At 39.5% G+C, this 69,964-nt stretch overlaps 1 protein-coding gene across 1 annotated transcript; it reads right to left on the bottom strand.

Moving 5' to 3' along the window:
- Positions 1-28,593: 28,593 nt before the first annotated feature.
- On the bottom strand, positions 28,594-32,398 carry LOC147608408 (pentatricopeptide repeat-containing protein At2g33680-like). The gene is made up of 5 exons (XM_086789434.1): positions 32,274-32,398; positions 32,054-32,120; positions 31,785-31,905; positions 31,310-31,388; positions 28,594-31,027 (listed from the first exon to the last, which is right to left on the bottom strand). Exons 1-5 carry the CDS (start codon positions 32,396-32,398, stop codon positions 28,594-28,596), a joined length of 2,826 nt encoding a protein of 941 aa, XP_086645560.1.
- Between the last annotated feature and the right edge of the window lie 37,566 nt (positions 32,399-69,964).

Raw genomic sequence — 69,964 nt, 5'->3', positions numbered from 1 at the left:
ACATCCTCTATCCAAGAGCTTGTTCCCACACACACCCTATTCACTTGTATATTTCAGCACCTCCCCTCAAGTGAATACTCCTAGAACACCTAGACCCTATACCAAGTTTGCCTCCCTTTACTTGGTAGTCCGCGACCAGTGTCTACTCCTCCCCTGAAGTTATCTCAGCACACCTGGACCCTGTATCAAGTTTGTTTCTTACTTGACAGTCCGCGACCAGTGCCTCAAGTCCCTAAACTCCATAGTCCTTGACACTCTCTCTCGCTATGTGTCCAAGGCTACTATAAGTGCCCGCGACCTTGACTAAAGTGCTCACACATACATCTACCACGTGGCCTACATCATCGGTGGCTCAGAGGTGGTTTTACTTTATTGGGGCAGGTTACATTGGGTTGTGGGGTCTCTCTCTCTCTCTCTCTCTCTCTCTCTCTCAGAGATTTTCACATGGCTCCTCACTCTTTGGAGCCTCACATCTTCTCTTCTCTTCAGTCTTCTTGTCGTGGCAGCTTCTCTCCACTCGTCTGTCTCTTCTTTCAGTCTTCTCGGGGCAGCTTCTCTTCTCGGGGCAGCTTCTCTTCTTGTGGCAGCTTCTCTTCTCGTGTCCATGTCTTCCTTCAGATCTTCTTCTCGGTGTGGATCCTCTTCTTGGGAAGAGATATTCTTCTTCTTTCATGGCTGGGGCCATGAGCTCGTCCGTCAGGTCATTTTGCTCCATGTGAGCAGCATGTTTCAATGTTTTGCTGACAGTTCCTTTGGGCTTTTTATGTTTATCTTTTCTCATTATGCAATGCAAACCCAAATTTATGTGGGAGGTCTTACCTCTTGCCTTATTCTGGACAAGGGCAGTGTCTGTTCCCATTTTTACACTGATGCAATGTGCCCAATACATAATGCGTATAGAATTCATTCTCATACACATTCCAAATGCAACTCTGGCTGTGAATAATCTTGAATTTGAGTGAGATTTACAGGTATTAACCAAAGGTTAAATGCAAAATGATGATTTTCACAATTTTATCAGCACAATTTTCCCAGAAATTACATTAAATTAAGGGTAAAATGGTTGGAGTATCAAACCAACTCTGATTTGAAATCTGAAGTTATAGGGATCTGTATCAGATACCTAATGGTTAATTTGAACCCTCAATTGTACCAAAGTACAGTGATTAGCACTGATTAATCACTGATTAGCAAATTAATGCTCTGGTTTGTGTGCAGAAAACAGAGTATGCGGGGAGCTCAGATCTGGTGCCTTCCACTTCAAATGAGCTCAAATGCTTTCAAAGGCATCAATAGCAATGAGTCTAGTAGAGGATTAAGCCAAGAAACATAAGATTTGACCAAATAATGAAAGCTTAATCTCTGTTTTACCAAAGTCACCTGCAGATTTGATGAAGAGCTTTGATCTCAAAGTAGACTTGATGAAATTGAATTCTGTCTTCACCAGCTTGTAGAGCATGCTTGATTACACCTTGGGCTAGGAGGAATTGAAACAATTTGACTTGCACAAGGAGAAATCTTCAAAATGCTTCAGAAAAATGGCGACTAAAAATCAGCAAAAATCGGCCGTCCTTCGTGGCGGTTTGCGCATGTGATTGCATAGGCTGGAGCCCCTTTGGGTTAGCTACCTTGGGCTAGAATGGCTTGGCAAATGATTGAGTATGCAAGGTGCTAGGGCTCCTCCACCAGCTGGGGGTGAAGGGGTGAAGTGAAAAATAGCTAAATTTTTTATTATTTTCTAATTATCTACTAATCCTAATTAATTAACTAATGGGCTCATAAACCTGGTTGATTCTAGGCATGGCTCTGATACCATGTTGAAATTTGAGCAAAATGATGAGCTATGGTAGATCATACACTAGAATCAACACCATTAACAAAGTGATTAAGAAATGATTAAGACGTAATTAGTGAATAATTAGCAAATAGATTAATGTAGGCATGGATACTCAAAAACCAACAAATTCTCATTAGGGCTATGCCTCAATTTATAGAGTTTACATCAAGCATCAAATCCCATTGATTTCTCCATGATTCACTCCCAGAATATCTCCACCTTTTGCCTGATTCTCTCCACCTCTTCTCTTTTCCCTTCAGGAATATCTCCCAGAATATCTCCACACTCCTAAATTCCCTCATGCTACCCATTATTCTCTCCCAGTAGATTCTTCTAACCTTTTCACAGGTTCTTTCACAATTACATCTCCTCTTTTACATCCTCTATCCAAGAGCTTGTTCCCACACACACCCTATTCACTTGTATATTTCAACAAAAATGTTTGTTTCTCAAGTGTTGAAAGCCCAGAGAAGTGCAGGTCCTCAAAAAATACAGATGGATATTGTGAAGGATATGTTGTTTTCCTCCATGATGAATCAAAATGATGAGCTACCTACAAGTATTGGGGATCATGAGCTGTGTAATTTTTTGCAGGATTTGAGTCCTCTTGTGGAAAACCAGAGGTGAGTATTCATTTTGTAACTTAATTATATTTGGATGTATTTTTCTACATTTGGTCCTCTCTTTATTATGAAATTATGTTTTTTAGGTTTAGACGCATTGTATCCCAGGAGAAAAGAAAATTGATGCCGGCACGAGAGGGCTTTGATAGCATCCTTCTTATACAGAGAAGATCTCGCTATTCATTTATACAAGGTAGCCGTTTTCCAAGACAAGGTGTCCCTGATGACAAATGTTATGTCTTTAAGATGTCTTTGCGAGGACCAGCATCATGCGTGGACTTGGTGAATCGCATGCGGTGTGATAGTGGAGGTGACTTGTCAAAGTCCTGTGTTTTGTTTGATCACACTCATCGAGTTTTTGGTTGGTCAACAATGGCTTGTCATGTTTACGACCCAAGGTGAGACTACGTACTTCAATTTTTTCCTTTCTTTCATTTACCTTGAATGATAGCTGATTGAAAAAAATTCTCTCCAAAATCCTATAGTGTTCAAGAGCTGTTGACAATTGCCACATGCAAAATGAAGGAGGAGGATACAAAAAGCCAAGTACTATTTTGGGAAATACTGAATAGCACAATGGAGCAATGCAGTTATGCACCCGCACACTTCTATGGGTTTATGGTGATGCAAGGTCAAATTGGTGTGTGCAGTTAGGACCAATTTCAATGGGGGTCCGCACAACATTATGGAGGACAGGGAGCGAATGTGCTTATTCCATTGGAAACAAAGTTTGATGAAGCATGCTAAAACAATGCGTGAAGGCAGAAAGTCGATAACACCATATTGACTTGTGTGAAGAATGGAGATTGGCAACCAATAAGGAGTCAGTTTTCTTAAAAAGTAAAGAGATTCATGAGTGGTGGAGAAATGGACATGTTCATGAGGGAAAACTATCAGTAATAGATACGTGGATGAGTTGGTGGGAAGTACGAATAGCACATTGGGGCAACCTCATGTCAAGGGTGAGAAATTTTATGGAGAAATGATATGTTGTATGGATGTATTTGCATTGGAGTCAATTTTGTGAATTCATGTATGACACCTCTTGTGTGCAGGTGGGCTTAAGCTCGGTGGATTTAGCACAAACCCCTCAAGAGTGAGAAATTTTATGGAGAAATGATATGTTGTATGGATGTATTTGCATTGGAGTCAATTTTGTGAATTCATGTATGAAACCTCTTGTGTGCAGGTGGGCTTAAGCTCGGTGGATTTAGCACAAACACCTCGAACAAACTTATCTGCAAGTGTACATGGGAGTTGGTTTGCTGGTGAAGAATACAAGGAAAAGGTTAGCTTGTATGATGCGTGCATTTCAGATATGGCAAACGCTTTACTACAAAGTGCAAAGCAATATGCATATCAGATGGGGAAGCACAAAGGTGAGGGACCAAGCTTGAGCAAGTTGCTGGACAGGGTGGTAGCAAGGTCAAGACCGACACCACCACAAATGGCTCGCATGGTCCATGAAATAGTAGCTAATACTCCTATGTATGAGGAATCAAGGCCTCTACATGGAGATAAGGAGACTATTCAACGGAAGAGGGTGAGGACAACGGAAGTAGACCAATGCTCACATCGTCCAGGTTATGTCATGCAGAGCAGACATCGTTAAAACCGGGAAATAGCAAGAAGAGTAAGTTCTGGAGATAGATCTAGAACAAACAGTGCAGCAAGTGACGCTTCAAGGGGAGTACCAAAAAGTCTAATGACTAGAGGAAACAAAGATATCGGACATGAAGAGCCTAACCAACATTATGGCACAATGAGCGGAGGACAAATGCATGTAAAGGAAGAGGCCGTTGGATGCACAATGTGGGCCATTATACGAACCCCATTGAACTCAAAAGTCAAATGTTTGGGAGGTATTGATGGAAGACTTAAGTGCAACTCATACATACAGGGAAGCTCTATTGGAGTTGTTGCCCCTAGCTTCTACTCAGAGCGATGACATCCTGGTCCGGGAGGGCCAAAGGCTCAAATGATGTGGTTTTGTCCTTCAGATGTTTCACACACATGGCATGTAGATCCAAACATAATATACAAGCCATCATACCGAGATATGTGGAAAGTGGATGTTGGGACCAACATAACCAGCCAAGAGGTAGAGAAATTAGTAAAGGCAGGGTTCAAGTTAGATGTTACTCATGAAGAACCTTTTGTGTCAGGGGTGGGAGAAACGTCCACACAAGCAGCGGGCAACAAAGAAAGTGACAAGAGGCCACATGATGCTACACAGAATACAAAGAGATCAACCAAGTGGAGGCATTGGATTTCCAAAGAAGCAGAAAAGAGGATTGGTAGTGCCGAGGCCATGACAGCGACAGTCCTTAATAATGAGAGTGCAATGCAACTGTCCCGTACTCTATTTTTCATTTGGCATGTGAGAGTGGAGAGGACTATTTTATACACATCAAGGTACAACCTTGGTGTACATGTCCTGATTTCATGCAAAGAGACTAGAGGAAAGTACGTTGCATGTAAGCATATCTATTTTGTCTTCTTGCGAGTTTTTGGATTACATAAGAATGAGGATATGGTAATGCATCAAACGACACTATCTCCAGAAGAAGTGGGCAATATACTATCACGTCCTCGAAGCAAGGATGTTTGTGCCTATAGCTTTAATCAAGCCTCTCATGTTTGTGCCTACTTAAGCTTGTAAGGAAATGTGAAGTCAATCTTTTTGTAAGAAAATTTGAACCCAATATTTTTGTCTTGCTTTGAGATGGAGTATACTGTCACGTACTCTAAAGTCTTATTGTAGGTAGCTTGCGACGCTATGGTAAAGGAGTTGTACCAACCATATATCTTCTTGTAAGGAAATGTGAAAATCTTTTTGTAAGAAAATATGAGCCGGGTATACTTGTTTTTACTTGTGTTGAAATAAATATTGGAAGAAAGGTACATAGATATTTTCAATATGCATCTTTCTATGCATAGAATTTAATTCTAATGAAAATCACACTTTTATAATAAAAAATATCTAATATGCATCTTTCTATGCATAGAATTTGAATCTAATGAAAATCACTCTTTTATAATTAAAAAAATAACCAATATGCATCTTTCTATGCATAGAATTTAAATCTAATGAATATCACTCTTTTATAAAATAAAAAAATAACCAATATGCATCTTTCTATGCATAGAATTTAAATCTAATGAAAATCACTCTTTTATAATTAAAAAATAACCTATATGCATAGAATTTAAATCTAATGAAAATCACTCTTTTATAATAAAAAAATAACCAATATGCATCTTTCTATGTATAGAATATTTAAATCTAATGAAAATCACTCTTTTATATTTAAAATAATAACCAATATGCATCTTTCTATGCATAGAATTTAAATCTAATGAAAATCACTCTTTTATAATTAAAAAAATAACCAATATGCATCTTTCTATGCATAGAATTTAAATTTTAATGGAAATAACACTTTTATAATAAAAATATTTCTACTATGCATTTTTCTATGCCTAGAATGAAAATAACACTTTTAGAATACACAAATGGTGGGGATTACTCTTTTTGAATAATAAAAGATAAAATTTATTTCACAATATTTAAGAAAATTTTGTCATAACCTCCTTTGTATGGCTGACCATTTTTCAATTTTTTCTATCCTCAAGTTACTTAAAAATTATTCCAAATGGTTTAAAGCATTCTAAACTAATCAAATTTCACTTTTAAAAGAGAAACAATATGAAAAGTTTATTTCTAACAATTTGATTACTTATCTAGGATAAAGAAAGGCTGAATTTAAGAATGAAGAGAGGGGGAAAGCCTTTCCAACAAGGCATAACATCTTTTTTTCATTTTAAAGAAAACAAAATTAGAAAACCATTAAAAGGAATAAAGAAAAAGTAGGATTTCCAGCTTAATTGAATTTTTGTGAGCTTTCCTTTGGCTTGATGGTTTGAGGGATCTACTCTTGTTTGCAACAAGAGTGGCCACCAATTCTTTTGAAGAGGGAAAGGTCAAAAACAAGTGAATTATCAAAGAATTCAATGTTTTTAGCTCTGGGGAGGAGTAGAGCAACAGTGCATAAAACACTATTAAGATTCTACAAAGGGGGAGGCTTCTATTTATAGGAAAAAGTAAGCTTCTAACCAAGCAAACTGATTCTAAAATTTTCCAGATCAGTTTGGTCAATTTTTGACCATTTTTGGGTCAGTTTAGCTTACTTTTTGGAACTAGACTTGAATTAGGAGAGATGAAATATCTCAATATTTGAGAATTTAAAACTCCATCACACATGTGAAATAGGTGCCTCCTTCATGAGGGAGAATCTCCACTCTGAGGTGTCAAAAATTTATTTTTTTAGTATTTCCTTTGGTCCTTAGTCCACTCTTCATCTTATGTGAGTATTTATTTCTTCAATTTATCTCCTCCATACATTTGGATAAATCTGATTGGACCCTCAGAACCTTAATTTAAAATTTTCAGAAAATCTGGACCCTTAGGATAAGGCCTTTTGAACAGGTTATAATTTATTTCTAATGCACCTTCTGAAAATCTTTTTGAACTTCTGTTTCGGGGAAATTTATTTTAATAAGAAGAGATATTTTTCCATCCAAAAATATCTAAAATCTGAATAATCTCTCTCTAGAATATTTTCTCTCTCTAAGCCAAAATAGGTAGAAACAAGATCTTTTATTAATCTGAAGAGGGGATTGATTACAAGGGAAGATACTGGACATCTTGAGGGGTTGGGGAGGAATCTTACATTCTCTCCCACTTGAAAAATGTGAGATTTCCTCATCTCACAAACTGGGGATAATCCTGCAGGGCAACAATTCGGCTTCTTTCTCCAAGGTGGCATCTTCAAAAGGATAGAACTTCCATTTAACCAATTCTCTCAGAATTCTATTCCTGAGAACCTTTTCTCGAACATCAAGGATTTCTTCAGGTTGGAGTTCCATTTGCCCTTGGGTTGAAGAAGTTAAGATTTCATCAAGCATCAAGCACATGATTCGGGCTTAGTATATACTTTTTAAGAAGGCTGAAATGAAATACATTATGTACGTTGAGATGAGGAGACAGAAGAAGCTCGTAGGCTAAGTCACCTACTTTCTTTGTAATTAGATATGGTCCACAATATCTAGGGGATAGCTTCTTATACTTCCCAAGAGATAGAGAACTTCTTTTGGGGCGTACTCGAATGAAGACCATATCTGATTCTTCGAATTTTTTGTCTGTCCTCTTCTTATCTGCATACTGTTTCTGTCTATCCTGGGCAGCTTTTATATCTTTGCGAATTGATTGCATCTGCTGCTCCATGTTATCAAGCATCTGTCTGGAAATCTCGACCCTAATCAATGGGTCAGACCAAGTTAATGGAGTTAAAGAATCTTGTCCATACAAAGCTTTGAAAGGGCTCATCCCAATACTTTGGTGATAAGAAGCATTGTAGGTGAACTCGACTAGGTGCAGATAGCTTAGCCACTTCTTGGGTTCCCTGCCAGAGCATGACTGAAGTATATCTTCAATTACTTGGTTCACCCTTTTAGTTTGACCATCGGTCTCGGGGTGGTAAGCTGTGCTGAGATCCAAGAAAGTTTCTACTACTTCGAAAAATGCAGTCCAGAATCTTGACGTGAATTTGGGGTCTCGATCACTTATTACTATTCTTCTCGGTAGGCCATGTAATCTGAAGATTTTCTTGAGGAACACTCTAGCCACATCCACTGCGGTGTAGGTTTCTTTTACTGGAATCACATGGGTAACTTTTTTGGTTAGTCTATCAACTACCACGAAGATGGAGTTGTAACCTGATTGCACTGAAGGTAATCCATTAATAAAGTCCATACTAATACATTCCCACTTCATCTAGGGGATGTCTAATGGATGTAGCTTCCCAGGCATTTTTACTCTCTCGGCCTTGACTTTCTGATAGGTCAGACATTGACGTACATAATTAAGCACATCCTTTTTTAGACTAGGCCAAAAGAAGCTTTTCTTCACAAACATATAGGCTTTGATGACACCTGGATGTCCTGCAATAAGGCTGTCATGGGCTTCATTCAGAATTTGACCCTTAGTTCCCTCATTATTGGGAATGCATAGCCTGCGATTATAATACATAATTCCATCATCCACGCTCTACCCTTGAACTCGATTCAACTCCTGTGGAGTTTTGCTTTCCTGCATAAGTAGGGTAGCAATAGGGCCAAAGAATCTATCCTGCATAATCTTCTCTGTTGCTTCAATAATCAAAGGATTTGACACTATAGTAATTGCAAGCAAGGAGGCTTTTTTGCTGAGGGCATCTGCTACCACATTTTCTTTGCCTGGGCGGTACCTGATTTCAAAATCAAATTCCTGCAGGGTCTGCATCCAACTTCTTTGGCGCATGTTGAGATCCTTCTGAGTGAAGATCCACTTTAAGCTCTGATGATCTATCATCAAAGTGAATCTTTGACCCAGTAAGGTAATGTCTCCACAACTTCAAAGTGAATCTTTGACCCAGTAAGGTAATGTCTCAACTTCAGGGCATAAACTACTGAAAGTAGTTCCAGGTCATGGACAGCATAATTTCTCTCATGCGTTCTGAGTTTTTGAGATTCATAGGCCACTGCATGACCTTCCTGCATGAGTGCACCTCCCAGGGCAAAACCACTGGCATCAGTTTACTACCTCAAAGGGTAGAGAGAAATATGGCAACTTCAAAATGGGATTGGTTACCAAGGCAGTCTTCAACTTATCAAAAGCACTCTGGCACGTGGCAGACCATTGAAATAGGGTATTCTTCTTGAGAAGATTAGTCAGGGGGAAGCTATGAGAGCATACTTTGGTATAAAAATTCTATACCAACCAGTCAATCCCAAGAATCCTCTGACTTCTTTCACTGTCTTTGGTTCATGCCAATCTATTGACTGCTTGGACTTTTGCAAAATCTAGGGAAATTCCATCTTTGCATGGCTTAGCAATGGTCTTAGGTATACTCCCCACACATCAATGCTTGCAATTTGCATATAAATAGGCTCCAATGGCTTCGATTTTGAGCATGTATCCTCTGTTTTTGTGAGGCTTCCAAAAGTGATTTACCCTCTTTTGCAATGCATCAAATGGCTTCAAATTGATGGTTGTGCTTGCTCCCAAGTTTCTATTACATATCACAATGCCACATACATGTGTCCTTCAACTAATACATACATTTGCCTCTTCCAATCAATCTCTCAAGCTTTCCATTAAAGCTTGCAAAAACCAAAATTTTCACTTTCTTTGGGCAACTCAAATCTTGCTTTGCTTGTGTCAAATCACCTGCAATCCAAGGGTGTTTAGCTTGCTTACCCATGGTCCGTAGCTTTCAGATCTGTTGAGTAAGGGTGTGCTGGACCAGCTTCTCTTTGCTCCAAGCTCCAAGCTCCAATGGATAGCTCCAAAATAGAAGTTTTCCCTCTTCTTTACTCACTCACAAAACCCTAATAGAGAGCACTAGGCTCTGATACCATGATAAAAGGCTAATAAAGAAAGAGAACACACACAAGAGAGCAAACCCTAATCCATTAGTGTAACCCTAACCAAAGAGAGAAGCCATATCCACTCTCCCACAATGCATAATAGAAGAGAACTACACACCACACACTAATGTGCTGTGTTCACACACCAAATAACCCTAAACACTGTGGCCATCTAGACGCGGCCATTTATTGTCACACTTATGCTACTATCTACCATGCCAGCACCTATCGTGCCTAGCTCTAGCTGTCATCGAGCTTGTAATCTCAACATTGTGAGCTTGCAGTGATCAGGAGAGACCAAGGTGATATTTTGTTTAGCTATGAGGTTCCTGAGCGTTTGTAGCTGAAGGAGAACATTTTGGAAAGTTTCATAAATACTATGGAATTTGGAAGCAGAAGGTTTTGTAGCAAAGTTTTGAGGCAAAACTTTAGAGGAGGAGGATCAAGGAAGGGTCGGAAGAGGGATGGTAGGACGTCCAGAAGGGTCAAGGGATCATGTCTATTTGGTCCGCAGATGCTAGAGGATTGAGGAGGACACTAGAGGATTAGTTTTGGAATGGGGAGAGCCATCCAAATCCAAAACCAGGTAACAGTGAGTATTTTGACTTGTCGGGGAAAGCTAGGAGAGTAAACTGTCAACCAAAGGTCAGTGAGGGTAGCTGCTTAGTTCTGAGGGCAGTTGCTTAGTTCTGAGGGCAGCTGCTTAGTTCTGAGGGGTATTAAGACAAGGTTGTGAGATTAGCTGATGGTGGAGGATAACTTGGGATTGTGGAAAGTAAATTCGAATAGGAAACAAAGAGAGGACTTTGGAGGCAAATTTTGAGTAATTTGGCGTCAGCTTTGGAGACAAGTTTAGTCAGCTCGATGTTAGCTACTATGGTCAGGAGAGGCTGTTAGGTGATAGATCAAAGACTTTGGAGGCCAATGCTGATCCTAGAGGACATTCTGAATAGGTTGCCAGGTAGAATAGGGAGGTTGGGAGGGTAGTGAAATATCCAACTGGGTCAGTTAAGGATGAGAGGATGTTAGCTAGGTGTACTGGTGCCTTCTAGTGTTGTTTTTGCTGTGGGCTGTGGTGCTTGGGATAGTCTCCTCTCACAATGGTGTGCTTTGGACAACAAAGCTATAGAGGCAAAATCTCCCAAAGCCATCATGGCTAAAGTGAAAGTCTTTTGTTTGAAATTAGGACCCAAACAAGTAAAGGTTGTTATGCTAAATTCAACAAGAATCGTTCCTTAAGAATTATGAAAAGGAACTCTGAAAGAGAGGTAGTCCTTGAGATCCTCAAGAGTGATTAAACAATTCTCAATATGCAAGAAGAATTAATCACAAGAGTTTAAGATGACTATCCTTGTATAAGGAAGACCTTAGAAAAATATTGGCTGAGATTGAAAATTTCTTGAGAAGGAAAGACTTTGAGAAGACCTTGCTAGGACATGTTTACAACTAGAGGAATTCAACTTATTTGGAGTTTCGACTAAAGGGATTCTTCGATGTCTCTCATCGAGCTTTTCTCTACACTGGAGTAAGAATGTGATGGTTATGATTGCAATACTATTTATTGTTTAAAATAATGTATTCATGTATTGCATATGTTTGTGTGTAGCCTATGTGGTGAAGGTACCACAAAGGTTTATGGATTGTTGTGTAGGTGTCAATTTACAAGACCTTACACTTAACCTTTACAATTTCTTTAAAAAAGAGTTTCGTCCATTTAATTTCTCCTTGAAAATTTTAATATTTTTAGCCTAACTTTAGCACAAAATAATGTCTAACTTATTAATTATTCACTAGATAGATTAATACTTGATGGGTACATGAGTCCACATGGCTAGGTTTCACATGGGAATTAATTGTTAAATCATTTCTAGGTTCTCAGTTTCACAACTCTTATTAACTTTTAGAATGACACCCACATTTTCACCCACACATGTACACATACATATGTGCACATACACACTATGTGCACATCTTGAACACATTATTTTGCAAGGATTAATTTTTAAAAAATAAGTTTTTTGCACATCAAGAACAATTTATTTCATTCCTAAGAATCTCATATCATCTAATCAAAGTCAACCTCTCAGGGAGGCTTAAATATGCACATGTGCAGCTATGCACATTTTTCATAAATTTTTTATCCCAATCAACCAATTTATCACTCTTGCTTTCTTGAGTTGATTTCCTTAATAATTTCAAGATCTTTAGACTACCCCCATTTTGTTTTATTTGACAAAATTTCTAGTAATATAAATTTCACCCATTAGAATAAACACACTAGTTTTTCACATACCCGTGTAGATCTAGATGTATATAATAAGAGAGATCTCACATTCTCCCCACTTGAAAATCCAAGATGTCCTCATCTAGAAAATTGGGGATAATTTCTTATTTTATCTTCTTCCTTTTTCTAAATATCTTCAATCGGGAAGAACTTCCATTTAATTAGATACACGAAAGAAGGCTAGACAAACACTCAAGGAGTAGCAGTTGTGTGAGGAATTGGGAGAATACATGAATTTATTATTTTCAAAATATACCTTATCTTCAAAATATACCTCCAACTAAAGAGAACTACAACTACAATCTAAGGAGTCCACACAGATGAAGGCCAAAATTACCCAGTGTAAGACACACTACAGTAAATCAACAAAGATTATGAAAAGAAGTTGTAGCTAGAGACAAAAAGAGTTAGTGAGATCCAACTATAATAAACGCAAGAAAGATTTGAAGCTAGCAAGCAACAAGTCTAGGAGTAATTGACAACGCTTCAAAAGGCTAAATAAATACATAAGCAATGCATAGCAAATTTGGAAGGTGAGCATAAGGAGCTGAACAAAGCCCATGCATAAGAAATCCGCTCACTCCATTGTGGAGGACAAAAGAGTAAAGAGAAGATGGAGTTAGTAATAAGAAGTCACCAATAAGTGGTAACACATTTGACCAATTCTCCAATAAATGAAGCAAACTAGAAGATGAAACCAATGGGGAGCTTCTTTAGAAAGTACTTGTACAACTCGAGGTAATAAAATAAACCCAAGTTTCCAACCAATAATATGTTAATATCCTCCAAGAAAGAGAAAGTTGTGAGGTTTCCATCATAGCACTCTTTAAGGAAAAAGGATGCCAAAATTATAGAATTAGAGAAACAACTATCACAAAAGCAAGATCCCTAAGCAACTGAGGCCAATGAAATTGTGAACAACTTATGGGGCGTGCCTTATATTTTGCCTCCATGTCGATGATTCCAAGGGTCCCTCCTCATACATTCAACTTGTTTTTCTCATCACTAACACTCTCTTTCTTACAATATGATCTAGATATTAGTGAAGATCTAAAACTAGGGGATATGGGTCTAATAAAACATCACATAGGGATGTAGACCCCACTATACTCATGGCCATATTTCATAACGATATTTATCTTACTGACTACATAGCTATGTAATCATGGCCACATTTCATAATAACGATATTTATCTTACGTATACATATGCCCTCTAGACCCAATAGTCTTAAACTTTAGATTATGGTGTAGAGTGCTTATGAACTCAATCCTACATGGCCATATTTCATAACAATATTTATCTTACGTATACAAATGCCTTACACCCAATAGCCTTAAACTTCAGATCATGGCATAGAGTGCTTATGAGCACCATCTTGGATGACAGGGAAGAGATGTTAGGACTTTTGATGCCACCTAGCCTTCCCTCCACGTTAGCAAATTTTGAAACCATAACTAACAATTTTTCTTGGTTGCAGACACAGGGTTGGTTGGAAGCATATGATACTCATAAGTACCTAATTTTATAAGAAAGCACCATGTATCATCCCTATGGTATACAAAAGCTCTATACAAAAAAACTGATCTTGACCAAATACTTCAACCGCTAGCAATGGTTTACCTACTTGGATCATATCCTCATAATCTACAACAATAGGTGTTTCTTTCAAAACGTATTGGTCAAAATAATGTAGTGGAAATGAAATGGGTGAGGTGGTGTTACCTTTGGGGATGCGCTCACTATCAATAGGGGAAAGAATGTCAATGGGAAAGTCAAAGTGAAAGAGAAGATAATGCTAAGTAGATTGGACCTCATTATTGTTAGGGGAAGGTGTACGTGAAGGGAAGAGTTCAGACATGAGAGGGTATATCAATATTTTCCTTCTCTTTAGGGGTTATTAGTAATGGATATTTTTCTTCTTTTTAGGGGTTTGATATGCTCAATAATAAAATCATATACTACAGATACAAGTTTTCAATTTGTCTTCTCTTTTAGGGGTTATTAGTAATGGATATCCGATGTGCTCAATATTAAAATCATAAGCCCTAACCCTAAATAGAGAGAAAGATAGGATTAAGGTTTCACAGATAGAAAGTGGTTTTAGGTGGATAAGAATTCCTTAGATCAATTAAATTAGATTAGTGGGATGCTTATAATATTAATTAAAATATTAGTATAAATAATTCTAGAGAAATAATAATCCCTCAAGTAGAATTCTAGAAGAATCCCTCAAGTAGAGAAAGAATAAACCCTCAAGTAGAATTATAGAAGAATCCCTCAAGTAGAGAAAGAATAATCCCTCAAGTAGAATTCTAGAAGAATACCTAAAGTAGAATTGTAGAGAGAAAGAAAGGGACTAGGAAAGAGAAAATATAAAGATCCACTTGAGAAAGAAGAATTAAGACTAAGGTTAAGCCCGAGGATAAGCTCAAAAAGTATGGTTGATCTCTAAAATGTCTAGGATTAATTTTTATTTTTTTTAGATTTCTAGAGAGAGAGAAAGCCCTAAACATCCCCTTAAACTCTTAAAGTTGAGAATACTCTAATCGAGGATTAGGTCAAAAAAGTGGTTGATCTCTAAAATGTCTAGGATTAAATCTAAAAAGGGAAGATTTCTAGAAATAGACATCCCCTTAAACTTTTAAAAAAGTATGGTTGATCTCTAAAATTTCTAGGATTAAATATAAAAAGGGAAGATTACTAGAGAGATAAATCCCTGGACATCCCCTTAAACTCTCAAAAAATTATAATTAATCTCTGAAATGTCTAGGATTAAGTCTAAAAAAGGAAGATTTCTAGAGAGAGAAAACCCTAGATATATCCCCTCATCCCTAGGGCATATGCACTTATGCACAACTTAATGAATTAATTCCTAAAAATCAAGACTTCTATTTCCATTCTACCCTTGGTTTATCCTCATATGTCTAAAGCAAAAATTTCTCTCTTTTTTTAGCTCTTCATTTTTCCCTAGCTTAATCAAAATCTAGGGCATAATTTCTAAACTCATGTGTACCTAAATGCACATTCACTTCCATGAATTCCTTTGCACATGTAGATGTGTAATTTCTCTACATATGGTTCCTTCTTAATTCTAAGCCTAAATCAATTTATAATTTCAATATATGTAACAAATTAAAATCAAATTATACTTTAGACTACAAAGGCTCAAACTATGCATTATTAACCTATACATACCACCTTAGTCTAGTCCCAAAAATTAACCCAGTACTCTTAATCTTGGGAAAGATTAATCCATCTACATCCTAAGCCAATAGGTTATTGTAGATAAACCAAAGGGTATAAATAAAAAGGTCCACTTTTAAGGTTAATTGTACTTTATTTATTAAATATGATAATATTATATTCCTAAAATCTAGTATATGTAGCAAATTAAAATCAAATTATACTTTAGACTATAAAGGATCAAACGGGGGATTTTTTTTGGTGAGCAAATTCAGGTGAGCAATTTTGCGAAACTAGTGAGCAGAACATCATTTTATCTCTCTCTCTCTCTCTCTCTCTCTCTCTCTCTCTCTCTCTCTCTCTCTCTCTCTCTCTCTATTTATGTCTCTGATCTTATCTCTCTCTCTCTCTCTCTCACACACACACACACACTCCAATAAAATGATACATCCCAATAAAATGATACACACACACACACACACACACAACTCACCTCTCCCTCTCACTCTCTCTCAATATCTCAAACACACACACACACAACTCACCTCTCCCTCTCGCACTCTCTCAATATCTCTCTCTCTCTCTCACACACACACACACACACACATAAGCACCATCTAGTACAAATACTTTTTTCAAAGCTTCTCAATCTAAACTACCATTATTTATTTTTCATCTTGTAAATAGGACAACTCTTGAACCTACTCTATATTTGTTCCCGCATCTATAGTATATGTCGATTTTGTAATTAAAATATATATATAAATAAAGCCTTAATATATTTCCCGAGAAAAAATAAAACCTTAATATAAGGTACATTCGTTTTTTCATATTTTTGGTTAAAAACACAGTAAATTATCCTTTTTTTCAGCACGGACGAGTAGAGAGAGAGATTCTAATTTGAAAAGCGTGAATTTTGAGTCCGGGCCTAAGGAATAAATTTCGTAATAAAAAAATTAAATAAATGCAAATGCTCGGAAATAATTAAATAAATGCAGAAGCTCAGAAATTTGAAGTAAATTAAATTCCAATTTTGCTCGCAATTGTTGTGTGCCTGGCTTTCAATTCATATGAAAGCTTGAGTAGAGGAGGAGCAGGAGGAATGAAGATTAAGCTGAAGCTTGAAGGCTATGGCGGGTATATGGCAACAAGCAAAGCTTGACCTCAAGGTAGAATTCAACACAGACAGTACAAGCCGAGGTGGAGCTTTGTAAGAAGACGAAGAAGAGGTGATTAAGTGACAGAGAAATGGAGAGGAGTCGAAAGCTTGAGCTTTAAGCTTTTGACGATATGGCGGCAAGAAGAATTGGAGCTCAAGCACAGACACAAGACAAGGCATGGGAGCAGACGTAGATGACGTAGACGATGTATCCAGAGTGCCCAAAAGAGGAGCCCCATGGTTCAACTGCATTGACAACACGCACCGACCTGGCAATATGACGTGGCAGCCACGTCATATTGCCGAAGCTTAGCAATGTGAGATGGCGTATTGCCACACGGGATGCCGACAACGACAAAGGCGTTCTTGACGGAGTTGCTGACGTAGACACTCAAACGAGTTGACGATGTAGACGACGTAGACAACTTCGAGATGGGCGATGGACGGGCCGATGGACGACGTAGAGATCACGCAGCGAAAAAATCAACGCTCTTGGCTAGAACTTGCAGTTGACGTGGCAGTTGATTGCCACGTCATATTGTCGAGCATCTACGTCAACTTCATCTTTTTGCCTAGAGCGCTCAATTTTTTGCTTCGTGGTCTCTACTCGTGGGCAAAATTCTTCCTGCTGTTGCGCCCGCCAGAAGGTGATGGTGGCGATTAGCCTCCCCCAGCTGATGCCCGCACTATGACGCAATGCCCACTGTACGCTCTCTTGGCTGTAGATTGAAGCCTAGAAAACTGTTGTCTGGCGCATCCTCACAAGAATATAGGCCAACCAGCAGACACATACTTACTCTCTCTCTCTCTCTCTCTCTCTCTCTCTCTCTCTCTCTCGCTTTCGCTCTCTTTAATGAATCACAGGTGCTCCGCATCTTCGTCACAACAGTTTGCCATGGCCGGCCTCCCGCCTGTTTGCAAACCCTCCTCTCTCATTTCCCTCAACCCGAGGAGAGTGATCCACTCTTTCAAAGCTCTCACTTCTCTCAGTCTTGCAAGGAGACCTCTTCAACTAGCTTGGCGCTAACTCCATACGGGCCGTAATGACTGTGGTCTTTGAGCTCACTGCAGGTAACACAGCTATACCTGCAGTTATCAACAAGTAGCTATTTATCATTTGATTATAATTCTTCATATTATTATCACATCATGTCTTGATAATCTTTGCCATGGCTAGCATCTACTATCAAGCCCTTCACACCTTAAGGGGTGATTTTTTCTCTGCGTCCGTGGTGTTCGTTCATTCGGTGAGTTTACCTTTTTCTGTTGCCATGTTCGTGGTATTGTTTTGTTCTGAGAGTTCTATTACTTCTCTTATAATGATTTCGGTTAATTTTTGGGTTCTTGCTCCCTTGGAATTTCTTTATGTTCTTCCACCTTCTATTTTTACTTTGATTTCTTTCCTCTTTTTCTCCCACTCTTCCTTACTTAATTGTTATATATTCCTTTCCCATCTTGGGCTATTTCATTGTGCATGTTTTCTCCATTGTGGTGGACTCTACATGCTCATTGTTCTGGTTCCCGGTTTTTTTTTTCTACTTCACCATTTTGTTGTTATGGAATATATGGAGTTCATGGGCACCAATTCTTGACAATTCTATGCTTCTTCTATGTGCCAACAATGATACGATTATCCACTCTTAATCACCTATTGATTGCATTCTACTACCTATCAAGCTAGGAATGTTTCTCTGATAGTGTCACTCTTTGCACTACGTTGCTACTCAAATCCTTGAGATCTCACTACTAATGATAACACCACCTTTAGGAAGAGGGTCACACACAAGGGACAAGTTTTCATTCACAAAAGAAGTAGCGCCATCAACAAACATCGACATCGAAAAGGCTTCATCAACAAAAATTCCAATGTGTAGTCAAAGGGGAGTACAAACTCTCAAAATTCAAAAACCTTTATAAAAGGGAAGGACCCAAATTTAATCACATTAAAACAATTAGGATGCTAGCCCCATCATTGTATCTTCCCAAATGAGTGTAAGCCACTAGGCTAAGATGGTGAAAACCTAAGCCAAGAGCAAGGAGGTGACGTTCTCTCTCTATCTTTTTCATTTTTGAATCTAAAGTCTTGCATGCATCTCTCCCCCCCACAAAGTCTTGCACACATTGTAAAGGGTGTGGGAAGATTTTCCAATGGGGTTACCTATAGATAAGGACACTCCGCCAGTCCCTCGCTAGAACATTTGGAAGAAAGAGCTTGTTGAAGTTGCATGTGTGCTTGCCAATAAGTTCTTAAGAGAGGATGGAACCTTTGGAACCTTATTGGTGTTTTCCATGGATTTTGTATTCAATGTCTCATGCATGGAAGCAAATTTTATCAATATCTCGCAAAAGTGTGAAATGTGTTGGTACGTACATGTGTCAATAACGAGAGAGAGAGAGAGAGAGAGAGAGAGAGAGAGAGAGAGAGAAGAGAGAGAGAGAGAGAGTAAAAGAGAGTAATGTTAGAGGTACTTATGTGTTACGATTTCAACCGCTCGCCAATTTCGTAAAACTGCTCGCTCGTAATTGCTCGCCAAAAAAAGCACCTGGATCAAACTGTGCGTTATTCACCTATACATACAGTCTTAGTCTAGTCCCAAAAATTAATCCAATGCTCTCATACTATGCATTATTAAGGCTCAAACTATACATTATTAAGGCTTAAACTATGCATTATTCCTAAAATTTAATATTTGTAGCAAATTAAAATCAAATTATACTTTAGACTATAAGGGCTCAAACTATGCACTATTAACCTATACGTATAGTCTTAGTCTAGTCTCGGAAATTAATCCAATGCCCTCAACCTTGGGATAGATTAATCCATTTTTATCCTAAGCCTTAAATAGGTTAATGTAAATAAACCAAAGGTTATAAATAATAAAGGTCAAATTCTAAGGTTAATTGCACTTGATTTATTAAATATAACAATATTCTATTCCCAAAATTCAGTTCTTTTTCTCTATGAATTCTATGAGATTTTTCTAGACACTAGATTAATCTAAATAAATGCACATAGGCTTTGCTCACACATCTAAGGGTAATTTAAGGCCAAAAAGAGACATAAAATTAACTAATTCACCATTTTCTTTTCTCTGTTAATACGCAATAAATTTAATACAAGAAAATAATTTAAATTTTAACTAGGGAAGGGGGGTATTTATGCTTGTTTGGGTGCCCAAGGCATTCATCAACCTAATATTACAAGCGATTACGAGCTAGCCCGTAATCCCTCTTAAGGCATGCATTGGTATAGATAGCCCACCAACCAAACTTCAGGCATGCACTAGTATAGATAGCCCACCAACCAAACTTTAGGCATGCACTAGGTACAAATACTTGTAAAAGTACTATATTCACATACTACTATACTTGAAAAGTAAAATAAATAGCATTTAAGCCTCTAGAAGTATGTGTGGAAGAAATGAAAGGGAGGGGGGTATTTATGCTTGTTTGGGGGACCAAAGCATGCACCAACCAAACTTCCAAGTGCTAGGTTAGCCCACAATTCCTCTTTACTCGACTAAGTGCATGAAATTTAACTAGTTCCCAACTCCACTCACCTAGTCACGATTCCAATCTTAATATTATCCCTTCTATCCTATTATTTGAATAATTTAAAATTTGACCCTTAATTATGTTACTAGAAATTTTATTAGATATAACAAAATGGGGGTAGTCTAAAGTTTCAAAAGTTATTAATATATTTAATTATATAAAATAAAATTAAGAAATTGGTTAATTAAACTAAAATAATTATGAAAAATGTGCATATGTACACATAGAGTGCACAAGAGCTTCACTTTGATTAGATGATACATAATTCTTAAGAATGAAATAAATTGTGCCTAATGTGCACAAAAAATATTAAAATTTTTGGAGATTAATCCTTGTAAATTAATGTGTGCCAGCAGATACGCACATGGTGTGTATGCATACATGTGTATGTGTATATATGTATGGATGACCCTTGACCATGTGGGTGTCATGGTAAAATTTAATAAGGGTTGTGAAATTTAGAACATGGGGATGATTAAGAATTAATAGTCCCATGTGAAACCTAGCCATGTGGACTCATGTACCCATAGTGTATTAATCTAGGACTAGTAAACAATTAATAAGCTGGATATTATTTTGTGCTAAGGTTAGGTTTAGAATATTAAAATTGTTAAGAAGAAATTAATTTTATGTAATCCTTTTGAAGAAATTACAAAGGTTAAGTGTAAGTTCTTGTAAATTTATTTAATGAATCTTGTGCTTGGTTTCTCTAACTAGAACAAATACACTAGTTTTGCATATATCTGTGTAGGTCTTAACGTGTAGTGAGAGGGATCTCACACAAAGACACAATCCCCCTTTGTGCTAAGTGAGCTCTTGTTATCCCATTGCTCTTTCTTGTGTGCGTGTGTGTGCGCGTGCGTGCGTGCGTGCGTGTGTGTGTACGTGTGTGTGTGTGTGTGTGTGTGAGAGAGAGAGAGAGAGAGAGAGAGAGAGAGAGAGAGGAGGTTCTTGCTTACTCTTAGTACACGTGCCTCTTTATGAGAGAAAAAGATAGAAGAAAATTCAGCCATCCATCTCTCTCTTGTGTCTCGCTCTGTCTTGTGTGTGTGCTTGTAAGGAACTCAAGCTCTCTCTCTCTCTCTCCCCCACATTCTCTTCATGGTATCAGAGCTCCGGTTTATGTGAGAGCTAAGGAGGCAAGCAAGAGGCAAGAACAAGCAAGCAAGTACGTGGCACACAGGTAAGAGTATCATCATCTCTTCCCCTTCTTGGTTTGGGTACAACACCCCTTGTTGGTAGCTCTGGGAGCTACACATCTCCGATTGAGGAACTATCTTCGCATGCTTGGAGTGCATGTGTGGTACATAGTACTTTGTATTGCAGTTTTGCGGCCAGATTCACGTTTCAGGCTCCGTTCTGTCAATGCAAGGTATTTTCAACAGTTTTGGAAAGTTCTGGTTGAGAGCTATCTCTGGTTAAAATCTGGTTATTACAGTGCAATGGTACATTTTGGGAGTACAAACAGTGTTTGCACATGTATTGTTGACATTGAGTGTATGTACATGTACTCTGATCAGATCTGGTGAGATAAACAGGTCGTGCTAAAGTACCATTTGCAGCAATTATAGAAGAGACTGTTGTGTTACAAGTTACATATAGAAATTGTCTGTTTGCAAGTTTTCGATTGTTGCAAGCAAACATTTCTGGCGGACTCAATCAAATTCTTAGTGAAAAGCTGGACATAGAAGGGAAGCTATGGGACAAGCCCAAGCCCTTTTGGTAGAAGGGATTCCACCCTTAGAGACTGTCTGAGAAGATCTAAAAGGAGAGTCTACCTTTATGGGCTAGTAGGACCCAACCCAAAAAAGGAGGGAAAGCTTAAGGAAAAACTCTATACCAAGGATGACATCAATAAGATGATGATTGATCTTAATTTTCTTGCATACATGCAATCAGTGTTGTTACAAAGACAAGAAAGGGTTCCCCCATGCATTGAATAGGGAAGTAGGATGACAAACGACATGACGAGAAGTTACAATTGCCGCTCTAAGGTAAGACCCAATGACACATGGTTCGGCAAGGCTAAGGTAAGCTCTTGAGTTGAATAGCATACCATCTAGGTCTAAGGATCATGATCAAGGCAGCAAGGAGATTTATGTTGATTGAGGTGAAACTAATGTGCTACCTTGGATATTTGGTGTGTGATGATGTGGGTATATTATATATAAGCATGGTTTTAAACACATAAATGTGATATATGTTTTCTTTTGATTTTTAAAAATAAAGAAGTTTGTGTGTGTGTGTGTGTGTGTGTGTACTCTTAGTTTTTGTAAGTGGTGAGTGTGTGATTAGTGAAGGTGAGCCTATTGTTATGTTATAAATATAAACTAGTTGGCCAATATATGTTCTCTATGTATATGAAAGTATAGAAACTTTAGCAAATCTTTAAAACTTTTATCTTATGTGCTGGAACAATTAATTTAAATAGCCCATCACTTTTTCAAAGAGGACCTGGTAGAATAGCCATTGGACTAAAAGTGACTTTTTTTTTCCCTTTTTAGTCTATGCTTGAGATTCTCTTTTCCTCTTGAGTAGCAAGATTAACACGAGGTTAGATGCATCTTCTCCTGCTCAAGAGGAGCTCTCTCCATTAACCCCAATGGTGAATATGAGAACAATTAGAAGGCATCAACTTAGAGCTAGTGCACTAACACTAGGAAGTTGTAACCTTTGCAACTCTTTGACAAGTCCCCAAATACAGATGCCTTTGCTGTAGGATGTATTTGCAAGATGATAATTGTTCTTCTTGTTGAGCTCACACTTGACCCCGCTTCCTCTTCGAATTTGAAAACCATGCTTTTGAGCCCACAGTTTTTTTTATTGTGGATGCATACAATGGGGACAAAAATGGTATAGTGGTGCTTCTAAAAGTCGAGAGACAATTTAACGAGATTTAGGAGCACCTTCATCAAATGGGAAAGGGCTATTATATTCAAATCTGGGGATGGGGCTTGAGGTTAATGAAGTCTTCCACTCAAGTTGATTTTACTTCCCCTAAGACATGAGCTCTCTCAGTCAAGAAGGGGGGGAAAGACATAACTTTGCCCACAAGGGAACATGAGTTTAAACTCTGACACTAAGGCCGTACGGCTCATGCCTCCCAAAGTCAGGACTTGGGTTTGAATCTACCAAAGGCATCTAATTTCAGTACCCACACATCAAATTTAAAAAATGTATACTATATAACCCACCAAAAAAGAGACTTTACTTTTTTTGGTAGAGCTCACGGTTGGAAGGATATCAAACATCCCTCGCATTGCAATGATGCACTGTGTTCTCTCTCTACCACGCGGATCTAAAGCTGTCACCATCAAAGCCAGTCCTGGGCATTCCCCATTTTATTATTGTTACTTACCATCCCATCTCCCTACATAGAATACAAGTATATAGCAAGCCAAACCTCAAGTGAAGAAGCATATGGAGCAACACATGGCCAAGTTAATTCTGTATGGGTGGAGTATTATCTAATCTATTTTATCTTGCACCCTTTTTGCATGCAACTGTAGAAAGTTCTAGAGTATTCTCTAATCTATTTTTATCTTGGACCATTTCTGCAATGCAATTGTAGAAAGTCTTGATTCACTTTATATGTCCACTTCATCTATATATTTACAAGATTTGTCATATTGTTTTTGTCATCCATGTCCATACATATTTATATATACCTAGATGAATCCAAGAACATGCCCAAATTCACCTTACTATATACTACAACATTACCACTAACGTCATCAATGCCCACACACACACATAAGAGCATACATTCATACGAAGGTCTACGTATGTACTCTCTGTGAAACTCCGGAGATGCAAGGCAGACTCGGTCATTATGAAGCCCAGCACTAAGGGAATATAACAAATAGAAAGAATTATTACAACAAAAAGGTAGTTGATAGAGCATATGCAAAGCCTTGATGTTTTTTGCTCTCTAGATAGTGTGTCCCGCATCATGAAAACCTCCACAAAAATCACCACATCTAGCCCTAGCAACTTTTCCTTTTAGTAAGAAACACACCCATACACCCATTTAAATGTCTGTGTATCGAACCTTCACTATCAGCTTGACGGGGTAATGCTATAACCACTCAGGCTAGAGTCCCCATGCTAGTGCTAAGCCTAGCAACCTTGAGCAGAATTGGTACCACTTTCATTTCTTTTAATCTTTTCACATCCTTCTACTTCAAAGAAGTTGGATATCTGTGAATTTAATGTACAGACCGGCTTTGGCTTAAAAAAGTTGATACATGTTGTCATGGCATGTTTGCATACAAAATCTGATGGGATTGTCGCTACAATGTCCCCCATGGCATCCAATGCATATGGAGTCTAGATAATTGAACTTGAGGTTTTCTACAGGGTGTGCAAGAGCTGATCTCTTGGTTTGCAAGCCGCTCCAGTTTCCACATCTGTGCTCAACAAAAGTAATTGCAAAGCCTTTGTTAAATAGATACTTAATTTCAATTTTCTTATCTGACATGCATGCTCGTGTCATGGCAAAAATTAAAACCACGTATTATAATGTATCAGATGCACAAGCCCCCTGCCCCCTCCCATGCACCTATGTAATGCGCCGAGGGCAGAGGGTGGCGATTTTGTCAATGCCTGATGGGTGTCCTCTATGGGGCAGCTTCATCTTTTGTGTTGCTTTATCATCCCTGTACATCTTTTGTGGATGTACAGGGATTATCCCTTCACAGAACTGTCAGTGAAAATCACACTTCGCAAACAGCCCAAATAGAAGCTGCAAGAAACCGCAATGTTCCACAGAGAGTAAAACAAAGACACACTGCAAAACATGTGGACAACTAAGCAGGGTAACCATGTCAGAATACGCAGCGGAGATGATGACCAGATGTGGGAACACAAGAGCAAAAACGCAGGCAGAAAAACAGCACAAGAGAGAGAGAGAGAGAGATGTAGGCGTGTAACTCTGCTCTGATATACACAAGAAGATCCCGAATATGATACAAATATGGTATGGGGGCTGGGGGGGGCCTATTTATATGCCCCCAGATAGGCAGTCGGCCTGCTGAAAAGTCCCTCCACGACTGTAACAACAGTCGGACAGCAGCTGATAAGGCCCACGACTACCTACATCTAGTCGGCCAGCATCACAGGGGTCCACGACTGATGTCTGGGCAGTCGGCCAGCTACTGGTCCTCCAGCCGCCTCAGGGCTGCCTCCCAAGCCACAAAAAAAATGGAAAAAATAGGGGAAAATGCCGGGAGTGAGGAAAAATGATAAAACACCTGATAAGGGCGGGCACACCCACAACAAAGGCCCTGGTGTATAAAACTAGACAGGAGATGACTTCTAAGACCCCCTCTCAGCTCCTGGCTGTGAAACCAACCACAGGGAGCTTGGGTGCCGCCCGAGCAAGTCCTGAGAGAGCGACTTCGTGAAGAGGTCCACCGTACTGTCCTCCGTCGAACAGAACTCTAGCAAGGTGTCATCAGCAACGATCTGTTCACAAACAAAGTGCCTCTGGATGACCATGGTTTCCTCCAGTGGGAGCCCAAACCTGCAGTGTAACCTCCTGCTACTCCGTAAAACTGCTCCTGGGCCTGAAGTAGATCCCCTCGTGTCCGAATCTCCTCCCCAAACCGAGTCACTCCAACCGTGGAGTCGGACTCCCTCCAACAACCCCCCTCCTGTGTAAAAGAGTCCATGATCCTTCGCATGCCGCAGAAACCACAGGAAACGCAATTCTGCCTCTCAAAGAGTCATCCGCAACCATGAGCTCAACCGCCTCATCAGGAAGCTCCCGTCCAATCTGGTGTCCATCAACCAGATCAATAAACCATACAACTTCTGAGTCACAAAGACATCACACTGCTCACAAGGATCAACACCTTACGGTGCACAAACAAGTCCTGGAAACCTGATGAAACCTGTCAACCACCCCCTCTGAATCCGGAACCACAAAGCCTAGAGAAACCACCTCCTTCTGCAAGTAAGCACCTGCTACCTGCCTGACTTTCCGAAAGGTCCCCATGGAAAGAACATCCTCAACTACTGGAAGTTCTGTCCCGAACACTACGAGATATCAGAGCATAAGTGACCTGTTCAGCTTCCTCTGACTCACGAACACAAGAACTACCAACATCAGTACTGGAAAGTTCCTGCCAACTGCTGCCATCTACAGCTATCCACCATTTGGTCTCGGAAAGCCTGTACCTGCAGCGTATCCACACACAAGTGGCCATTACCAGACTGCCACTCATCACAAACCTGAGGACCTGGGAGAGAGAGTGCTGAAAGCTTGTAAACTCCATTCTCCACTCCGCCTTCCTAAGCTTTGTCCCGGAGAGCAACAAAATGCTCATCAAACTCCACCCGTACGCCAGTCTTGCAAACCTGATGCACTGACAACAGATGAAAACCAAGTGCCGGAACATACAACACCTAGGAGGAATGCTTCCCCCCTCTGCCATCGGGAACTATCTCCATCCTGCCCTCACTGTGAACTGGGATAGTGGACGTATCCCCAGTAAGAATATGACCAGAAAGCCTGCAGAGATCCTGTAAACCGGAACGGGAAGGAGTCATGTGCCTGGAAGCACCACTATCGAGAATCCACTCCCGAGTATCCGTTGCGGAGAGTCCTCCAATCTCCTCCCTGCCTGAAGAAAATGAAGCATCGGTATCCATCACCTCCAGGTGCACAAAAGCCGGAGTCTTCATGATTGCTGCTGAGGAATCTTCACCCTTCTCGGTCTTCCGCTTGAGACACTGCCTCCAATAGTGACCTTTCTCGCCACAATCATTACAGGTCCTCTCTGCCTTCAATTTCTCGCAGTCAGCATCGGACTTCTTCTCAGAAGACTTCTCCGATGAAGCCTTCCCTTTGCCCGAGTTACGGCCTTTCGACTGTTGGCCAGTTAAGGCCTCCGAACCTCCACCCTGAGGAGGGTTCGTGAATCGTTCCTCCTGGTCCAGGACCATGGACACAAGCTCCTCCCACGTGATGGTGCTGAGCCTGCCACTGGTAATCAACGACGAGTAAAATGCTGAGTACGAAGAGGGCCCATGTCCTCTGACGATATCTCCTTCCCAGCCTGAAGAACTTCCTGCTGAAAAGCCTGCAGCTTGTTAATATGCTCCCGCATCGTCGACGACTTTGCAGGGCTCATAACCCGCATCTGTACTTCCAAGGAAATCCTCTTCATGGGCGATACCCTGTTGTAAAGTGAGGCCAAATGCTGCCATATAAGCGTCATGTGCTTTACATGATTGATTACCTGTGGTGTGCAGTTGAGGAAAATAAACGAACGGACCCTGGCGTTGACATGATCCCACATCTGTGTCTGAGCCTCCCGGTCCTTCCGGATCGACGGGAACACCAACAACGACGAAATCGGCGAGGTCGTAAGACTCCAGAACAAATTCCATCATCACCTTCCATATGCCGTAGTTGCTCCTGTCTAACTGACGGTCCACCGGGAACGTGGGGAGTGTCGGGATCTTCACGTCTCTCGGCCATCTCAAACAGATCTACCATAGTGGGGATGTACTCTGAAAAGGGTAGGTGGGTGGGAACAAAGAAGAACTAAAACCTGCAAGTGGCTGTCCAGCAAATCAGCCCGCCTTCCTCTTGCTTCTCCTCTTCCCGAACAGTCCAAAACAGTCCACCAATCAGCCACAAAACAGTCCCCCTCTTGCTCACACAAATCCCAAGAACTATCTAGAGCCTAGGCTCTGATACCATGTCAGAATACGCAGCGGAGATGATGACCACATTTGGGAACACAAGAGCAAAAACGCAGGCAAAAAAACAGCACAAGAGAGAGAGAGATGTAGGCGTGTAACTCTGCTCTGATATACACAAGAAGATCCCGGATATGATACAAATATGGTATGGGGGCTGGGGGCCTATTTATATGCCCCCAAATAGGCAGTCGGCCTGCTGAAAAGTCCCTCCACGACTGTAGCAACAATCGGCCAGCAGCTGATAAGGCCCACGACTACCTACATCCAGTCGGCCAGCATCACAGGGGTCCACGACTGATGTCTGGGCAGTCGACCAGCTACTGGTCCTCCAACCGCCTCAGGGCTGCCTCCCAAGCCACAGAAAAAATGGAAAAAATAGGGGAAAAATGCGGGGAGTGAGGCAAAATGATAAAACACCTGATAAGGGCGGGCACACCCACAACAAAGGCCCTTGTGTATAAAACTGGACAGGCGATGACTTCTAACAAACCAATGAGGGATGCCACAAAGCTTTCAATGCCTTCGAGGGACTCCTCTCTTTGAGCCAAGATTGCAATTGGAGGAAACCAGCACTAAAAGTCATTGAACTGTTTAAGCGCACAACCTTAGACCTCAAAAGACTATCAAGGTTTCTAGCAATGCATGCAGTCTTTTGAATCGGCATCCCTAGATTCATTGTTCCCTTCTGTAAGTTCTTGCTGATTTCTATCAAGGAGGCTCTTCCTTAGCCTCTGTCAGTTTACCCTGCTCCTCTAACTTATGTGCTTCATTCCCCTCCAGCATTTGCATAGATATTTTCCATAAGCACATATGGAGCAGCACATTCTGGATTCATCCTGATCAGCCTTGAGAAGCATTTCAGCCCTAGTTCCACTTCTTCATGAGTTCTGCATGCATTGAGCAAAGCTATCCACAGCTCCTGAGATGGAGAACATGGCACACTTTTCAGAAAGTTCTCTGCCTCATGCAAATGTCCCGATTGTGCAAGAAGATCAATAATACTAGAAAAATGATCTGTTTTCGGTGGAATGCCGTGATCATCTTTCATCATCTTGAAAAAATTCTGGCCCTCGGGCACCAAGTTGGAATGGTTGCATGCATTGATAAGGCATGTGAATGTGTTGGCATTTGGCTTCACACCTTGTTTTTGCATGGCCTCATATGATCGCAATGCCTTGTCACCCTCATGATTGATGCCATGGCCTTTTATCATTGCATTCCATGACACAATATCTCGGGCTGGTAAAGTCTCAAAGGTTTTCTGTGCCTCGGCAACTGAGCCGCACTTGGCATACATGTAAATTATAGTGTTGCCAACAAGGTCGCTTTCAAATCCTCTTTGTGTGATCTCTCTGTGTACCACTCGGCCTCTATCTATAGATCCTACATTGCCACAAGCTTTCAAGACAGAAGTAAGTAAAGCAGCATTCAGACTAATGCCCTCCATTAGTATCTGTTCAAAACAGTCCAATGCTTTCTGGCCAAGTTCATGCTCAGCAAGCCCTGCAATTAAAGCAGTACATGAGACAACATTTCTGGCGGGCAGCTTGTCAAAGACTTCTTGTGCCTCTGCAAGCGCCCCACATTTGCCATACATATCAACTAAAGTGCTGCCAACAAAAGGAAGAATTTCTAATCCCTTAAATATTATGTATGTGTGTACTTCCTGACCCTTACGTAAGGCCTTAACACTCCCACAAGATTTCAAAATGCAAACAAATGTGGCATCACTTGGAGAGAGACCTTGCGATTGCATCCTCTCAAAACATTCTAATGTTTCCTGCATCAATCCATGTTCGGCATATCCTGTAATTAAAGCATTCCATGACACAATACTTGGAGCTGGAAGCTTGCTAAAAGTTTCCCATGCCTCTACAAGTGAACCACATCTGGCATACATGTCAATTAAGGTGCTGCAAACAGAAACCTCACTTTCCAACCCCAATCGCAAGATTTCCACATGCATTTCCTGGCCCTTTTTGATGGTTCTCATGTTCCCACATGCTTTCAAAGCACATGTAAACGTAACAGCATCTCGAGAAACGCCCTCTAGCTGCATTTTCTGACACCATTTTAGCTCCTCCTCACTGTGTCCATGTTCTGCATATCCTGCTATTACTGCATTCCATGATGCGGTATCACGGATTGGCAATCTATCAAACACTTCCACTGCATCAGAAAGTAAGCCGCACTTCGCATACATGTCCACAAAACCGCCCCCAACAAAAACATCCCTTTCAAGCCCCTTTTGTACAACCTCAGGATGTAACTGCTGACCCTTGTTTGCAGTCTCTGTGCTGCTGCAAGCTTTTAGGATGCATGTGTATGTCACTGCATTAGAAGAAATCCCCACCACTTCCATATTTTCAAACACGTTCAGGGCTTCCTCACCTATCTCAAAATCAGCATATCCTGCAATTAGAGCAGTCCAGGACACGACATCTCGAGCTGAAAGCTTGTCAAAGATTCCTTGTGCATCTACAAGTGATCCAGACTTTGCATAAAAATCAATCAAGGTATTGCCAACAAAGAGATCATTCTCAAATCCCCTTTTTGTGATTTCCAGGTGGATTTCAAGGCCCTTGTCTATGGTGTCACAAGCTTTCAAAATGCAAATAAACATGGTAGCATCTGGATTGATACCATCTAGTTGCATCTGTTGGAAAAATTTCAATGATTCCTCAACATGTCCATGTTCAGCATGGCCTGCCATTAGCGCACTCCACGACACAACATCCCGAATTGAAAGCTTCTCAAAAATGCTTACTGCCTCTGAAGGAGAGCCACATTTTGCATACATGTCAACCAAAGTGCTGCCAACAATAAGATGTTTTTCAAATCCTTTATCTATAATCTCAGCATGAATGTGGCGGCCTCTTCCTACATTATTCAGTTTGGTGCACGCTTTGAGTAAGGCTACAAGGGTGTAACTGCTGGATGGTACACTATCCTCCTGCATTTGCTTGTACATGTTAAAAGCATGCTGCAATTCCCCACAGTGCACATACTCTGATATCAAAGAAGTCCACGAATGCACAGTACGATGCACCAACTTCTTGAAAACCTGCTCTGCATCCAACACACTTCCACATTCCACAAACATGGGCACAATGTAATTCCCGACAAATCTATGAGATTCCAGTCCGCTTGCACAAATGTGCTGGTGCACACGTTTTGCATACGGTAGGTGATTTTTCTCCCTGCATTTTTGCAAGAGGCAGATGAAGTTGTCGACAGAAGGAATGTCAACTGTATCATATAAGATAGTAAATACCTCCTGGATGTTGTGCACCTCCCAACCACTATCCTCTAGAGGTGCAGTGCTCTGTATGCAGTACTATCTACTTCAGACCATAAACTGGCCTTGCCCATGTGATCAGACCATGGTACCTCTGTTAAGATGGGGACTTTAGGGCAGAAAGTCACTGTTTGTTGCTTAGAATGCCCAATGATTGCTTTGTGAATGTAGATCCTGGGGATACCAGCTTTCTTCATCAGGGCTTAAGACTTCTTCACTCAAAGTCACCGAAACCTCATCATCATGGCATGGAGTCCTGAATTCTACAGAATTTGGGCTTCTTGATAGAATCAATGAGTCAGAATCATGCTTGAAACTATGGCAATTAATAGAACTTTGGTTTCGCTGCTAGCACAAGCTCTCTCTATGGCGGTTTGGCAGATTGAGAAGGTAGCCGCAGACATGTCATATCTAGAAATCGAGTTAATTAAACTCATTGGACTCCACCACTGAGACTGATTAAAGTAAACCACTGGAAACTGTGGCAATGAATAGGAGTTTGGTTTGGCTGCAAGCACAAGCTCTCTCTATGGTGGTTTGGCAGATTGAGAAGGTAGCCACAGACATGTCATATCTAGAAATCGAGTTGATTAAAATCATTGGACTCCACCACTGAGACTGATAAAGTAAACCACTTGAAACTATGGCAATGAATAGACCTTTGGTTTGGCTGCTAGCACAAGCGGCGGTTTGGTGGCTGGAGAAGGTAGCCACAGACATTTCATATCTAGAAATGCAGTTGAGACTGATAAAGTAAACCACTTGCACGAATGCAGCTTCCTATCTCCAAGCAGAAAAGGAAAAGGTACTTTTATCATCATTGTCACCAGATGTTACTTCTATCATCATCATCTCCATCATTATCATCGCCACCATTGAGGTCATAATCATCAACAGAGTAACATTATGCCCTCAAGTGATGTAAAACCTTGGGACTTGAGAGTGACAAGGAGCTTCCTAGCTGCTGCCCCGTGCCCTTTTCTTCCCTTCCCTTTCTTCACATGAAACAGATACAAACACAGTTCGTTAGGATGGACACAGGTCATCGTCTTTTTCTTCATCATCATCATCATCATCATCATCATCATCATAGTGAAATCATAAGGGAGATATTGATTGCATAATGAAAAGTAGCAAAAGTATCAAACCTGGTGTTCCGAGAAGGCCACAAACTCAAAGGTACATTCTCTTGCTGCTGTAGAGGGTCCAAGCATTGCACACTTGATGCGATAACATTGAACTGTGGAGGTGCAGATGATGGCGGCCGGTGCATATTTGCCGGTAACCCTTTCGGGTTCTTAACTCCCCCGCTTCCTCATGTACCACTCCGCCACCAACCATGGCCGCGTTCGCCTCGCTTGCAGCAACACCCACCAGTTCGAGTCTGGGCAACAGCCGCAATCGCACCACCATCGTCTCCACACCGCCCGCCCTCTCCTTTGGCTAGACCTTGTCTCCCGGGGCTACATCGAGATAACTTCCTCTCCTCCCCCTTCATCATGCACTCGTTCGCCAGGGCCAGCGGCTCCTCCGACTCCTCGTTCCCGGCTGCACTCTCCTTGTCCCCAGCGTCTACCGCACAGCGCCGCCCTCGCCCGCCGTTGCCCCGTGCAGTCCGTGTGGGACGACTTGATATTTTTTTATAATAAAGAATCTCAAATATTTGATTATGAACTTTTTCATAAAGTTGATACATAGATATAGCTATGAGTAGAGATACACCTACATGAGTACATAGATACTCATTGAGTTGGCAGTGTCACACAGAGGAGGTCAACTAGTGGCTTCATGTTTTCATTTGCGAGTGTTGCTGTGAGTTAGAGCAGTAAGAAACACTAACATTAGCTTTGTCGAGTATAGAGGGTGAGTACAGGGGTGAGCATTGCTATGGCAGCTTGTGAGGTAGCTTAGATTCATAAACTACTTGGTGATATGGGTGAAGCTGTGGATAGGGCAGTTGTCATTTATTGTGACAACATGAGTAGCATACAGTTGGCCAGTAACCCAATATACCATGCTAGAACGAAACACATTGAGGTGCATTATCACTTTGTAAGGGAAAAGGTTCTAGCAGGTAATGTAGATTTGGTATATGTTAGCACAAAGGATCAGGTGGCTGACATCTTCATGAAGGCAATGGGCACAGAGAAGCCCCACAGTTATAGGAGCTTACTTAGAGTGCAATGGGAGAACCATTAGCTAAGTCTTCTATGCAAACGATGGGAAGGAGAAGAAGAGCAAAGAAGGTGGAATGAGGAGACTTTGTAGTGGAAATTCAGGATGGTTTGGATGAGGGAACGGTTGATACGGCGTCCACTAAGTCAAACCAAGAAAAGGTGTTAACAAGAAAAGATGAGGAAGTAACATAGAAGGAGACTAAGCTGGTTGAGGAGCCACAAACACTGAGAAGCGTGGGTGAATACCCAAATGCCCAGAAGGAGATCTAAATGCTAGAGACTGCACAAGACTTAGTGCGCGAAATTCAAAATATGATTGATGAATGATTACAAGCTAGTCGAGCATTTGAGACAATCTATCCTAGTCAAAATCTCACGAGGGAAGCCAAATGACTGAATGTGCTAGAGACTATGTCAAAACAGTGGGGATGGAACCAACTCGGTTGAGGAAGAAAGGGATGGCCTATGCTCATGGATGTTTGATGAAGGAGGGGAATATCCTCTTTATGACTCAATAAATCATGTTTTAGGCTCATACATTAACCAGGGATGTGATCGGCTATCTGCATTTCTCTTTATAAAACTCAAGATGCTAATTGGAACCTGCAAAAGAGGAAATCCCAGACTACGGACTTATCTGAAAGATTGGATGGAAGGCCGGATCCTCTAACCAACAAAGGAATACCTCTACCTCTTCGAAAGGATGTAGATATAGAGGAAGGGAGTGGTAACCTACCTAAACTTGTCAAGATCCCTGTTAACTAAATGGGAAAGTATTACGCGAGTAATGACACAAATGCAACATTTCCAGTGGTGCACAAGGGTTATTGAGTTCTTGCAATCATAGATGGGAGAGCCGGAGTGAGTATTATGACAAAACAATGACAAAACAATGTTGGGAGAGCCGAAGTGAGTATTATGACAAAACAATGTTGGGAGAAATGGAGACAGCCAGCATTAAAGCGAACAAACCTTATTGTAAAGATGGCTGATGATACCATGTCATGACCCATGGGATTTTTGCAAAACTTGAAGATGAAACTCTTCTCCTTTTACTATTGCCACATGTTTACAGTGATGAATTTACCGAACATGCAAATTCATATGATGTGAATCTCAAAAGGCCTTATGATAAGTGCCAAAATGGTACATAATTGAGCCACAGATCACATCTATCTACACCGAAGGATTCACAAATCCCGAAAGTGGACGTGTAAACCTAAAAGATACATCCCATGGATGGGGGTTATTTGGGAACGTTTTGGAAACTACAGACATGAGTGACCACCTCATTTACAACTATGTGCAACCCATGAACCACTTGAACCATCACAAGAAGAGAACATTTTGTATGCTTCTCTTCCAAATGATGATTTTTGTGAGAATTGGATGCATATATTGGCCATAACATATTTCATGGGAAAGACTAGGATGAAGTTTGTGGAGCCTAATGAGATGCTAGTTACAACAATATGGATGTTGGGACCCTCACTGTGATGTGAACAGAGTCTCTTTAGACAAGCAAGGATCTAAACTTGATAAAGAGAAAGAAGCCTCAATTTCAATCGCAAGGTTGAAGTTTTAGAAATATTATGGCTAAAGAGGAAATGTTAGCGAGCAAATCATAGTAAGATTCTAAGAAGAGGACCCACCGATGCACAATGGGCTACTGAGATATGTCAAAGCTATTGGAGTTCATGAGGAGTTTTCTAGGAATTGGGGAAATGAGTTAAGCAAGGTAATGATTCTAACCCCATGAGAGCCAAAGGTTTGCCAAGATCCCCTAAGCACACAAGGTCAGTGTAAGAAGGAATTAAAAAAATCTTTAGCTAACGTAGAACGAGAAGCAAAAAAACCTTGGCAAGAAGAGAGGAGAATGATGAGGAGCTTGATTTGTAGAAGGTTCCTAGCCATTTCAAATCCTTCAATATGTTGATGAAAGGAAGGTAATTCACCTATGGGCACAATGATTAAGGGGTGATCAAACAAGATCCTCATATGATGGACATGCAGAGGTGAATATTGTAGAGACTAGCAAGGATCCCAAACTTGTCTTCATTGCCATGGACCTCACTCTACAAGAAGAAGAGGCATTAATAACTCTATAAAAAGAGTTCAAGGACTAATTTTCTTAGAGTTATAAGGACATGAAGAGAGTGTTGTGAGAAGTGGTGTAGCACACCATCCCTATCATGGAAGGTTTGAGGCCGGTTAAGCAATGTTCATACTAAATGAATCCGAAATATTTAGCAATTGTAAAGGAGGAAGTTGATAAACTCATCACTGCAGATTACCTAGATCGCCTTAAAAAATGCGTTTGATTGTATTGCATATCCTTGAACCCTTTAAATTAATATCGATTTCGAGTAAATCATGGAGCATGGAGTAATATTGGGGTATATTGTGTCCAAAAATGGAATCTCCACTCATGATAGTAAGGCTAAACGCATCCTAGAGCTACCACCAAGGGAGTACAACAGCTCATGGGACATGTTGGCTACTACCGGAGGGTTATCATATTCCATGTTGGCTACTACCGAAGGGTTATCATATTCTACCAACAAGGCACATAAATTGGACTACCCAATCTACTTTGCAAGTTGACAGATCAATGATGATGAGATGAATTTTACCCCACAACTAAAAGGGAAGGACTAGCCATGGTGTATGCAATAAAAAAGTAGAGATACTACTTGTTGGCTAATAAGTTTATATTCTATGTGGATCATCAAGATTTGTTGTATCTCATAAACAAGCCTTGCATGATGGGCTAGATTACGTGTTGGTTGTTGCTATTGATGGAGTTTTGACTTTGAAAAAGGATCACAACATGTAAGGGCAGACCAATGGTGAAGCTGCTTACTAGTCTTGATGATGAATTACAAGCCTTGCATAATGGGCTAGATTACGTGTTGGTTGTTGCTATTGATGGAGTTTTGACTTTGAAAAAAGGATCACAACATGTAAGGGCAGACCAATGGTGAAGCTGCTTACTAGTCTTGATGATGAATTACTAGATGCTTCTCTATTCAAGTTAGATTTGGTACCAAAATGGAGTGAAGAGATCTTTGACTACCTTGCCTATGGATTTCCATAGGATAAGCCATTAAACAAGGATAGGATGCGATGACTTATTAAGTTAGCCGCACCTTTTAATCATCGTTGGTCGATTGTATAAGTTAGGCAAAGATTTATGAGACCATCTTGGAAGAATCCCATAGCAGAATCGCCAACGGACATTTTGTGGGTGAAGGAACGGTAAGGAAAATCTTGCAAGATGGGTTATGGTGGCTAACAATGTTTGGCAATACCATGGAATTCATTAAACAATGTGATGAATGTCAATGCTTCCACATTCCCCATGGACGAGACCGAATGTCATTGGTTCCGATCATTGTGGAACAACCCTTTGAGAAATGGAGAATAGACTTCGTTGGACCCATACGCGGAGCCAAACAACAACAAACACAAGACTTGTACATAATTGAGGCGAAGGTACTTGTGAATGATCTCCAAATCGAGCTTATCAGAGAGGAGGTCTCGCTCCAAAGGTTGACCATAAAGTGAGGCTATCCAAGACATCCCCGAATGTGTAAACATCCAATGGATCTCACCAACTGGTGAGTAGGTTGGATGGATTGGTGATATGTCATCAAGTCTACTTTTAGCCTAGAAGTAGGTATATAATGTTAGGAAAGCGGAGGAGCAGTGGACATGTTGCTCTAGCTTCATTGGTTTAGGATGGGGTGATTCCACTATGGGAGGTGGAGAAGATGGTGGAGAGGTTGATAGGAAGGGGTTCTAGGGGGGAGAAACTACCAACACAACGAGTGATCCTAGCAAAGACAAGGGCATGGTGGTGTGTGAGGTAAGTCATGAGTGAGATGTGGTGTGAGGTAAGTCAAGAGTGAGATGGAGGAGGGGAAGCACGGTCAGCCTTGAGATACATGTAGATGGGGAACCAATGAAGGAAAATCTCAACCTTAGTTTAAGTACGATGAGCCTTAAGATATAGGGAGATGGAGAACCAATGAAGGAGAATCCCAACCTTAGGTTAAGTGGAGGCTGGTCATTGTGATCTTGGAAAAGAGGAGGGCATGGCCGGGGTGTGAGGTAAGTCAAGAGTGAGATGGGTGAGATGGGGTATGAGGTAAGTCAAGAGTGAGATGGGGGAGGGGAAGTCAGGCAAGCCTTGAGATTTGAAGAGATAGGGAGCCAATGAAGAAAAATCCCAACCTTAGGTAAGTGGAGGATGGTCATTTGTGAAGGATTTTAGGTGGGGTAGGTGCAGACTAGAGGGTGTTGGTGAAGATGTTTCTGGGTGTTGTGGTACTAGTGGGGTATTCAATAGCAATTTCTGGATCTCAGGGTGGAGGGGTTGCTAGGTTGCTGCTTAAAGAGGGTTATGGGGATGGTTCTTGGGTGTTGTGGTACTAGTGGGGTATTCAATAGCAATTTCTGGATCTCAGGGTGGAGGGGTTGTTTATGGGGATGGTTCTTGTCTCTTCACATGAGGATTGGGATTCCAATTTATTTTTTCCTTTAGTGTCCTCTTATTCTCGGGATGCCTTGTCCTCACCCATCCCCATCCATGTTTCAAAAATGGAGTTTGGCCACCATCCCCAGACATGTTTCAAAAATTCAGTTTTGGCACCATGAGATATTCTTAGTCTACCTCTGAATACTCCACATGTTCATCATCCTTAAAGTTATAGATGATGAGGACATCAATCTATGCCTTGATATGATGACAAAAACCTTATAGGAGAGGATGAGTATGCTTGAAGAAAATCATACCTAGTGCCATGACCTCTGCATGAATAGCGCATTGTTGGACAACCTTAGTCAAACCCTCAACAACACCATTTCTTGGTCCCTCTCTCACCAACTCTTCCACAAGGAGAAGACTCTAATGACTCCATCTACTACCCAACCATCTCCTAAGCCAACACTCATGTTAATGAATCTTTTAAAGAACGTATGCACCACCAATGAGAGAAACTCAAGTTCTTGTGGGCAAGCTCATCCAAGTGAAGATCACAAAGCATAACATATTCTCTCAACCACTTCATGAAGCTCAAGATAAAGTGGCTATGTTAGAAGTCAAGCTCAAAAAAATCCAAAGAAGAAGTTTGTAAGATTGATCATGAACTCACTTTGGTTGAGGCTACATAGAAAGAACTCACAAACGCTCACAAGCATGGCATGGAGGTCCTTTGACCTTAGAATAATGAATTGAAAGAGACCATGAGCATGGCACTCAAAGTCCATGCAACATAATTTGAAAGCCTCAAAGCTGAGCTCACAGAAGCTTATGAGATGAGAGATCAAGAGTAGTGGAGGCCACAAATAAACTTGCCAAGGATGTTGACATGGCCAAATATCTCAAGAGAGCTCAGAGACCACCAAAACTACCAAGTGGAAGAATGAGTAACATCCTTTTCAAGATGAAAAACTCCAAAGGCTAGAAGTGGCAACCTTGGAGCCTCTATCGGCGGATAGTCGCATGGCCAAAGGAAGCTAGATCTCCTCCTCTCATGGGCCTCAAACTTGACACCTTTCCACCTATTATTGATTCTCCCTCATTCTTCAAACTCTTTCCCTCTATCTACTATAAATCAATATCTTCCTATGTGAACCAATCTCCACCACCATCCTCACCCACATCAACCCCTCAAGTCAACCTACCTTGGTTGCACTCCTCCTCTTTGATGAATTAATCAGATTCATGGACCCCACCCCACCATCCTTGCCAACATTAACACCTCAAGTAAACCTACCTTGGTGGTGGCTGCTCTCCTCTTCTTTGATGAATCAATCAAATTCATGGACCCCACCCTCTTATGCTCCATCCAATCCCACCCTCAACCTCACCACTTGGTGCCATCAAATTATGAATTTTGATCACTTTACAGAGGAAGACCATAATCACCCCCACGTGGACTATCCAGTCAAAGAAGATTTACTCCATTCTGTACTACTAGATATGAAATACCTGATTTAGCAAGGTGTCAAGTTCAACTACTATTGTCAGTTTTGTGGTGCATAACCAACAACCAATACCACCCTGAGGGCATCCTCCAAATGTACCAATGGTCTACCAATACCTTGACCATACCCTTGCCATTGAAGAAGCCACCATTTGCACCATCCATGTGGCATACCCTCAAGATCTCTTTGAGTATGAGACAATGGAGGCTTATGCCTTCTTCTTAAGCCATGGTGCCAAGAGCAAAAAACCTAACAATGATACCACCTTGGATTATAAGAATAATCAGAACAAGCCCCCCAAGTGATAAAGACCCCAAGGGTGACAAAGAAACCTCACCCAATCTGAAGCATCATAAAAATAGCCCAAAGGGGATGTAGCCACATACGTAGTACATCTTCTTCATTCCCACTATCCTAACCCTCCGTCCCCAAAGCCCTACCTAACCACCTCCTTTAGCATGCAACAACCTTTATGTCTTCCCCTCCATAGGGTCACCAAAGATAACCATACTCATAGATGTTATCCTAGAACCCTTGACCTTTCATCTCAATAAGAGACCTAAACTCAATAACCTATCTTTACCATTCTCCTGAGGGAAGCTCCATTGGAATATGATGGGAGGGTCCCAAGAGTGTCTGTGCCCATCTATCTATGAGTAATAACTCACTTATCCACCTTGTATATGGGACCTCACCTTCCAACACCACTTCCCATGACCCCTAACATACCCTTTGGCAGCATATGACTGAACCAATAATTAGTATACTCAATGGAAGATTGACTATCCCATGCACTTAAGAGGAGGCTTGTAGTTTTTTGACCCAAGTGACTATCATATCTCTACAAGTCATCTTAGATTGACTATCCCGTGCATTTAAGAGGAGGCTTGTAGTTTTTTGACCCAAGTGACTATCCTATCTCTACAAGTCATCTTAGCGTACATCCTGAGTGGTGTAAGCCCTATCTCAATCAAATGTGGAGAGAGTACATGCCCATGCCAAGAGAATTATAAATCAACACAAGGTTCATGCTTATCAGAAGATGGTGGTCACGATGCTTGGAAATGGAGGGCAAAGGGCCCATCTACAACTTTCCTTACATTGACAGCCCCAAAACACTCACCAACACAAAGAGATGCATCTCTACATGAAAAACTTCAATGATCTCTATACAAAGTCCGAGCCATAGTGGCCACATGTCGATTCTTCAAGTCCATTAACCTTCATAGTAGCCATAGAGGCCAAGTGCTGACTCTGCTTGAATAACTTCAATGATCTCTACTATACAAAGACCATCGAGCGGCCATAGTGTCCACTTGCCAATTCTTCAAGCTCGTCTCATTATACACAACTATAGTGGCCACATGCTTACTCTTCAAGCTCATTATCCTCATCCATAAAAGGTGTCAAGGAAAGTAAAGGACATGTGGTCTTCAACATCAATGAAGGCCATTTTTTTTTCCAACATCTTGACCTCTATTGCATAGTCAAATACTTCAAAAACATGTCGAATACCAGGTTCTAGAAACCTTTTAACATTATGTGGTGAATTGGTCATTGGCTTTCCCACAAGCCCTTCATCACTTCCTTGTACTAGACCGGTGGTATCTTTGGCACCAATGTGGGTTGGTAAGTCTCACAATCATGCCCAGCCACCCCATTCTTTGTTTTGTAGTTTCGCATATCTCAGATCTATGCCCTTTGAGAATCCACATTCTTTTCCCTCAAAGAAAATTTGGCACTTATTAGATTGTATCCTATTCTAACTCTTTGATCCTACCCTTGGGGTCTCAAACTTCAACTACTTATGCTTATAATGCGGTCTTCTCTACTACCGCCTTTTAAAGCTCCAAATATTTTTTTAAATAGGAGTCCATTAGACTGCTGCTTATTATTTTCTTGTGTAGTGTTTGGTTCCTCTCCATGAAATACACTGAAAGAATGTTGCTTGTTTAACCCAATTCTCATGGGTCTGTCTTCTTGTAGATATTGCTTTCATGATAGGCATCAAATTTGTTGATAGTGTTCTATACCTGTGAGCATTGATGTCAATAATCCTTATGTGAACTCGATAGGTAGTTTGTCCACTTATGATGCATTAGAGGGAGGTTGGGCATCCTTAGGCCTTCATGTTACATGCTATAAAGTTTTCTTTTCTTAGTGTTCAAGTCAAGAGCTTACCTTCACCTTGCCAAAGCATGTGTTACTAGGTCTTGCCTTCAAGCCGCAATGTAACTTCCCTATGTGGATGTGCTAGCTTGTCTACTATCGCATTCTCACTCCATTGTCATACCAAAATGCTCCTTTTCTAAAGGGGTGAAGGGAGAGCTCTCTATGTCTAGATGGAGGCAACAAGATATGGTCCTTCATGATGGTTCTCTCTCACAAAAGTTAGGGAATGAAGGGTATGCTAATGCAAGAAGACAACCTACAATCAAAGAGGGTTAACTTTAAATATACAAAATCTATAGATAATGAGTTTTAGATATAGGCCTTGAATGCACGTGACATACTAGGTTTACATATAGTGAACTCCCCGTTGAGACATTTACTAACTTTAGCTAACTAGCTAACATAGCACATAAAAAAATGGCATTGCTATGAAAAACTAGAGTTTTTTCACGTTCATGAAAAACACCTTGGTCCATGACAAGAGAAATCCATCAAAAACAAATTTCGCAAGGATGATTAGTGCTCTTTACTTGCTATATGCACTCAAAATGATTAAAAACATCATGCATTAAAATCGTAAAAAAACTAATCATGCCCTGGTTTTTCATGTCCACTCTAAACCTTAAGTTATCCCATAGTGAAAAAACCAATAGTTTTTCATGAAAAATAGATTTTCACGATGTATATAAAATATGCAGAATAGGTCTAAACTCACAACCTCTGACTACCCTTAAGAAACTCCAAGCGTGCTCATAATGATGAAATCATAAAATTCGTAGCATCGTGCAAAGATTTGGAAAACAAACATGGCCTTGGACCTACCAATCTAATGTTTACATGCTAATTAGTTTTTGTCTCTGTATGAACACGATGGGTCCTAAGAAGGTAGAGTTTGATTTAAAGTACAACCACTAATCTCGACAAAAGAGGTAATAAACCCCTAAAAGCTAAGGAGATGGAAATACAAAAATTCTACCTTCATGTCTCAAAAGAAGACACACTTAGGTCCATACATGAACCAAGTGATAGGGTATATTATGCAAAGGGATATGGACACACCTAAAGATAAAGTGCAATTCACGATTGCCTTTTATTGTTGGAAAGCTACAAGTTGCGGGGTTAGATAAGTATGCTCAATACTTTTCCAAATATATCAACTTTTCTTGTGTGAACTATAATAAGGATCGGTCTTGAATCATACCACTTCGCATTGGTCCCCAACTTCATAGCGTATCCTAGACCATCCATATCTTTCCACCCCGGGCAGTGCTGCCTTCACCCCATTAACTTGGTTGATGTGAAGACGTGGTCACCCCCATTAGGAAGAGGGGTATGTCAATCACTCTGTAGGTTAACATGGTTTCACTTGCCCAACCTACCGCCGTAAGGTGCTTTGCCATTCTACCTACACAAACGGGAAATTATTTTTTGTGAACGATGCTAGAATATTTTAAGTGACCTTACCAGGTGCTTGATGTCAAATAGGGAAATTCTATAGACTCCCTGCACATAGTTTCTTAAGACTAGTGACAGAGGCCATACCATTTTTAAGTATGGGTGGCCTAGTGTGAAAACTAGTCATTTATATATGTCATTTTTTATCAATACAAATCTGCAACTTTTAAAAAAATCCTATTAATGGCACCCTTTTGTAAATAAATTTCTCTCAAAAAATTAAATAAAAAATTTCCTTCTATTGAACGCAGGTGATAGGCTACATACTTTAAAAGTGAATTCGTGAGGTAAATGTTAGAAAGCAATGTTAGATGTCAAAAAGTTAGTTAGTTTTTCAAATGAAAACTCAAGGTTTTCACGAGCATGAAAAACCAATTGGTTTATCATGATTGAAAGTGGACATAAATGTTTCATTTCTACAATCACCCATGGGCTAGTATGATTTAATAAACTAAGGGAATAGGGTTTTTTTGGCTACATTTAATAATTGCTAGTTTAGCGTGAAAAACCGAAGAAATACCTTGGGAGTGAAAACTTTTAGTTTTTCATAATAAGGGTAGTCCAATTAGATTTTTGTAAAGTTAAATCTTGTTTTGGATCACTTTGGAAGAGAGGGATTGGGTGTGAAAAACCACTTAAGCTTTTTACAATTGTGAAAAACTTGAGTGGTTTTTCAAGGCTAAGCATGTTAATGATTTTCCTAGAGGGTTAGGGATAAAGGCATATATAGTTAATATTTTAAGGATTTAATGGAGGCTTAGGGGCAAAGACATGTATAGTTAATATTTTCAAAAAGATGAGAAATTACATGAGAAGTGATGCATGTTAGGTTTTCTTCAATATTAGGGTCTTCATTTTTTAGATTTTTTCATGCTATGATATGGAAAGGTATAGTTATGCAAGCATAGATCACGAGAGAAGCAAGGCACACAAATTAAAGAGATTACGTTAAAACCAAAAAACAAAGAAGAAAACAAGAGCTCCAATCTGATGTGCATGTTGTTGTAATGACTAGGTGCTTTAGAAGTAGTAGGTCCACAAAATGGTGGTCTTGTTGATGATGTGAGTAGCCACCATAACTTGCAAGTGATGTAAGATTTTGATGGAGGTAAGTGAGCAGTTAGGCAGACAACAAAGCCATGAAGAAAACGATGAAGTAAAAAGGGAAAGATAAAAAGTGAAGGAAAATCAAATCTTTAAAAAAAATGGTGATGTGATGGGTTTATTATGATGATAGGTGCCCGTTATCTTTTTTGAAACTTGTTGACATGTGTCAAGTATATTGGGAATTCACAACGTGAAAAACTTAAAAAATGACCCTTTACGTTTTGTTCTTAGTACAATAGAGTCTTGCTCTTGCTAATCCTCTTGCTAATCTCTCTCTCAAATGTATGCTGGTGAGTGTGTGTGAGTGAAGTGGGGTGAGAGGAGGGACCAGTACACGTAGTGCAACGGGGTGGTGTGACAATGCTCGCCCCGGGAGATGTGGTGGAATTGCTTCTCAAGGAGTTGTAGAGCTTGGAGACCTCAAGCGTTACGAGCTCGGCCATTGGAAAGATCCTCATGACAGTTGTGGTTCACCAAGTAGCCGATTTTTAACTAAAATGTGTTGAAAATAGTTGGTTTTCTTCAAGACAAGTCTAAATTTTAATCTTTTTTTTTATAATTTAGCCGTGAAACATACAATAAAGGTAGATTTTCTATGAACACTAATGTGGGCATAAAGGTTGTAAGAGATTTGGGGCCCAGTACACGTGAGCATAAAATTTGTGAAGGATTTGGGGCCAAGCGTAGGATTTGAACCCTCAACTGACCGGTTTTTGGCTAAAAATTATGAGATTAGCCAGTTTTTTTAACTAAAATGTGTAAAAAATAATCGGTTTTCTGTGAACACTAATGTGGGCCTAAAAGTTGTGAGAGATTTGCGGCCCAGTACATGTGAGCATAAAAAATGTAAAGTATTTGGGGCCAAGCGTAGGATTTGAATGTTCAACCTTAAGGTATGTAAAAGGATGTCCTACCACTACATAGTAACACACTTCTAAAAGTTTTGGAATTAAAAAACCCCTCATGTTAATTTTCCCAAGCACATTATAAAACCCCCTCATTTCAATACATTTCTCTTAATGCAAGAAATTAAAAAACCCCCACTATAAGAGAATCATTATTTTTCAACGCTTAGTTTACATGCCTGGTCGTGTCGTCGATATGTGCAGTGAAATAGGCGTCGAAATATGCGTGGAAAAAGTCATCAGAATAAGCGTCGAAATAACAGCAGTCAAAATTTTTCTTTTAAAAAAAATTAAATTTATATATAATATTTGCTAGTTCCCATACTGGGGTGTGTTTTAGCCTTCTCTTTCTACATCTTTGCAAGCATATGTGTCTATGAGAGAGAGAGAGAGAGAGAGAGAGATGATCAGAGAGAAAGAGATATATAAAGAGAGAGAGAGAGGGGGGGGGAGCCGAGGGAGAGAGGAGGGTATAACTTCCATCACGCTCTTTGAAGGAGAAAAAATGCTAGCTCCTCCTCCTCACTAAGGTGCAATTAAGAAAGTGCTCTATTTTATAATGAAATTAAAGTTCATCATCAACTTGCTTGTCCTCAGCGAGATCCATGGCTCCAAATAAATCTATTTCTAGAAATACTCCATCATTGTTGTCAATTGGTGGAACCAGTTGTCTTGTAGTAGTAGAAGGTAATTCATCCATGTCGTCATCCTCTTCTAGCTCTAGCATGAGAGCTGTCGATGCATCATGATCATACTCAGCTTGAATCTCTTCTTCTTTTGGATTATCTCTAGTGTCTGTTTCTTGTTCAAGATGTATTTGCTCAATGAGTACACCTTCATCCGATCCTAATCCCATGTGAACCTCACCTACATCCACAACTAGTATGTCTTCTTCTTGTTCTTCTTGTTGTTCAATAGGTGCTAGTGGTGTATACTCAACCATCACATGATCTGGGGGGAGTTCCTCAACATCTGGCAAACAGTCAACTGCTATTTTCACCTCTTCAAATATTTATTTTCCACGTGGATTTATTTGGATCACAAACAACCATTTATGATATGTCAGTCTTCCACAAAGATGACTTGCTCACAGTGCTCTGGTAGCACAAACGTGTCCCTTTGGTCAGTCCATATCTTTGTGTGGTCTACTTGAAGAAATCCACACTTGTCTTTGCGTACAGTTACTTGCGCCCCTTGAGTTACCAACTTGAACCATTTCACATCAAAAATGAATATATTGCTGAAGACCAAGCAAGGCCGCCTTAAACCTGTTAACCACCCCCTCTGACTCCGGAACCACAAAGCCTGGAGTATGCACCTCCTTCTGCAAGTAATCAACTGCCACCTGCCTGGCTTTCCGAAAGGTCCCCGTGGAAAGAACATCCTCATCTACAAGGGGTTCTTTGTCCCGAATAACGCCATCCAATCCCATGGGTTAGATGACTGCCAAACCACTGTACTTGGTGGAATATTCAGTTACTCACACACCCATAATTGAAATGCCATTCTTAACTTTAGCTTTTGAAAACAGTTACGCACACCTTGTACGCACACACTCCTCTTTCAAAACATGGAAGAGTAACTAAATATCACACAAATACATTGATTACAAAATATCATAACTCAAAAATAATCCAGTTCTATTGTTTTCCAATCAAGTGTCATCCGGACTCTCTGTTGAAGACCGACTAGTCAACCAACGAGATCCAGTTTCATAGTTTCCATTTTACTTAAATATATACATAGTACACCGCTCCAACTCCTTGAAATCTCCCGGTGACTCCTTGATGTAAGATAATGGCGGTAGCTCTTGTTAGCCCAGAGAAGTACTGCTTCCCCTTTCAAGAGGAAGACATCCTCTCTACAGAAGTGTCATTCGAGATAGATTGCACAAATTATGCATATGAGAAAGCACATGAGGAATCCAATATTTCCCTTACCAAATTAAATAGGTCTCTCAAAACTTCATTTGGTGGAATGCTCTTCTCTCAAGGTGAAGCCAACATAACATCAGCACTTGCACCTTTAAGATCTCAACATGAGTTATACCGAGACATAAAGAACTCCATAGAATAGGACTGTAAGGATTCACAAGTTTGATAGTGCCTGCCGCCTTGAAGAGTTATGAATTTTGTGGGTGCTATGACTTTTGTGCTTTAAATTTGCATGATAGTAAAAATGCAGTAGTCTCACTTATTTGAAATTTTTTATTTCTCACAACTTAATTTGCAAACGAGATTGCTTTTCCACCATCATAATCTACCATTGTACTTGTTCCAAACTTGGTATTTAAATTTAAAGATTGTTTCATTTAATTGTTGCCATTGAAGGTAGAGTTTCATTTATTAGTTTGATCCACAATCATAAAGTCTGTGGGTATTTATGTACAAGACATATGCGGCTTCCTTATTATGGTGTTTATCAACACCACCTTCCTACACATGATCTATCTATCTCCTTGCAAGTATGGAACGGCCAAATGGCCATTCTTTACACACATACAAATTCCCACAGTAAGTGGAAAATTCCTAATTTATGCGAAACATACCAATTTCAAAATTCCCAAAATGCAAGATTTTTTCCATTTTATCTAATATGAACTTAGATGGCTTCAACAAACCATACAACAAGCAAAACAGAGTGGTGAGGTTATAAGCGGACAAGAAGGAGGAGCTTGTATATGGTTGTGATATATACACAAGAAATCGTAAGACGACATAGTCTTGTATACGTTTTTGTGAATCTTGCATTAGGTGAAATATGGACTCTCATTTTCTCCCCTTAAGGATTTCCACACCTCCTCTCTCTAGAAAAATAGGCTCATTTTGTGAAATTTTTACAAATCAACTCAAATAGACCTCTTTTGTTGGAGAAGAAGAAGAAGAATTTTCAGCCTCTTTCTTTGTGTGTTCTCTTCCAGGGTTTGTGAGAGTGTGTGTGTGCTTGTAAGAGCTCAAGCTCTCTTCTCCCAAGTATCTTTTCATGGTATCAGAGCTTGGTTCATGCTAAGAGCTAAGCGACAAGCAGACGAAGCACAAGAAGCGGTATACGAGGGTATGAGCTTCATCTACTCTTTTCCCTTTGTGTTGGCTACTACACCCTTGTGTTGGGAGCTCTTCGGGAGGCACCGGCAAATGAACTCTGATTGAGGAGATTTCTTTGTGGGATCAGAGCTTAAGGTCAACTATATTGTCCTTTGGACATGACATAATTTTTCGGGTCAAAAACACGTTTCTTCAGGCGTTGGAACTCCATTTTTTGGTTCGCAATCAGGTGTTCATGGGCACTGCAGAGGTAAGTTTTGATTCTCTGCAGAACTCTATTTTTGAAACTGCAGAAAGGGTGATTGGTTGTGCAGACACTGTGTGTATTGCAAAGGTGTCTTAAATTTGCCATTAGGTTTGTGTATGCAAATTGAGGTCAATACAATACTGCTGTAGAGAGTGCTATTTTGGTGAGTTTGTGTTGCAGACAAGATGTCCAATGATGGAATTAACCAGATTGTTATAGAAAAGCTTGAAAAGAATAACTTCCGTGCTTGGAGGTTTAGATTAACAAATTTCCTTATGGGAAAAGGCTATTGGGACTACATTGAAGGTGAACATGAGGAGGCACTAGAGATACCAGAGACTAATCCAACTGTTGCAGATGTAAAATAATACAAGGATTGGAATCAAGGAGCAAGGAAAGTCATGTATTGGCTTTCTATTAGCATACGGGATGCTATGATTGGGCATATATATAGGATGTCAAGTCACCCAAGGAGGCATGTGACACCTTGGTGAAGCTGTATGAAAATAACACCAAGGCACGAAAGATTCAGCTATATGAAAATAACACCAAGGCACGAAAGATTCAGCTATATGAAAATAACAACAAGGCACGAAAGATTCAGCTGTATGAAAATAAAACCAAGGCACGAAAGATTCAGCTGAAGAATGAGCTTCATACTATGGAGAAGAAAAATATGCCTGTAAATGATTACGCCTTGAAGATCAAGGGCATTGTGGAATCCCTTGCATCTATTGGCATTTCTATTAATGATGATGATATGGTGGAAGTATGTTTATGTGGTCTCTGGCCACAATATAAGGCATTCAAGATGTCTATTCAGACTCGGGAGAATATTTCCAACTTTATAGATTTGGTGTCAATGCTCTGATCATTGAAGAAAAGAGTTTTGGTGAAGACCAGTCTTCACAAAACAAAAGAAGTTTGGAGCAACATGCCTTCTACAACACAAGTGCAGGTAGACGATGAGGTAGAGGCCGAGGTGGTCTTCCTCAATGAGGTTGATCTTCTCCACCTAGGTGCATCCCTTCTTGTGCTTTTTTGACTTCCTTGACTGGTTTCTTGATTCTCGTATAAGGCCCTAGTTTTCTGGGCCTCCATGACCAAACAATTGCATCCGCCTCTTCCCACACTCGAGGATTTACCTTGTTCTTCGCCCAAAACCCCTTCCAACAATTAGCAATCAGCATAGGCCTCTGCATCTATCCAACCACCCTTTCTTTCACACGGTGCCCAATACTGTATCATAATCTTCTTGTAGTTTGGTGACTTCCTATCCATATCAATGTTTGGTTCAACCATAGCAAGCCAAATAGTATGCATCTCTGTTTGGTGGGAGCAACAAGATAAAGTCCCCTTGCTGGACATCTAGCATTGGGTTGAATTCTTCCCTTGGTTTCTCTCATTGAGGTCCACAATAATGATCATTGTACTCCTCATAACCCTAGAAATTCAGGGAATCCATTCTACAAAAATATCCACCATAAACTTTATGGTATTTTTGTAAAAAAATCCATTAATGCTTGATTTTAACCATAAAAAATAGAAAAAAATAGCATTAACTCACGAAATTTTCCCGCAACGTACAATCTAGCCTCCGATGCTATAATTGGTTTATCAAGCTCTTGGATTACATTATTCCAGTAATCTATCATAGGTCTATAATATCTTGGAACAAAAGAACCATTTCCAAGATTCTTCCAAAATCTAATATAAGACTTTATACCTGATATCACATCCTCATACCCCTTTACATGCTTTGCCTATCGACAACAAAGGTGGATTACCTGGTGGTAACATTGGCTTACCTTCACTATCTTTCTTCCACAATGGAATACCTCCATCACTAGGCCTCCAATCAGGTGTTGCTACATGCACTTTATATTGTATTACTGGTGTGTCCCCATTCATGAAGAATCAAAATTGAAGTGGCCTAGAGTGGCCTATAAGTGCATCTTTCCCAACACAAATGTATCCATCATAATATTGCTTGAAGTCAGGCACTTGAGTTAGCAAAAAAGGCACTGGTGAAGAGCTTGAGCTGGTCCTTAAGGTGTCCATCAAATGTGGTAAAGTGAAGGTCTCTCCGACTCTTAATTTTTCTAAGAACCTGCTAAACATTGCATCTATGTCCTCATGTGTGTGTCCGACCATTAAAAATCCCAATTGAACAGTTTTAAAAACCCCCCTTGCAACTAGAAGAGATAGATATGCAAACAAATATCAATTCTTGTTTTCACCTGCACAATTATCTAGTTGTAGAGCAAGTTCTCTGGCAATCTACAAAAAGATGAAATCACATTGACACCTTGTAAATCATTTGGACCTGATGCATGTTCTCTTGGAACAATGGTTGTTGTGGAATTTGCATGTGCATTGTCACTCGATACTTGCTCGCCAATAAGCTCTTTACCATAAGTATCATAATGGTAATCTAAAGCTTCCCTTGAGCTCAAGGGGCATGGAGAAGCGAAACATTGCTCCTTGAAGCCCCATCCATAGCTAGATCACCAAGGGAGGTGCTTATCCAACCGCTCCAAGTTATGCAAGCATAATGCAATTGATCCAATTGTGAGATTAGGATCCGATGGCCATAGCCCATTTAGCATAAAGTGACCATAAATCCCCTCCCCATGTCCATGAGTGATCATACCAATCAATGCCACCTGTAGCTGCCATGCTGAATTTGTGTCCTTTGGTACCGTTCGTAGTCTAGGAATGTCTGTCTTCTTTTGATCCATCTTACCATGGATGATGCACACATATTTCTCTGGTTGTAATTCCAAAAATGCACGCCATGCATAGTACATGTTTCTACAACATGGCCATGGGGCATCCTAGAATGGCCCTAGGGCCAGTCTTGATACTCTTATGCATGCAACAATGGCCCTAGGGCCATTCTAGCATAGCCTTGGTGGCACTCAACCTTCTTGCATGCTCTTGGGCAAAGAAGAATGGCCATAGGGCCATTCTTTTCATGCACAACCGGTGCAAGAATGGCCCAAGGGCCATTCTTTCATGGAAAATAAGGTCATTGTTTTGCCTTAAAGGCCTCAAAGAGCATGCAAAATTGGCCCTAGGGCATTAAAGCATGGCCCCAGGGACATTCTTGCATGACTCCAAGACACATAAATCATGTTGGAAATGGCCATGGGGCATCCAAGAATGGCCCTAGGGCCATTCTTGATGCTCTTCTACATGCAAGAATGGATATGGGGCCATTCTAGCATGGCCTTGGTGGCACCCAACTTTCTTGCATGCTCTTGGGAATCCAAGAATGGCTATAGGGCCATTCTTTTCTTATATAATAGGTGCAAGAATGGCCATGGGGCATCCTAGAATGGCCCTAGGGCCAGACTTGATGCTCCTGTGCATGCAAAAATGGCCCTAGGGCCATTCTAGCACTGTAGCCTTGGTGCCACACCCAAACTTCTTGCATGCTCTTGGGCAAACAAGAATGGCCATAGGGCCATTCTTTTCATGCACAACAAGTGCAAGAATGGCCCAGGGCCATTCTTTTCATGCATAACTGATGCAAGAATGGTCCAAGGGCCATTCTTTCATGGCAAATAAGGTCATTGTTTTGCCTTAAAGGCCTCAAAGAGCATGCAAGATTGGCCCTAGAGCATCAAAGCATGGCCCCATGGCCATTCTTGCAAAACCCCAAGGCACATAAATCATGTTGGAAATGGCAACTAATCAACATCCTCTTTGTTGGTAGCTTGGCCCTAGGGCCAAGCTACCATCAACAAAGCAACCACATCTTTGTTAGTAGATTGGCCCTAGGGCCAAGCTGCTAGCAAAGATGATGTAGATTTGTTTATGGTAGCTTGGCGCTAGGGCCAAGATAGATTGTCTTGCAAGGGTCTAGGTAGCCAAGCCCCTAGGACCATTCTAAACTTTGGGAGAGATGGCTAAAGAGTTTCAATTGAGAGTGGGAATTTGAAATTGGGTCTAAACTTTGGGAGCGATGGGCTAAATAAACTAAGAGAGTAGCTTGGCCCTAAGGCCAATCTCCATTTACATTGGCCCTACTCTACAAAAGAGAATCTAGAGTGGCCTTAGGACCAAGCTACCACACACAAAAGAATCTAGTTTGGCCCACCATGAACAAAATTACATCCTCAAATTTGAATTTGAATTCCCCCCCAAAAATTTTGAAAATCAAATTTTCCCCAAAATTTAAAATTCGAATCTCCTCCCAAAAATAAATATTTTTATTGGAATAGAAAAGAAAGAACAATATATAAAATAAGTGTGCTTTTGTGTAAAAGGAAAATAATTAAATCAATTCTAGAAAAATAAAGATAGATGTTATTAAGATAATAGAACTATAGTAAATAGCTTCTTTGAAATAATATGTACTTTAGTGAATAGTTTATTATTTTATTATTTCAAGTGAGGAAAAGAAAAATAGATAAAATAGAATATTTATAAAATAGAATATATAAAATAAGTGAGTGTAAATGTTGGTATAATATATGATAATCTATAATAAATGTAATAATATATCACCAATTTATTTTGTATATTAATATAATAATTAAAAATATTAGAATAGTATACAACATATATGTTTATGCCTAAAAAATATGATTTCATATAAATATTATTTGTGTGTGTGTGTGTGTGTGTGTGTGTGTTACATTATATTAAACATTTCCAATTATATAATGGTTAACCATTATATAATGGCTAACCATTATATTAACCATAATATAATGGTTAATATAGGTTAACAATTATATAATGAGTAATGGTTACATTACTCATTATATAATCATTAACCTATATTAACCATTATATTCAGGTTAATGCTTACATAACCATAATATAATGGTTAAATTATATTAGCAACCCTAGCTTTAGCTTTGCTTATACAGCTAGTCCCATGAAAGCAGCCGCATAAGCGAGAAGAGGGAGGTGAGTACATGCGGAGGTTGAGGTGTGGGAGGCAGAGGTGGATTTCATCGTAGGAGGTGGATTTCATCCTCTTCTAAGCCAACGCGTGAAAGTAGGAGGTGGGATGGCCTGTATTTAACAAAACAACTCCAGAGCTTCTTCAACGGCGGCGGCTGGAGCTTCTTCAACTAGGCAGCAAATCAAATTTAAAGAAGCTGAATTGCAACTTACATATCGAAAGCTAGAGGTGGGAGGAGGAGGCGCATGAAAAGGTTCTCCTCCTGATTACTAATTTCTTTTTTTAAATTGGAACCTCACTCTTTGCTCTCGACCTCTCTTCTTTCAAACACCAACACACAACCCCCTCTCACACACAATTAATCTCTCTTTAATTAGTTTAATTAAAAACCTAATTAATCTCACACACAATTCTCTCTCTCTCTCTCTCTCTCTCTCTCTAATTATTTTAATTTGTTTAAAATCTAACTGATGTTTAGATTCTAATTTATGTTTAACTAGTGTTTACAATCTAGTTAGTTTTTGATTGGTTTAGTTTAATTAATGATTAATTAGTTTATTTTAGAGTTATTTAGTTTAAAATTAACATATGAATATGAATTAAACCTACTTTAATGGAACTTCACATACGTAAGAAAATCAAACTAGAAGGAAGTGCACCTTTTCGTTGTTTTGGTTGGATGTTGATGATGCTTGGGAGGGAAAACTTTTGAGTCCAAACTGGGGCAAATTTTGAAATCTTATGAATTTGAAATTGGGTGGGAAACTTTGGGAGAGATGGACTAGACAGTCTAAATTGAGAGTGGGAATTTGAAATTGGAGAGGGAGATGGTCTAAATAGATTGAGAGAGTAGATTGGGTCTAAACTTTGAGGGAGATGGTCTAAATAGATTGAGAGAGTAGATTGGCCTCCATTTACATTGGCCCTAGTGTAAGAGAATCTAGAGTGGCCTTAGGACCAAGCTACCACACACAAAAGAATCTAGATTGGCCCTAAGGCTAAGCTACCATGAACAAGGTTACATCCTCAAATTTGAAATTCAAATTTTCCCCAAAATTTTAAAATTCAAATTTTCTCCCAAAATTTGAAATTTGAATTCCCCCCTAAAGTTGAATTTGTCATTCCCTTGTCATGCACAACAGGTGGAAGAATGGCCCTAGGACCATTCTTGCATGACCCCAAGGCCTCAAGGTCATTTTGGAATGGCCATGGAGGCATCTAAGAATGGTCGTAGGTCTTTTTCATGCACAACATGAAGCAGAAAGGCCCTAGGGCCACTCTTGCATGACCCAAAGGCCTCAAGGTCATTCTTACATGACCCCAAGGCCTAAAGGTCATTTTTGGGATGGCCATAGGGAATCCAAGAATGGCCCTAGGGCCATTCTTTTCATGCATAACTAGTGTAAGGACCATTCTTTTCATGCATAACTAGTGTAAGGACCATTCCTACATTACCCCAAGGCCTCAAATATCCACCATTTCATACACAACATGTGGAAGAATGACCCAAGGGGCATTCTTGCATGACTCCAAGGCCTCAAGGTCATTTTGGGATGGCCATTTTGGGATGGTCATGGGGCATTCAAGAATGGCCCCTATGGCCATTCTTTTCATGCACAACAGGTGTAAATACCATTCCTACATGACCCCAAGGCCTCAAGGTCATTTTGGAATGGCCATGGGGCATTCAAGAATGGCTGTAGGACCATTCTTGCCATGCACAACATGTGTAAGTACCATTCTTGTATGACCCTTGGACCTCAAGGTCATTTTGGAATGGCCATGGGGCTTCCAAGAATGGCCCTTGGGCCATTCTTTTCATGTACAACAGGTGGTAGAATGACCCAACGACCATTCTTGCATGACCCCAAGGCCTCAAGGTCATTTTGGGACAGACATTGGGGATCCAAAAATGGCCCTAGGGCCATTCTTTTCATGCACAACAAAGGGCCATTCTTACATGACTCCAAGGCCTCAAGGTGATTTTGGAATGGCCATGGGGCATCCAATAATGGCCCTAGGACCATTCTTTTCATGCACAACAGGTGTAAGGACCATTCGTGCATGACCCCAAGGCCTCAAGGTCATTTTAGAATGGCCATGGGACATCCAAGAATGGCCCTAGGACCATTCTTGCCATGCACATGTGTAAGGACTATTCTTGCATGACCCAAGGGCCATGACCCCAATGTCTAAAGGTCATTTTGGAATGGCCTTGGGGCATCCAAGAATGGCCCTAGGACCATTCTTTTCATGCACAACATGTGTACGGACCATTCTTCTATGACCCCAAGTCCTCAAGGTCATTTTGAAATGGCCATGGGGCATCTAAGAATGGCCCTAGGGCCATTCTTTTTATGCACAATAGGTGGAAGAATGACCCAAGGTCCATTCTTGCATGACTCCAAGGCCTCAAGGTCATTTTGGGATGGCCATGGGGCATCTAAGAATGGCCCTAGGGCTATTCGTTTCATGCATAACAGGTGTAAGGACCATTCCTACATGACCCCAAGGCCTCAAGGTCATTTTGGAATGGCCATGGGGCATCCAAGAATGGCCCTAGGACCATTCTTGCCATGCACAACATATGTAAGGACCTGTAAAAATCCTAAGATCTATTTAGATAATTGCTATGCATAAACATGCATAAATCAGGCATAAACTCAAATCCAATGAAAATTTATAATTTTAATGGATTTTTAAAATTTTTAGGTCAAAAAATATATTTTAAAAGAAATTTGAATGGTCATGGGCACCCAAATGGACACACCACATGCCAAACACCAACCCCACATTTTCCAAAAATTTAAAATAACCTTTGTCTAATTTTTCACTAATTTTTAGAAAATTTTAAAAAAATTTAATTTACCCCGAACACATTAGAATACGAACGGTCAAAAAATTTCGGAATCCCAATGCTTTTCCCAGAATACGAAAAGCCAAAAGTTTCAAGAAAATGAAAAGACAAAAAAAATCGGAATGTGAAAGGTCAAAAGTTTTCGGAATACGGAAGGTCAAAAGTTTTTCCGGAATTCGGCAAGCCAAAAGGTTTCAGGAAAGCGGACAGCCAAGAGGTTTCCCGGAAGATGAAAAGCCAAAAGACACCAAGAAAAAATTTCTAGAAATTGTCTCAAATTTCAAATTGTCTCTAATTTTTAGGCTTTTTCTCCAAGCTTTTTTTGAATAGAACTTAAAAGCTTTTTTCTGCATGCGCAAAAATGAGAGGGAGAGGATGAAAGGGACTCCCTCTCTCTTCTCCCCTCTCTCCTCTCCTTCTTCTCCATTCCATTTTTTTTTGCATGCGCAAAAATGAGAGGGTGAGAGGGACTCCCTCTCTCTTCTCCTCTCTCTCCTCTCCTTCTTCTCCATTCCATTTTCTCTCCTCCCATCTCTTCTCTCTGTTAATCAGAGAGGAGCCTTAATCTTTAATTAAAAATTTAATTAATCATAATTTATATTAATTATGATTAATATTTAATTAAAAAATCCCTTTTAAAAGGAGTTCACACGAGCGGGAGGAAAATAGATGAGAAAAATCATATTTGAGAGGCGAAGAGGGTCCCACACACACGGGAGAGCATTCCATGCATCAACATGCTGCCCCCTACTGAATTTCAATAGAAAATCGGCAGAAATTTGATCGTATACCTGCGAAAACACTAGCAAAAATGTATAAAAAATACATTTTTAAGCATAAAAATGCTCTAAAAATTAGGAAAAAATTCTTAAAAATTCTAGAAATTTAGGGAATCCATTATACCAAAAATATCCACAATAAAATATGTGGTATTTTTATAAAACTTTCCATTAATGCTTATTTTAAACCATAAAAAATAGGAAAAAATAGCATTAAACTCACGGAATTCCCTCGCAACGTCGATTTGTCCATTGAATAGTAGTAACATGTGTTCCAATCGCCATATTGATGATCCACGTGCAAATCATCAACACAAATCAAAAAAATAACATTTTTATTAGTAAATATTAAAATTTACTTCAAACAAAATGCCAAAATTGCTATAAAAAAGGAAAGTCAATAATAATTAACTATAGATTGCTTTGATACCACTGTTAGAACCCTAAGATCTCTCTAGATAATTGTTATGCATAAACATGCATAAATCAGGCATAAACTCATCCACCCAACCACCCCCGACGAGCCCAAGGGATGCACACATGAATTATAAATGAAATACATCATACCTCTACCTTGATATCCCATACCATCAAGAGGTATAACTCCAATCCAATAGCATGTAGCTATAGTGTGAAATGGTAGGTGAGTAGATATGGACCTCTACACACAAGACACCATAGCCTAAGCTTCCAAGCCCCCAAGCCTCCCTTGAGTGTGTCCCATGCCCCTATTATATAGGAGGGCCCTCAAGTGACTCTTGACTCTCCATTTCCCATGTGTGACCCTTGCATGCCTGACCCTAACCTTAACCCTTAAGGTTAGTCCTAACCCATGCTCCACTAGAGCTTGTTCCCATGCTCCCATGCTCACAAACCTAATGTGGGTTAGGCTCCTAGTATATGCACACATAATGTGGGTTAGGCTCCTAGTATATGCACACATAATGTGCATATAACACGACCACTCTTGTATGTCCCTTGGGCCTCAAGGTCATTTTGGAATGGCCATGGGGCTTCCAAGAATGGCCCTTGGGCCATTCTTTTCATGTACAACAGGTGGAAAAATGACCCAAAGGCCATTCTTGCATGACCCCAAGTTCTCAAGGTCATTTTGGATGGACACTGGGCATCCAAGAATGACCCAAGGGCCATTCTTTTCATGCACAACTGGAAGAATGGCCCAAGGGCCATTCTTGCATGACCCCAAGGCCTCAAGGTCATTTTCGAATGACCATGGGGCATCCAAGAATAGCCATAGGGCCATTCTTTTCATGCACAATAGGTGGAAGAATGGCCCAAGGGCCATTCTTGAATGACCCAAAGCCTCAAGGTCATTTTGGAATGGCCATGGGGCATCCAAGAATGGCCCAATAGGTGTAAGAACCATTCTTTTCATGCACAACTGACCCCAAGGCTTCCAAGAATAGCCCTATGGCCATTCTTTTCATGCACAACTGACCCCAATGCTTCCAAGAATAGCCCTATGGCTATTCTTTTCATGTAATTTTAAATTAATAATGGCCCCATAGCTGTTGAAATATACAAGTGAATAGGGTGTGTGTGGGAACAAGCCCTTAGTAAGAGGCTGTTGAAATATACAAGTGAATAGGGTGTGTGCGGGAACAAGCCCTTAGTAAGAGGCTGTAAGTAAAAGAGAATCTGTAAATGTGAGAGAAGCTGTGAAAAGGTGAGAAGTATCTACTGGTAGAGAGTAAAGGGTAGCATGAGGAGATTTAGGAGGTGTGGAGATATTATGGGAAGAGGTGGAGAGAATCAAGCAAAAGAGGTGGATTGAATCAAGGAGAAATTAGTGGGATTAGATGCTTGGATGTAAACCTTATAAATTGAGGCATTGGCCTAATGAGAATTTGCTGGTTTTTGATTATCCATGCCTACATTAAGCTATCAGTTAATTGCTCACTAATCACATCTTAAAATTATCGTCTAATCTCTTTACTAATGATGTTGATTCTAGCATTTGATCCACCATAGCTCATCACATTGCTACAAATTTAACATGGTATAAGAGCCTAGCCTAGAATCCATCAAATTTATGAGCCCATTATCTTGCTAATCACCTAGCTAATTAGGATTAAGAGATAATCACTTTTTTAGTCTTTTTCAACAAGCTCTCTACAGCACCCCCAGCTAGTGGAGGGGCTTGATCTCCCTCCAGGCTTAACAATAGCCTCCAAGCTTTTAGCCACACATAGCCACAAGCCCCATACTCTAGCCCATCAAAGAAATGCGCCAAATCGCTGCTTATAGTTGTCGAAATTCGTGAATCTGTAGGTGCCTTTTTTTTTGAAGAAAATTGAGATCTTGTCTACACCAGGTACAATGGCTCTAATTCCTCTTGGCCCTAGGGGTTTTCAAGGGTGCTCTACAAGCTGGTGAAGACAATTTTTGATTTGATCAAGTCTACAGTGAGATCCAAGCTCTTCATCAAATCTGCACATGTGATCGGTAAAATAGAGATTAAGCATTCAATGTTTGGTCAAATCTTGTGTTTCTTAGCTTAATCCTCTACTAGACTAATTGCTATTGATGGCCTTGAAAGGATTTGAGCTCATTTGAACTCTAAGGCCTCATATATGGACTCCTCGCATACTTTTTTTTTTGCACACAAAACAGAGGATTAATTTACTAATCAATGATTAATCAGTACTAATCATTGTATTTTGGTGCAATTGAGGGTTCAAATTAACCATTGGATATCTGATACAAATCCCTATAACTTCTGATTACAATTTGGAGATGGTTTGATACTCCAACCATTCCGTACATATTTGTTACCCTTTGGTTTAATGTAATTTTTGGTGAATTTATGCTGATTGTAATCATCACCTAAACACCAGACTGAGTTGTAAAAGGATAGACACTGCCCTTGAATCTTGAAATTGGATCAAAAGGTAAGACTCCCTTTACATCATCATGATTACGGTACAAGAGATAGACAAATTTAATGGGGAGCAGTTTTACACATATTAGACAAAAACCATGTATCTGCTCATGAGGAAAAATCTGTGGGGGCTAGTTGAGGGAAGAGATGAATGCCCAGAGGTGAGAGGGAAAAATGAGTGGAAGAGCAGGAATGAGAAAGCATTAGGACTTATCGCACTCAGTTTAAATGATGAAATCATTTATCACATCACAGGGATACAATGGGCAAAAGATGCATGGGATGAACTCAATAAATTATTTGGCACTCAAGCAAAAAATTCAAAGATAAATCTCTTAATGCAATTCTACAAACTGGATATGAAGGAAAGTGAACCTTTAATCACACACTTGAACAAATATAAAAGCATTAAGCAACAACTCTCAGCTCTATTGGCAAAAAGGTAGAAGATGATGAGACACTAGCAGTGCTTCTGAAGAGTGTGGACAAAGGTGAATATGAAAACATTGTAGCAACATTAAAGAATGCACCTGAATTGAAGCTGCACGAGATAGAAGAGGCTCTACTAGAAGGGTCTCTACTAGAGACAAAGGTGAATATGAAAACATTGTAACAACATTAAAGAATGTACCTGAATTGAAGCTGCACGAGATAGAAGGGGCTCTACTAGAGAGCAAGAGACCAGAGTCAAAGAGAAGAAATGGCAAAGCATTCTTCACCCGAGGAGGATTCTCTCAAGGACGAGGACGAGGAAGAGGTAGAGTAGGAGGAAGGAACTTCACTTGCCACAACTGTGGAAAGCCAAGACACATGGCAAGAGACTGCTACAGCAAACCCAGTGGAGAAGGAACAACATCGGCAAACTTCATGGAAGCTCCTAAGGAAGTGGAGTCAGATCATCTTTTTTGAGAGAGAGAGAGAGAGAGAGAGAGAGAGAGAGAGAGAGAGAGAGAGAGAGAGAGAGAGAGAGAGAGAGAGAGAAACCCCACAACCCAATATAACCTGCCCCAACAGAGTAAAACCACCTCTGAGCCACCGATGATGTAGGCCATGTGGTAGATGTATGTGTGAGCACTTTAGTCAAGGTCATGGACACTTGTAGTAGCCTTGGGCACATAGAGAGAGAGAGTGTTGGACTATGAGTTTAGGGACTTGAGGCACTGGTTGCGGACTATCAAGTAAGAGGGAAACTTGGTATAAGGTCCAGGTGTGCTAGGAGTATTCACTTGAGGGAAGGTGTTAAAATATACAAGTGAATAGGGTGTGTGCGGGAACAAGCCCTTAGCAAGAGGCTGTAAAAGAGAATCTATAAATGTGTGAGAGAAGCTGTGAAAAGGTGAGAAGTATCTACTAGGAGAGAATAAAGGGTAGCATGAGGAGATTTAGGAGGTGGAGATATTCTGGGAAGAGGTGGAAAGAATCAAGCAAAAGAGGTGGAGTGAATCAAGGAGAAATCAGTGGGATTAGATGCTTGGATGTAAACCTTATAAATTGAGGCATTGGCCTAATGAGAATTTGCTGGTTTTTTATTATCCATGCCTACATTAAGTTATCAGTTAATTACTCACTAATCATGTCTTAATTATTATTTAATCTCTTTTATAATGATGTTGATTCTAGCATTTGATCCACCATAGCTCATCACATTGCTGTAAATTTAACAATAGCAGTAATCAAGAACGTCCTTGGGGCGTGCTATTATTTACCTGGGACCATTCCTCATGGTGATATGCATAAAGTTATCTATTTTAGCTCTTGTGCGCTGTTGCTTTATTTATTTTTGTAAATATGTTAGAACTATTTTTAAATTATCTTACAAAAATCACTTTTGCATAGGAAAAGATGTCAAGCAAAAGGAAGCTTTCATTTCCCTCAAGCATTGACATGGCCAGCAAAGACTCAAAGGATTGGTACCTTGATCTCTATGACCTTCAAGGCAAAACACTACATTGGATCCATCTCTTCATGCATACGAAAGACAGCAAGGAGTCTTTTGAGGGTAGGGGACAGTCAAGGCAAGGAGTCTTTTGAGGGTAGGGGACAGGTCAAGGCAATCAATGTTTTTGTGGTAGATTTGCATATCAAGAAATCAAATGCATTGATGTTGAGACCCGTGGGCATCTCATGTACCAACTCTTTTCCGTGCATATAGGAGGGATCGTATGAGGGTTGATCAAGAGGACTCTATGTTCTCCAGAGGTGGTGGAACCTGACTATAGAGAATGTCTCCGACATTACTTGTGAAATGCTATTCAATGCTTTTACTATGATACTACAAAAGAAAGTAACAAAGAGAGATACGGTTTCCCAGGCTAGTGTCTCATTCCACTCTAACCATTTCTAACCCAAAAGATCTAGTTAAGAAAGGAAAAAAGGCAAACTATCTCACGCTATGAAATAGAAGGTATCGCACGCCATAAAATGGGATATTTTTAGATTTTTTTTCTTGGACTTGGTTTGTGCTTAATTTCTTAAGCCTAAGACAAATTCATGGGTTAATTGATCGGTTTGTTTTGGTGGTGGATTTTATTGGATGTTTTCCAAGTTTTATATGGACTGATCAGGTTCTGCCTAGATCACTTGTGTCTAGGGGTTTTTTATTGAGTGCTACACACATGTGTTTCATTTGCTTACTTTGGAGTTTTGCTTGAACGACACCACATTCATATACTCCGGATTGATGAGTTGGCCCACCAATTTTAATGCTTCTTTTGGCATGATTAATGTCCATTAGATGGTATGCATTGATTTTTATGATCAACTATGGTTTTCATAGATTCGAGGAGCTTCTATGCTTTTATCCATGGTTTTATAAGGATCTTTTCATCTTTTGGATTATTTCATGTGCTTTGAGGGCAGCATTTGCCTTTGTTTTTTGCACATAATTTTGGAGTTTATTGCTTGTACTCTTGTACATATTCCAACTCGGATACCTAGTTGCTTATATATCTAGGTGAGTTATTTTTCTACCCTAACTTTATTATGTTTTGGATAGTTATCATTAGCAAGGCGCCAATAATTCAAAATTCTTTTCTAATGATGTACTCGATAAGGGTTATTCCTTGATGTAGTCTCAAGTATATAGAGACACGTTTTAGTATGTGAAAGTCTAGATAAGGCCATCCTATTCCTTTTATATAGGATTTTATTCATATTTTCGTAGACGGCATACTAGAGAGTTTAAAATTGTTAAGGTATGTATGGGTGGTATGGGACGCTAGTGATCCACATATTTTATCTTATGGGATAATTTGGGCTCAAGATTGTTGCCTTGCTTACATCACTTAGCATGTTGACCTCAACATTCAAAGACAATCTCATTTTCTAAATTCACTAGAAGCTATAGTGTGGGCATTCTCTCTAGATAAACTTCTTTTATCTATAGCCTGCATGTTTTGATGAGGGTAATCTCATCTCTGCATTTTCACTTGTTGAAATCTCTTTCTTTAGAGTTCAAACAAGTTTATCTTGTTGTGTTCGGATAAGGAAATTTGGATTCTTCCTTTGTTGGCATTTCTTTTTCTAGTTCCGTACTTTGAGTGATTTATACAATCAACCTAATGGTTTACGGATGAACATATGTGACTTATCGAGACACTGATGAGTCTCTATGTTGATATGGGTAACTCGGGACGTCGATTATTCCATATGCAGATGTGGGTATGTCGGGGTGCCGATGAATCCTTGGTTTCTACTGTTATAATGCCATGTTTTTCTACTTTATTCCGAATGGTTTACAATGAGGAAGTTACTTTGAATGTGAATTGCTCTGATCATCCACAGTCTGATGGGGGCAAACAGAGCGTATGAATCAGATTGTAGAGTATATGCTTCATGCATATGTCTCTAGAAAATCATCATATTGGGAAAAATATCTTCCAATGATGGAATTTGCCTATAAGAGTTAACATACAGCTATTGGTTTTAGTCCGTTCATGCTTTTGTATGGGTATCAACCCAAGGCACCTATTGATGTCAGTCTTAAGGACATCGAGCTTGATGCATCGAGGGATTTCTTGCGTGATATGCAGGAAATGCTGATCGAAGCTCGGGATTCTATCATCAAGAGTGCTCAAGATAGGGTACGGTTTTATGCTAGGGGATGCTCATCTTGGTCTTTTGAACTAGGAGTGTTGGTTTATTTTAATGTTCCTAAAGATTCTAAGACTTTGTCAATAGGAAAATACTCGAATTTATCTCCTAGATATTGTGGTCTATTTCATTTTATACATTGGATTGGCACGGTTGCATATGAACTTAAACTACCTCCACATAATAGAGTTCATCCAGTCTTTCATATCAATAGATTGAAAGGGAAACTAGGAGGTGAGGATAACACACTTACTCCTCAAGAACTCGTTGAAGTTGCAAAATTATCCTATGTTCCACATGAACCTAATAAGGTACTTAAATTTAGGAAAAGGAAACTTTATAGTTGATTAATCTCTGAGGTTAAATTTAGGTGGAAAGATAGGGAAATAGAGATTTCAACTTGGGAGTCGGTTGAGATTGTTCAGCACAATTCTCCTTCTTTTCATTGCAAGAGTGCAATGTTTTGAGAGAGGGAAAGTATGTTATATGCACATTATGTGTGCATATACTAGGAGGCTAACCCACATTAGGCTTGTGAGCATGGGAGGCCAAGGGATACTACTTGAGGGCCCTCCTATATAATAGGGGCATGGGGCACACTCAAGGGAAGGTGGGAAGCTTGGAGGCTTGGGCTTGTGAGGCCAAGGCTATGTTATGCTCTCTTGTGTAGAGGATCATATCTACTCACTTACCATTTCACACTATAGCTACATGCTATTGGATTGGAGTTATACCTCTTGATGGTATGGGACATCAAGGTAGAGGTATGATGTATTTCATTATATTTCATGTGTGCATCCCCTTGGGCTCAGCAGGGGTGGTTGGGTGGATGAGTTTATGCCTGATTTATGAATGTTTATGCATAACAATTATCTAGAGAGATCTTAGGGTTTTAATAGTGGTATCAGGGCAATCTCTAGTTAATTGTTGTTGATTTTTCTTTTTTATGGTAAATGTTTTATATTTTTTAAGTAAATTTTAATATTTACTAATAAAAATATTATTTTATTGATTTGTGTTGATGATTTGCATGTGGATCGTCGATATGGCAATTGTAATGCGTGTTACTACTATTCAATGGACAAATCGACGTTGCGGGGGAATTTTGTGAGTTTAATACTATTTTTCTCTATTTTCTATGGTTTAAAATAAGCATTAATGAAAATACCACATATTTTATTGTGGATATTTTTGGTAGAATGGATTCCCTAAATTTTAGGAAAATTTTTCTAAATTTTTAGAGGATTTTTATGGTTAAAAATGTATTTTTAATACATTTTTGCGGGTCTTTCCGCAAGTATGCGATCAAGTTTCTGCCAATTTTCTGCTAAAATTTAGTGTGGAGGACAGCATGTTGATGCATGGAATGCTCTTGCATGTGCATGGGACCCTCTCCGCCTCTCAAATCTGATTTTTTTCGTCTATTTTCCTCCCGCTCGTTTGAACTCCTTAAAAGGGATTCTTTAATTAAGCATTAATCATAATTAATATTAATTATGATTAATTAAATTTTTAATTAAAGATTAAGGCTCCTCTTTGATTAATAGAGAGAAGAGATAGGAGGAGAGAAAATGGAATGGAGAAGAAGGGAGAAGAGAGAGGGAGTCCCTCTCACCCTCCCTCTCATTTTTGCGCACGCAAGGGGGGGGGTTCGCTGCAGGCAGGCGGGCGGAAAAATGCCCCCCCCCCTAAAAAAATTTCTTTAAGCTTTAAAACTAAAGCTTATTAAATTGGTTTTTTTTTAAAATGAGTTTTTTCAAATTTTAAAAAAATCTTTTGAGTTCTATTCAGAAAAAGCTTGGAGAAAAAGCCTAAAAACTAGAGAAAATTTAAAATTTGAGAAAAGCCAATTCTCTAAAAATTTCTGGAAATTTTTTCTTGGTGCCTTTTGGCTTTTCATCTTCTAGGAAACCTCTTGGCTTTTCGCTTTCCCGAAACCTTTTGGCTTTCTGTATTCCAGAAAAACTTTTGATCTTCCGTATTCCGAAAACTTTGGACCTTTCACATTCTGATTTTTTTAGTCTTTTCATTTTCCTGAAACTTTTGGCTTTCTGTATTTCGGGAAAACCATTGGGATTCCAAAATTTTTTGACCGTTCGTATTCTAATGCGTTCGGGGCAAATTAAAAATTTTTAAAAATTCTTAAAAATTAGTGAAAAATTAGACAAAGGTTATTTTGAATTTCTCGAAAATGTGGGGTGGGTGTTTGGCATGTGGTGTGTCCATATGGGCACTCGTGACCATTCAGATTCCTTTAAAATATATATTTTCTGACCCAAAAAATTTAAAAATTAATTAAAATTATAAATTTTCATTGGATTTGAGAATTGTCGGGCAGAATTGGAAATTTCATGAACGATGGGATTCTCACGAAAAATTAGGAATATTTAAAAATATTATTTTAATATTTTCTAAATAAAAAATATTATTTTATTGATTTGTGTTGATGATTTGCACGTGGATCATCGATATGGCGATTGGAATGCATGTTACTACTATTCAGTGGAAGAATCGATGTTGCGGAAAAATTTCGTGAGTTTAATGCTATTTTTTTCTATTTTTTATGGTTTAAAATAAGCATTTACAAAAATACCACATATTTTATTATGAATATTTTTGGAAAAATAGATTTTCTAAATTTCTAGAATTTTTAGGAATTTTTACCTAATTTTTTAGAAAATTTTTGAGCATTTTTATGGTTAAGAATGTATTTTTTATACATTTTTACGGGTTTTTCCGTGGCTATGCGATCAAATTTCTATCAATTTTCCTGCTGAAATGCAATAGGGTATAGCATGTTGATGCATGAAATGCTCTCCCGTGTGCGTGGGACCCTCTCCGCCTCTCAATTTTGATTTTTCTTGTCTATTTTCCTCCCGCCCATGTGAATTTCTCTGAAAAGGGATTTTTTAAATTAAACATTAATCATAATTAATATTAATTATGATTAAGTAAAGGTTTAATTAAAAACTTTAATCAAAAGATTAAAGTTAAGCTCTCTGTTAAGAGAGAGAGAGAGAGAGAGAGAGAGAGAGAGAGAGAGAGAGAGAGAGAGAGAGAGAGAGAGAGAGAGAGAGAGAGAGAAGGAGTGGGAATTGACTGGAGAAGATGGAGAGGAGAGAAGGAGTGGAGATGGAGAGCTCCTTCATCTTGTCTACGCACAGGCGCCGGGGGGGGGGGGGGGGGGCAGCAGCCACATGCCGACAAACAAAACGCCCCCCTCCCCCCCCAAAAAAAAATCATAAGCTTTAAACCAAACTTTATTAAAATTGATTTTTTATTTTTTTTAAAAAATGATTTTTTTCCAAATTAAAAAAAAAGCTTTTGAGACCACAATATCTAGGAGATAAATTCGAGCATTTTCCTATTGACAAAGTCTGAGAGTCTTTAGGAACATTAAAATAAACCAACGCTCCTAGTTTAAAAAACCATGATGAGCATCCCTTATCAGTATAAATTCATAATCTATCATGAGCACTCCTGATAGAATCCGCGAGCTTCGGTTAGCATTTCCTGCATATCTCGCAAGAAATCCCTCGATGCATCAAGCTCGATGTCCTTAAGACCGACATCAATAGGTGCCCTGGGTTGATACCCATACATAAGTATGCACGGACTAAAACCAATAGCCGTATACTTAAAATTGTTACAGGCAAATTCCATCATTGGAAGATATTTTTGCCAATTATGATGATTTTCTAGAGACATATGCATGAAGCATATACTCTACAACCTGATTCATACGCTCTGTTTTCCCATCAGACTACGGATGATCGAAGCAATTCACATTCAAAGTAACTTCCTCGTTTTAAACCATTCGAAATAAAGTAGGAAAACATGGCATTATAACAGCAGGAACCAGGGATTCATTGGCATCCCGACGTATACCCACATCTACATATGGAATAATCAACGTCCCGAGTTACCTATATCAACATAGAGAGTCATCAGCGTCTCGATGAGTCACATATGTTCATTCGTAAACCATTAGGTTGACTGTATAAATCACTCAAAGTACGGAACTAGAAAAAGAAATGCCAACAAAGGAAAAATCCAAATTTCCTTATCCGAACACAACAAGATAAACTCTAAAGAAAGAGATTTCAACAAGTGAAAATGCCGACGAGATTACACTCATCAAAACATGTAAGCTATAGATAAAAGACGTTTATCTAGAGAATGCCCACAGTATAACTTCTAGTGAATTTAGAAAATGAGATTGTCTTTGAATGTTGAGGTCAACATGCTAAGTGATGTAAGCAAAGCAATAATCTTGAGCCCAAATTATCCCATAAGATAATATATGTGAGAGATCACTAGCGTCCCATACCACCATGATACCACCCATACATACCTTAACAATTTGAAAACTCCCTAGTATGCCGTCTAGGAAAATATGAATAAAATCCTATATAAAAGGAATAAAATGGCCTTATCCCAGACTTTCACATACTAAAACTTGTCTCTATATTCCTGAGACTACATCAAGGAATAACTCTTTTCGAGTGTATCATTAGAAAAGAAATTGAATTATTGGCGCCTTTCTAATGATAACTACTATCGAATAAACTCAATAAAGTAAGGGTAGAAAAATAACTCACCTAGATACATAAACAACTAGGTATCCAAGTTGAAATATGTACAAGAGTACAAGCAATATACTCCAAAATTATGTGCAAAAAACGAAGGCAAATGCTACCCTCAAAGCACATGAAATTATCCAAAAGACCAAAAGATCCTTATAAAACCATGGATAAAACATAGAAGCTCCTCAAATCCATGAAAACCATAGTTGATTATAAAAATCAATGCATACCATCTAATGGTCATTAATCATGCCAAAAAAAGCATTAAAATTGGTGGCCAACTCATCAATCCGGAGTATATGAACATGGTGTCGTTCAAACAAAACTCCAAAGTAAGCAAGTGAAACACATGTGTGTAGCACTCAATAAAAAACCCCTAGACACAAGTGATCTAGGTAAAACCTGATGAGTCCATATAAAACTTGGAGAACATCCAATAAAATCCACCAAAACAAACCAATCAACTAACCCATGATAGAATTTGTCTTAGTCTTAGAAAATTAAGCATAGACCACACTTAAATAAGTACAAAATAAACTATCATGTACAAGTGTCACAGGTGAAACACACTTTGAATGCAAATTATAGCCATAAAAAGAAATCAAAGAATATGTACAAAAATAATGGCTAAACAATGGCAAAAAATCATGAAAACATCGCTTGGAATAAATCCAAACAAAAATATCTACTAATACGAGGTATAATTGTATTAATAATATGCGAATAACCCGCATCTATCTAATGTCAGCAGCTCGAGAAAACGTACTTCAACATTAAATAACCCTTGAAAATATTAAATTCTCAAGGAAAAAAATTATGATTTTTTTCCATTTTTTTTCTAATTTTATAGGGCCTCAAAATATAATAATTTTGAATTCCACCAAACCTATCTTATGGGATTCCAAACCTATATTTTTCTAGAAAATTTTCAGCAATTAAATTTGCCAAAATACCATTGATATTTTAAAAATACCAATTTTTAGGATTTCTAAAAATAATTTCTAGATATTCTTGATTTTTCCTAAGAATCCCATCGTTCACGAAATTTCCAATTCCACCCAATAATTCTCAAATCCAATGAAAATTTATAATTTTAATGGATTTTTTAATTTTATGGGTCAAAAAATATTTTTTTAAAGGAATTTGAATGGTCACGGGCGGGCGTCCAAATGGACACACCACGTGCCAAACACCAACTCCACATTTTCCAGAAATTTAAAATAACCTTTGTCTAGTTTTCCACTAATTTTCAAGAATTTTTTAAAAATTTTAATTTACCCCAAACGCATTAGAATACGAACGGTCAAAAAATTTCAGAATCCCAATGGTTTTTCCAAAATACGGAAAGCCAAAAGTTTCGGAAAAATGAAAAGACAAAAAAAATCGGAATGTGAAAGGTCAAAAGTTTCGGGAATACGGAAGGTTAAAAGTTTTTCCAGAATTCGAAAAGCCAAAAGGTTTTGGGAAAGCGAAAAGCCAAGAGGTTTCCCGAAAGATGAAAAGCCAAAAGGCACCAAGAGAAAATTTCCAGAAATTTTCAGAGAATTTTCCTTTCTCAAATTTCAAATTTTCTCTAATTTTTAGGCTTTTTCTCCAAGCTTTTT

The sequence above is a fragment of the Cibotium barometz genome, chromosome 53, assembly GCF_041138505.1.
Source record: "Cibotium barometz isolate CiBa-2024 chromosome 53, ASM4113850v1, whole genome shotgun sequence".
NCBI lineage: Eukaryota > Viridiplantae > Streptophyta > Polypodiopsida > Cyatheales > Cibotiaceae > Cibotium > Cibotium barometz.
Note: the sequence above shows the minus strand (reverse complement) of the source record. Positions and strands in the feature narration are given on the sequence as shown.

Bases quoted from the DNA above. Each gene is read 5' to 3' on its own strand.
- LOC147608408 (XM_086789434.1), bottom strand. From the start codon at position 32,398: ATGCACCGGCCGCCATCATCTGCACCTCCACAGTTCAATGTTATCGCA. The intron at 31,389-31,784 runs GTCTATTCATTG...CAAATTCTGTAG, and splicing joins TGCTAGCAGCCAAACCAAAG to AATTCAGGACTCCATGCCAT. The intron at 31,028-31,309 runs GTATCCCCAGGA...GCAAAAATGCAG, and splicing joins AGCCCTGATGAAGAAAGCTG to GGAGAAAAATCACCTACCGT.